Consider the following 70,440-nt stretch of genomic DNA (forward strand, 5'->3'; position numbering starts at 1 on the left):
CACGAGTGATGCCTACTGCTCGTAGTATAGATCTCCTACCATCATTGTGGGATAATTGGATTCAAACAGTGGCACTCTAAAGGAAGCATAATAGTATAATAAACCAGTTCTTTGACAGTAGGGGAATAAAATCATTTGTTCAATTACAAAACCAATTTGCACTTTCCCCAAATTACTTTCTTTTGCTACCTACAACTAAGGCACTATATCCCAAGGCTGAAGAGAGCAGTGGGTATTGAACAATGTTTTATTACTGGAACTGGAAAATATCTGCTAAGAACCATATTCTCGCACATATAGAGGATGCTAGTAAATAAGATTGCAGAAAACACTCTCAACAACAACAACAAAAAAATAGTGGGAACTTTAATTAAATTTGGACTCTGAGGACACATGTATGAATAATCACAAACCCATTAGTAGCAATATATGGAAGGAATTTAATTGAAGGATCAAAATGTGTGTTTTTTAAAAATCTGAACATTTTGTAAAGCTTCTCCATCGCCCTTGTTTTGGAAAAACTGCCGACTCATAGGTGATCTTTATGCATGTCTTGTGGAACAGTGCTCCAGAGGTATTGGAAGGATATAAAAGAAGAGATTGAAGAAATGTTGAATGTTATTCCTGTGGATCCTATAGTGTTTGCACTTGGAGTTCTTCCTCAGCAAAATAGTTGCGGTCTGTACTCTGTATAATAAAACTGATTGCCAAGAAAATCACAACTGTTAGTTGGAGGAACACTAATCCAGTTGACACAAAGACTGAAACAAATAGACATAATGAGGTACATGATGGATACAATTCTCTCAAAACAGTCATAATGCACTTGAATGTATAATTCCTTTAATGTGACTCTGCGCAGATATAGTCAGCTAATATATATTCAGTGTCCACTGTTCTGTACAAGATTTAAATAAAGCAAAAATGAAGATGGCATGCGGATTAAATGGGGGGTATTTATATTTATGCGGATACGATGAGACAGAACAATAAACAGGTGAAATGTTGCTAAGTGTTGCACATAATTTGTTTTGTTCTTTTGGCTGCTTGAAGCGTTGGCAGCTTTTCAAACTGAAAGAAAGATACTCACGGTGAGGCTGACAGTGTGTATATGAACGAGTACTTGGCAGGAACAGTAGGAGCTGAGTAAATCCACAAAGCGACAAAGGGAGCAATGCATGGGTGAGTCTGTATTTTACAATTCAAACAGGAGATCAGACAAAGTGAGAAATGGCATGAATATGCATCCCATCGAAACCAAAAAAAAAGTGTAGTGAGCTGGCTGTGTAGCTTGCAGTTCTCACATTGCAAACGTCATGCTCTCTAGTCTTAATGCAGTTCTCATGTTAGCATTATCACAGTGTTTTTTGTGCATGCTGTTGTGGTTTCTGCTTTAGCATTAAAGATATTTGTTATTGTGTTGACACACTTCTCATTTGAATCTCACAACTCATCAAAACAGGTGTTACGTGTGTGTGTGTGTGTGTGTGTGCGCCTCTGTCAGTGCGCCCCAGGGCAGCTGTGGCTACAATGTAGCTTGCCATCACCAGTGTGTGAATGTGTGTGTGAATGGGTGAATGACTGAATGTAGTGTGACTAGAAAAGCGCTATACAAATGCAGGCCATTTATATATATGTATATGTTATTACATTATTACATTATCCTGGGTATTGCAAGGTTAGACCCCCTTTTTCTTCAGTGGTGCAGGGAGGTGCTGGAAACATTCCTCAGATAATTAGTTCCTTATTGACATCATAGCATCCCATAGTTGCTGCAGTTTTTGTTATCTATTTATTCCAAAGGTGCTCTACTGGACTGAGCTCTGTGGAGGCCACTGTAGTGTAGTGTTTTTCCAATCTTCTGTTGTGCAGTTTGTTGAGTCAGTGGGAAATGTAGCCTCAATTTCCTGTTGGTAGGTGATAGGAGTGGCCCCCGGTGTAGTCTTCCGCTGCTGCCCATCTACATCAAGGGCCAGTGTGTTGTGTGTTCACAGATGCTCTTCTGCATACCTCATTTATAACGAGCGGCTGACTGAGTTACTGTTGCCTCAGCTCAAAGTAGTCTTGTCGTTCTCCTCTGACATCAAAAAGGTATTTTCACCAACAAAACTGGATTTATTTTCTCCTTTTCAGACTGTTCACCGTAAAGCCTACAGATGGTTGTCCAAGAAAATCCCAGTAGACCAAATCTCTTAAGGAATGTTTTCACCACCTTGTGCTGATTTGATTGAAAACACTAATTCAATGCTCTTGATGAGTTGTGAGATACAAGTGAAAAGTGCAACAACACAATAACAAATATCTTTAGCAGTGAAGTATGCACAGAAACCATAGAAGGATGTATAAAAACAATGAGAAAGGATAATGCGTTACTGATTTGAGAATTGCATTAAGCGCAGTGAGAATGACTTCTGATTTGAAATTTCTTTATAAATGGATTGCATTAGATCCAAGTGAAACTTTGTGGAAAAATGAGATACAAGTCAGGCTCTGACGCACATTTGACACAAAGTCTCAGCATTCCTTGTGATTTACAGTTACCTGACGAATAATAAGTCTCTCCAACTCTTTAATGTGGCACTTATGAGTGGTGTTTTAATGAAAACACATTTACACGACAACGTTGTACAGCTCATCACCACACACATTTTAGAAAGTTATTTGGTCCAGCATACACCGGTTATTACATTTTTTTTTCAAACACAGCCAGCTTTAACATTACATGCACATACACACATCCTTCTGGCACTTCTGTGAAGCTAGATAACACTTAGCCCACAGTAATCGCTTATGCCACATCCTGCAGCCACCATTTCAATCCAGAATCATGGGAAGCGGAACATTTTTACCACATTTTGGTGTTTAGTAATATTGTTATTTCTGACATTTTATCTGGAAATAATAGCGGTACAACTCTTGCAAAAAAGCTCCTGATTAGAGCAATAAATCTACAGTGGTTTGAAAGCACCTGATAAGGGTATATATGCTGTGAGTGAATATATAGTACAGCAATTAGTCATGAAGCCCTGAGGTCAGTCACTTGAAATCTTTAACATGTCCAAAGCTATCACTCATCAAAATGCTTCAGTATTACATCCGTCTCACAGATAGCGACAGACATCTGTGAGACACTGTGTGGAGATGATAAACCGGTACATAACGCACAAACACACATGAAATGAGTCTGACTAATTTCACGTTATCTTTTTGTAATAATTTACATGCAGTTAACGTTTGGGCAACATTTTTTCTTCCTGACGAATTCAAATGAAAGTCAAATATTTCTGACCTAATGGCTCCACAGAATTCCCTTCTTTATCATTAACATCTTGTTTTCTCACGTCTACATATTATGTCTAGATGTATGAGCATTAATGGAAGATATCAGACTTAATTCAAAAGTAAAAAGACACAAAACACTCACATGTTTGTAGTTTATAGTTTTTTAAGGCTTTAAATGCCAATCAGATGTCAAGATTTCCGGCTTTAAGGGGCTTAGCCATACTTTTTTCTCCAAAATAGCAATCTATCGACAGTGACTGGGATGTTTTATTATTATTTATTAACAGATAAAATTAACCCCTTGCAATAGACTGGTAACCTGCCCAGGATATACCTCCTTTTTACCCTCTGACATCTGAGACAGACTCCACGCTACAACCGTGAACTGGATAAGTCGAATATATTAGAAAAAAGTCTATTGTCCATCTATTAATGGCCTTGAAACGTGTTCAGAAACTCACACTAATAGATGTAGTGTTGATACACAGTGACCCATAACAATCACTTGGATAGTTACTGCACAGGGATAATGATAGAGAGCTGGACTTTTTAGCATTAACATCTCTGCAGTAATTGATTATTTAAATAGGAGCAGGCTGACACAATTAAGAGGTCCAGTCAAACCTCAAATGATTGAATCTTATCATTTTTAAAATGTGCATAAAATGGAAACGGAGATTTTTAATTCATCTGTATAGAAATTAATTCTTCATTCCCTACAGAGTTAAAGTGAAAAAATCTGTCCTTACCCTTGCATAATAGAAAAAAACCCTCTATGAAACACAAGTGCTCATCAGTAGCAAGAGTTGCTTTGCATTTCCTGTGTAAATGATGCAGAATGCACAATTTGTGTTATTAAAACAAAATCCATCTAATGGTCCAATTTACTTTCATTGTTTCAGCTCGGAGAGTGTTGCCAGTGAATGCAGCACGGTGGCAGATGGCTTCTAAAATGTCTACGTCTGTATTTCACGTCGACATTATGATACACTTCAAGTGAATGGCAAACTACGCAACAAATCTGTGGATATCAAATATTGTAATCGAAGGAGGAGTTGACAAACATTTGACACGATAGAAGAGCCGGCTAAGATTCAGAGTGTTACTTCGGGGTGAACAATGCTACAACATTCAGTGGCTTTTTCTCACACACACACACAGGCAAGAGTAACGGCGACAACAATGCTTTGGATTAGTGAAAAAGATTAATAAGAAATCACAATCTCGAGTGTCAGTAAGAGTGTGATTATGGACATACACTCACAGTAATTTGTAAACAAAATATACACAGACGTACAGTACTGCACTTTCTCTAAATCTACAGTGGAAGTAGAATTCTCTGTTTTGGTTACAGTCATTAAATTTCATTCATATATCATTGGTGTATTTTCTTTTAATACAATCTATTTCATGTATCTACTAATATTTACAAAATTCATCTGTGAGAGCAGAGAGTCGTTTATTTTTTCAATTTGAAATCAAAATAAAATAATTATTTAATATGTGTGTTGCTGACTTTATAGCTCTCCTCAAAGTGCAAGAGTGTGACGGGGGTGGGACCAATTCGCTCAGCAACTCTGCTTTACCAGCATAAAGACTGTCATCATACCAGTATATGAATACACACTTTGAACCATGCTGATGGGGCAAGCACGCACCGACACCTTTCACTTACAGTCTTCATGACACGGTTCAGCACAACAATAAAGTGTTGACCTTGTCCTTGTTAAAGCTACAGACAGCAGTGTTATAGCCTGGGGGGGTGTTTTTGGCTCATTTACTGATTGACAGTTGAACATATTGAAACAACATGAAATCAACTTTGAAACAAAGTTTTCAGGGGCTTTAAGAAAGTTTCTTTCTGTCGTGTCTAAACTCTTTAGCGTGGGATGTTGTGAACTGGTGGCGTACTGCAAATCATTTAGCACATTTAGCCTGATGACTAATCACTATTGTCTCGAATTTTTAACAGTTATTAACTGTATGTGTCTTTTTGTTCGAGGCAGGTCAGCTTTCTTTATATTTAGTTTTCCGCTCCAAAGTAAGAAGCTTCATGGTGTTTGGTTTAACACATTCCTCTCAGATCAACCGATGGGATACACGATCAGGTTAGCATAAAAGGTGTAATCAGGTGTAAGAGTGCTATAAAACACATTCATAGAGCTACAGTGTGACAGCAGGTTGTTAGAAACAGGCAAAACCTGCAAAGGGAGACATTTTTTTTGGTCTGTATTGTGCTATGTAAAGTTGGGAAAAACATTTTGGAAATGACAAAGATTAGGAACACACGTCTAGTCGGTCATTCTGATGAAAAATTCGTTTTCAGCAGCTCGGTTTACCGTTGTGTGATTTGTGAGGACAGAGAGTTATTCACTGACCGAGTAAAATTTTGGGACGTGCATTTTTCAAAAATGTGCTGAGAAATAATGTTTGGTGAAATGTGCCAAAAACAACTGAGAAAATATAATAATATATAATTTGTTCAAACATTTGTTTTGTTAAGACGTTTTATAAGCCACCAGTGATTTAGTTTTTACTTTCTGGACCTAAACGCTGCCAAGGAATATTACCCAAATCCCTGTCCATTGGCCAAGATTATACTCATTGCCTAGCAACACTGGCTCATTTAATCGAGGAGATTTGAACATGTTCTTCCTTGCAAAGCTAAGTACACTAAAGTGTAATGAATCACATGATTATGACGAGTTTCCTGCCAAAAAAAGTGTTCTTGGTACAAAAACGGGACGCAGATGTGACAGCATTTGTTGTTAGAGTTGTTGTTAAAGACCCTGAATGCCTGTTTATTAACTAGTCTATTAATTGCTTCCTTTGTATAGGCCTTTCAATCCTACGGAAAAAGTCACATATATGTGTACCAATCAAGATTGGGTAATATTTGGTAACAGTTGTGGAGTTGTTAATTTCTGTGGTCAAATAAAATCAACACCTACACACACAGCTAACCTGAGTTCAAGAAGCAAACTCTTTGATAAACAAAACAAAACCTAGGAATGTTTTCCTAGCTTTAACTTTATTGCCGTTTATTTCATATTACTTATTACAATTAAAAAAAAACTGGAAGAAGGAACTTTTTAAAGACTCTTTTTGGTCTTTTCTGGGAGGCTGTGGAGCTGTGGCACACTGCTGGGTGTGGCTTTATAGCGACTGACTTTCTCTCATAGGTACAATATGCAGCAACACAACACATCTGGGTCACAAAAGCCATACATTTACATCCTCTGGCTCAATGTCGCACACACAAACGGCAGTTTCCACTTACTAAATACACACGTACAAATTTTCAAAACTCACCTGGAGCAGAAATCATTTTCACACCGAACAAGTAAACATCACAATCGAGATTCTTAACGCATGCAGCGTGTGAACACACCTTATTCCTGGTTTACTAAGACTTTGTTACAGGTGTTTTTGCAGAGTGTAAATATTGAGCTACATGTAGCCTTTCAGCCTGACGGTTATGGGGTTTGGACACTTTGTGCAGAAGTTTCATTCAGGCTTGTATAAATAATTTAACTCGTTAAAACTTGAAGCTGACATCATTTAGGAGTGAAATCTTCTTGCTTTTCCTGTTCCATCATTCAGCTCTGCTTGTGAAAAAGCTCCTGTTGACAAATCCTTAGTAAATCTGCGGGGTTAATGATTGCAGTCGAGTCTCATGGCTCACGATTATTGTGTAATATGCAGTTGTGTGTTAATGAATATTTACAGAGCCACAAAAACCACTATAGGAAGAGAGAAATAGGCTTGGCACTGCTTCAGTATTATCACATAGACACAGAGTGCAAAGTCTGTAAGGTTGAGCGTGAATGTATGTATGTGTGTGTGTGTGTGTGTGTGTGTGTGTGTGTGGAGGGGGGGGGGGGGGGGGTTGTGTTAAGTGTTTTTGTTGTGAGCTCCTTCTGTCTTCATCAACCTCCTCCTTCTCTTCCTCACTGTGTGGGGGAGCAGTCGTCTAGATCAAGCAGCTCTCTGACCAGTCTCTCTCCAAACTGCGCTCGACTGTAGCGTTTGACTGTGTAGGCGTCAGACATCTTGTATAGGATGTACGCGTTGTTGATGGCAATACTGATGCTCAACCAGAACACCTGCTGCCATGTCTTGTTAGGCTTGTGGAAGATGAAGTACCTGTGTGGAGAAATGAGCCGGTTACTGCTGAATCTCTTTGCAAAGATGTAAATAATATGATTTCGTTTGACTATCTATAGTTATTGTCCAAAAACATATAGGCCCAACAGATTTTTCAATTTTGTCTCTGGGTTTTTAAATCAAACAATCAAGATGTGATCGAAGTGCAGACTTTTAGCTTTAATTAATTAATGTTAACTTTTTTTACAGTCATACATAGTCCTCCATTTTTTTAGAGGCTTAAAATTAATTGGACAATTGACGGATATAGTTTTATGAACGGGTGAACACGTTTATTCCAAGTGTTGAACTTGCGCGTTGTTTTCTTTTTTAAATATGAGATCCAAAGCAATTTCAGTGCAAACAAGGGCCAAATCAGCAGGTTTAAAAAGAAGAAATGACCTGGATGGCTCAGTAACACCCAAAAAAGACCACAGAAGAAAACTAAAAAAGGACACAATCATAGAATTATTTCTGTAGTGGAAAAAAAAAAAACAACAACTTCACAACATCTAACCAAGTCAAGAACACTCTTGAGAAGGTGGATGTATCGTTGTAAAAGTCTACAATCAACAGATAACTTAATGAATGAAAATACAGTGTTCACAACAAGGTGCAAACCACTGGTTACAATCAAGAACAAGAAGGCCAAATAAGACTATACAGGAAAACATCTAAAAAAAGTTTGCAAAGCTCTGAAAAAATATATTTGGACAAATTAAACCAAGAGAAAAGTATTGAGCAAGACAGAACAGTTCATGATCCAACATCATCTGTCAAATATAGTGGAAGTAGGGTCATGTATGGCTGCCAGTGAAACCAGGTCACTAGTGAGATGAGATCAGATTCAAATTCAGACAAATGGTGAAAAATTGATCGGACAGTGCTTCACAGTGAAAAGGAATAATGGCCCAGAGCATACTGCAAGCGCAAAGCAGAGAAGAAGGATATTCTTCAATGGCCAAGTCAGCTACCTGATCTCAATCCAATAGAGCACGCTTTTTACTTATTAAATTCAAAAGTGAAGGTAGAAAGACCTGAAGGTGGCTGCAGTTAAAGCCTGGCAGAGCATCTCATGGCAAGAAACTCAGCATTTGATGATCTCCATGGGATGTAGACGTCAGGCAGTCATTGACTACAGAGGATTTTTATCCAAATAATAAAAACAATCACCACATTTGAAATAATTTCGGTCTGTTTAATTACTTTGAGCCTCGGAAAATCGAGCACTACGTATAAAAATGTGTGTAAAACCCCCAAATCTAATGTAACACTTTAGTCAAAGCCCCTGAATTAAAGTTGAAAGTTTGAAAACATCTTGATTGTTTGATTTAAAATCCATTGTGGTGTAAAATATTCTTGGTAACAAGTAATGTTGTGTAAAACGGTGCACATACTTGCTATACTTGTCGTCGTATTTGCAGATGTAGCTGAGGTGTGCCGCAAAGGCCTCAACAGCCAAAGGACACGGGATCTCCCCACTTTTCCTCTTAATGATCAGCCCTGACGCAAACACAGTGAGAGGCAAAAACTAGACCCATTTAAACTAATTACCGTATAATTATTGGCAGTACAAAAGTAAACTCCATCAATTAAGTACTACAAGCACAAAGTGAAAAACAGTCACACACATATACACGCAGAGGGGAAAGGAAAATCAATGCCGGATGATAACAGCCTAACTTTTCCTGCTTCACTGCAGCACTCTTCACTCAAAGAGCACAAACGCAGACTGCAACCTTCATTTAGAGTTAAAACCTAACAAAACTGGACAATGAAGAGTGGATTATTCTATAAGAGGAAGGGAATATCATGATTTTTGGCGCCTCCTGGAAATGGATTACCACGGATTAGAAGCTCGCACTGATTCTCTGTGACATAAATGCTTAATGATGTGCCAGTTTCTCTAGATGGTGACTTGCATCCACAAATGACAGTACAGTTAGCCAAAGTTTCCCCCAAAAAACTCCTAATTCTTAATAACGACAACCGAAAGTCTTTGCTTTTGTGTTTTTCTACTAAAATTAATGGATTTTGTGCACTGAAATATTAATAATTTCTAATAGTAAGCTCCTTTTATTTAATTCCAGGAAAAACGAAGTTTCCTGTAGTGGGGAAATGCTTTGGGAAATGATCTTCTTACCTTTTTTTGTTGGGGAATAGGCATTGGCAAGGAACCTGAAGTGTCCTTTGTTGTACCAGCTGATCAGCGACATGCTGCCTTTCATCATTATGCGAGACTGGCCACGCTGAGCAGGCGTGGAGCCACAGACCAGCATGCTTTGCGGTAAGCCTGTACAGTCGCTCTTCCTGGTGCTAAGCAAACCACAGCAATAGATATCTGGAGAGGGACAGAGAGACAATTAGGATGATCGTGGCAAATAGCAAAAACTGCAGTTCCTAAAATGGCCACTTGAGGGTAAAACCACGTCATCAACTATTAACGAGGCGTTAACCCAGAAACATTTGCAGAACTGTGCTGCAAAAAACAAATACATTTTAATTTGAAAATGCAGTAGATATGATTCATTGTCTTTTTCCTATAACTGGGCTGTACAAGGCAGGGAGGACATGCATAAAAAAAGAAAAAGAGTCAAGTTTGGATTTTATGTTCTCCCATTCTTCAGGGTTGAAGCAGATGTGCTCCAGGCAACAGTCCTGTTTACACCTGACAAAGATAATCACACCATTTCATACCAGTGACCCCCCCATCTGTCCAACCATCTGGAAATAGTACTCATGGGTGGTCTTAAAGGTGTAGGTGCGATCATCCTTCCACAATAAGTATGCAAAGTCTTTGAAACTGTCCTTTCCTGGACATTTGATTACTAAGAATCTGTAAATTAGGGTTGCTCTAAGGTTATCTCCGGCGATACAGGTGCCAGAGCTTTCCGCAAAACAGCTTAGGGAATTTTGCAGTCATCATTTCTCCACTTTTGAGCCGTTTCCATGGTTATTTGAGGAAGGGTTGTTTTCCAAACTGCAAAGGTCTCTAATGGCAGTTCCACCTGCTTTCTGACTCCTGGAGAACTTTCAGTTTGTAGGCTCTTTTTGGTTTTCGACAAGGAGAATATACTGTCATGATAAAATGGACAATGTTGCAGTAGAAATAAACATCTTTACATTCTCTATGGATAATTTCCCCCATTCATAGCCAACGTCTGGAGGTGAATTTTTGTATAACCCACTCGTATATATTGTACTAAGGCTTAAAATGACTCATAATTAAGGGCGAACCACCTTGGGATGACATGTTGCTGCAGGCACAGCTGGCAGCTATCTGCTTCGTGCCGCCTCAATTTATTTTTACTGGACGTCTTCATTGTGCTTGTGATATTCTTGCCTTTTGATGCATTTTGGACACAATTATCCGACAAACTGGCTTCTGAGCAGATAATTGTACTAATAGACAGTTTCTCAAAAGACTTCTGTTGTGTGAAATGAATGCTTTTTTGCAGTCTTGATTGGACTAATCAAATCTGTCAGCTAGGGCTTTTGGGAAATTGCTATGGGCATTAGTCATTTTATACACTACACTAAATTATTGAGTGATTCTTTAAGGGAAAAAATGAGTCAACAATTAAAGTCAGGAGTGATTGTTAGTTGCAGTGATTTTTGTGTATCCCTTTCTTTCCTGAAACTTTCTCTTTTTTTTCTTCCATCCAGCAGACACAAAACAATCATCTGGCTGACTGCCGCTGATTTGGTCTCCATTTGCAAACTGATTTCTATCTGTGTAGTACATGCACGCATGTCCACAGTAAGTACTGCGGAGTAATATGGAGTAATTACCTCAGCTAATTAATCCAGCAAGATAAATTTGAAGGAAAGATGTCAGACGATGCATTCACAGGCTCAGAACTGGGCTTTTTTGGGCTGATTCAACTAATTAGAAAAAGAAAATGATGATTATATCTGCAGGCTTCATTTTCTTGACATAATGAAGCTCCGCTTGGTTGAGTTTAAAATTGCCAATTATTCTTCAGCAAAAATACAACAAAAAAAAAAAATTTAAAAATGAAAACTTATCAGAGGAGCTGTTGAGCTGAATGTTTATTCTCTGCTTGCATTGATTGTGTTTAGCTTTTATAGCATGTTCACATTATCCCACTTTCAGTATTAATGTAAAAGAAGCAAACAAAGTAAATGTATATTTTCATATTAAAATAAAAATGTATAATGAGCACAAATATCAGAGTATCACAGCTGGATTGACAGCATTAAAACATTTAAATCCCAATATCTCCGAAACAAAAGCATCGGTTTTATGACTCCCGCCACAGATTATGAATAAAACATACTGAGAGTGACTCAAACACTTTTGATTCAGATTTTCATTGTCAGGTGTTTGAATGAAGTGTCAGGTAAAGTGTCTACTTTACCTGTCTATTGATTTTTCAAGCTCCAACAAGGCAAAACGCTTAATCTTTCATGATTTACTATGTAAGTCAAAAGGCAATAAACAATCTTTTGCAGTGCATTGCAAACCTGTAAGGATCGATGTCGAGCACTAGTATAAAACACATCCATCCTAACAGTCATGACAATTCGTTCAATTTTTTAATGCTACACTCACATTAGGAAAACCAGTTGGAGACCGGTACTATCAAACTTGGCCACTCGTAGTCATTTGCCACTTTCAAAGAGACTTTGCTGTGTCTGCTTCAGTCTGCTATTGGTTTGTGACAGAACTGCATCAAGTTGGCAAATACATGCAATCTTTTTATGATAATACAGGGATCAACTGTGTCAAATTGCCAAAAATCACAAATATGTTGCATATCTACCTACACAGAAATTCACACAAACTCATTAGTTGCTTACATTCAAAGTCCAGGCCGAACCTGGCTGGACGCAGTTGCTGCTAGACAGCAATTGAACTGCAAAGTCGCTCACCAAACTTGTTTTTATCTAGCAAATACAACCAGCAACTATTTGAGTTGACATCTAGTGATGTTTCGAGCACACCTGCTCTTAATCAGATGATGGTCTGATGACCAACGTCACTAGATGCAATAAATAAGGAATCTGGAGTTCTTCAGTGTGTGAACTGTTATTTCTTCTTCTCTCACATTTTTTTTTGACTCAGCACCTGCCCAACAGGATGACGAGGGTGTGCGTGGATTCTTCTTTGTGACTCTGATTGACTGCAATGTGTTGCCTGCTTTTATAAAATAGATGGCAATTATTTGCAAACATTAATCAATCTGACTGAGTGAAATTGCAGACACTCTCAGACAGATTGGCTATTTGGAGACGATGCAATCGCCTTATAATGTTCCACACTCAAAGTTCCTTTAACTCAGATTAGTTAGCTTAAATGCTAGTTAGCTTTAAAAAAATAGATAATTTGGGGGACTGACAAGTTTGGTGAAAGCACTGTTGGGAGAGTAACAAAGGCATCTGTGTAATTTAGCAAGTTCACCCTCAGTATACGGATAAGAGATGAAAAAATAAATTATTCGACATGCATACTGTCTGGCTTTGTAGTTTTATCTTAGAATAGAATAGAGAATACTGCTGTCCTGTGCGTGCTGTTTCGCCTGGGGATGGTATAATCACACCATCATTAAAAATGAATAACCACATTTTTTTAAAGTGCAAAAAGGGGAGGTATGGAGAGATGGAGATAGATTACAAAGTGCACAACAAAGTAACAATTAGGGAAGGGAAAAGAACAAGACCAAGCAAAGAACAAGCAGCAGACATAATCTGCTGCAGAAACTTCTTTGCATACCTTGTTTGCTGAATTCTGTGAAGAGGCTGAGGCTCGTGATGGATGGCCCAGTGAAGATGATGGCGTTTTTTCCGGAAATGTTCTGGCAGAGCTGCTTAGCCACAAGGCTGTGGAGCTGAGGTTTGTTCTTCAAGGTGGCCAGACCATCTGTACCCTGGCCATCTTTCAGATGGACTGCGATCTGCAGAAGAGGGGGGGGATCAAGTCAGGACGTGTGGATGCAAACATTTTTACTTTTCTAGCTTACAGAGGCTGCTGTCTAAACCCTAGAGAAACTGTAATGTTCAATTTACAAAATTGCAGTAGAGACTTTGAATTAAAGTGTATCCTGAGGGAGAAAATACTGTGGAACTGAAATAAAAATGTATTTGGACTCATAAAACATCGGGTTACATTAAGATGGAGACTCCAGCATGAAATATCAGGGGTATAAGTACAACACTAAAGGTAATGCCAGTGGCATGAAATAATATTTTGGTGCTTCTTAGGATATTCTGTGAAATTTCAAACCAAATGTAGCTGGTTTGATCTGTGAGTCAAGCTACTGTCACACCTGACTCTACAGTGGAGATTTGAGGAGGCTTGTTTTTCCAAGATGAGAATTACCCCTTTAAAGCCTGAACCATAAAATGATTGGCAGAAAAATTTTATTTTTGTGGATCAAAATTTCCTTAAATATCTCAGTTTCTGGATTTATTTTCATGATCACCCACTTCAAGCCACTTCAAGCCATGAAACGAGACTTTTGTACAAACTATAGATCAATGCAAGCTGAGCTTTGCCTCCTAGTTTAACATACATGAAGCATTTGTAGATATGATTCCCGGAACATGATGCAGTCCTTAGGGCCCAAAGAAAGCTATTATCAAGACTGAACAAACAGAAATGTACACCCATAGATGGCTCTGTGTGCCTTTTGAACTTTCTACTATCGTTTGGGAGCTGATTGGCATTAGCCTGATTAGCCGGCATCTACGCAAGACCCATAGCTATTAAACTAAGTGGCCTGTCCATGCGTTTGTGTGTGTGTGTTTTGTGGATCCCTGTGTGGTACACTGGCTAATGGAATCTCATTGATTCGCTCCATTAACTCATTTTATTTCTTTGATTTTTTTTTCCCCCCTCTCCCTCGACGCAATTCATTTAGACACAGAATTCAATGGAGACACACGTCAGTGTACAGAGGACTGGTGAACACTGAGTGACTGCCAAACGCCTGCAGTCACCGTGAATGCTAATGCTTATTTGTTAAATGGATGGGATAATGGAATACGGCTTTAAATGACAGGCTCTGCGATGCTTCTTGCACACAACTTGTTTTAAACGGTCAGATTACAAGAAAAATAATGAATGGTTTGATTATTTTATTTTATGTAAAGCAATTTAACTAAATGAAAAAGAAAAAAAAAAGAAGGGAAATTAACATTCTGTGTAGGATACTCCTCACTCCACTAATGCTATTCTGGCCTACTTCCAGGCTAAAGAAGGAAACACTTACCCTTTAGTGTACACAGTTGTATGCCAAATGTTGATCTCATCATAAAAAGTATCTGACTCTCAAAGTTGTATTATTGTCTTCTTGTTCTTACAACCCAACTGTCCAAAAAGTCTGGGTCAATTTGTGCATGAGCAGAAAAATGTTGGCATGCTCTACTGCTAATCTCTGTGCATTCTGTTTCTGAAGTTGCACAAGTATTGGTCCAATCTTGTCTTGTCTCTCTAAAGAGTCTTTATGTTGTTCTCTCTGCTTCTGTATATTTTTCCCCTCTATTGAGAGTGTGAATTATGCAACTGAGTTTTATTCAATAGGTCGTTTGATCCTACTCCAGATCATGTGTTTACATTCTTTAATCATCTTGCTCTTCTCTCCTTAAACAGCTGTACTCATGAACATCCAGCCCTTGAAAGTTGTTCTGATATTTTGTCGATTTTTTCCATTGCAGCATTTTTTCTCTAACAAAATCAAGTGATGGAGGTTCTCAAACTTAGGCTACGTCCACACCAGCCCAGGTAGATTTGAAAACGGCGTTTTCGTCTGAAAACGCTCCGTGTCCACACTGGCGTTTTCAGTCGTTTTCACAGTTGCGCCTGAAACAGCCGAAAACGCTTAAGGTTCCAGTCCTGCGCATGCGTGAAACGCAAGAAGATTCGGCCTGCTTCATTTCTGTCTGCCGTTTATTTACTTTCCGGCTCTTTGAAACGTCGCTGCAAAATGTCGAGGAAAAGCACCGAGTTTTTTAAATGGACTAACAATGAGGTGGAGTTGTTGTTGCGAGTAACACAAAAGTACAAAGTTGCAAAAGCGAGTGAGAGTTAAAGAATTTGAAGAAAAGCTATCTGGAGCATGTACAAACTGATATTAATCTTTAACAGGGCAAACAAAACTGCTGTATAATGCCCTCCGCTATCTTTGTTTAATTGGTCACATGACTGCATCACATGACTAACATGCGTCTTCGTTTTCGAAAGTCTCGAAAATCAAATGTATGCATTTTCGAGAGCGTTTTGAGAATGATGCGTTTTCCTTCGGGAAAAACGTAGTTTCAGTGTGGACGGGAAGCCAAAACGGAGAGAAAACGATGCATTTTTGAACAAAAACGCATTAGTGTGGATAAGGAATTTGAATTTTGGGTGTCAGGAGTGATTTGTGACACCAAGTGTGAAAGGTTTACAGGACGGCAGTGACATTTGCTATGATTCATGGTTTAGAGACAAAAGGATGCTGACAAAGAGACAAAGAACTGAACCGGAGATGCCAGAGTTGCAGGTGCTCATTTAATTCTAAGTGACCATAATATACACTGAACAAAAATATAAACGCAACACTTTTGTTTTTGCTCCCATTCCCCATGGGATGGACGTAGAGACCTAAAATTCATTCCAGATACACAATATAACCATCCCTCCCAGACAGTGGTCACAAATCAGTCCAAATGTGTGGTAGTGGGCACATCTGCTATATTGAGATAATCCATCCCACCTCACAGGTGTGCCACATCAGGATGCTGATCTGACATCATGAGTAGTGCACAGGTGTACCTCAGACTGCCCACAACAAAAGGCCACCCTGGAATGTGCAGTTTTGTCTCACAGCAAAATGCCACAGATGCCACAAGCAATGAGGGAGCGTGCAATTGGCATGCTGACAGCAGGAATGTCAACCAGATCTGTCGCCCGTGCATTGAATGTTCATTTCTCAACCATAAGCCGTCTCCACAGGCGTTTCAGAGAATATGGCAGCACATCCAACCGGCCTCACAACCGCAGACCTCATGTAACCACACCAGCCCAGGACCTCCACATCCAGCAGATTCACCTCCAAGATCGTCTGAGACCAGCCACCCAGACAGCTGCTGGAACAATTGGTTTGCACAACCAAACAATTTCTGCACAAACTGTCAGAAACCGTCTCAGGGACGCTCAACTGCATGCCCGTCGTCCTCATCGGGGTCTTGACCTGACTCCAGCTCGTCGCCGTAACAGACTTGTGTGGGCAAATGCTCACATTCGATGGCGTCTGGCACGTTGGAGAGGTGTGCGCTTCACGGATGAATCATGGTTCACATTGTTCAGGGCAGATGGCAGCTGAGAATGTCCCAGTTCTTGCATGGCCAGCATACTCACCGGACATGTCACCCATTGAGCATGTTCGGGATGTGCTTGACCGGCGTATACGACAGCGTGTACCAGTTCCCATGAATATCCAACAACCTCGCACAGCCATTGAAGTGGAGTGGACCAACATTCCACAGGCCACAATTGACAATCTGATAGACTCCATGCGACGATGTGTTGCACTGCATGAGGCAAATGGTGGTCACACCAGATACTGACCGGTTCTGGGTCCCCAGACCCCCAATAGCGCAAAAAACTGCACATTCCAGGGTGGCCTTTTGTTGTGGGCAGTCTGAGGTACACCTGTGCACTACTCATGATGTCAGATCAGCATCCTGATGTGGCACACCTGTGAGGTGGGATGGATTATCTCAATATAGCAGATGTGCCCACTACCACACATTTGGACTGATTTGTGACCACTGTTTGGGAGGGATGGTTATATTGTGTATCTGGAATGAATTTTAGGTCTCTACGTCCATCCCATGGGGAATGGGAGCAAAAACAAAAGTGTTGCGTTTATATTTTTGTTCAGTGTATGTATATCAGAGCATCGAGGAGCTTGGAGACGAAGTTAGAGAGGCAAGGCTGAGATGGTTTGAACATATGAAGAGGAGGGATAACAGATATACTGGACAGGGGATATTGAATATGGAGCTGTCAGGCAGGAAGAAAAGAGGAAGACCAAAGAAAAAAAATCATGGATGTAGTGAAGGAGGAAATACAGAGGACGGTGTGAAAGAGAAGGATGTTGGGTATAAGGGGTAGATGACCCGCTGTGGCGACCTCTAAATTGAGCAGGAACAAGACTTTCTTGTTTAAGGGAAAATAAAATACATACTGCATTTGTGTTTGATCTCTTTTATTTTTACTTTAAAACCCAGAAGACTTTAAAAACGAGTTCTCAGCCTTCATTGTTGGTGGTCAGAATAAGATTTAGGTTAAGGTAACGGTTGGGGTTCCTATTTACTTGATGACATAGCTGTGGTGATTGTTGACCAAATAAACGAAAAAACAAACAAACAAACAAGTTTCACCCTATAAAACTCTTCCTCTAACAGAAGTGATATGTCTGAGTAAGTAGGGCAGTCTTTCTGGAAATATGTGTTGATGTTGAATTTCTAATGTCGTTTTTCATTGCTGTGAGCACAAGTGAAATTCCATTCATCTCCACTGAGGGAGCAGAAGCCTTTAACTAATAAACTGTAGCTGGGTATCACTGGTATTAAAAACATGGTCTCCTGTCAAGTATACCAATGCAAATGTTTGTGTGTTTGCTTGCGTGAGCTTGCATGTGTGTGGGTGGCTGAATGTGGGTGACCTGCACAACATGCACACTATGATTAACACTGAGGAAGGCTGATGCATAAAAAGTGCATCAAGTTTAGCAAAAAAACCTGCACGAACAAAATCTTTTGGGGCATGTTCTCTCTTGTTTCCCCCCATGTCATACTGTGTATGGTTGTGTGTGTGTGTGTGACAAATAAAATTTGAATTTGAATTTGTTTTCCCACTGTATAATGAGCTCTGTAATGCTCAGAGTTGGACAGGTCTGTTAGTCCTTCCATGCAGGGTCTCAGTTAAATGGGTGTATTACATAACCAACCGGCGTAGGAGTGGAAGGTTGCAGTAAGGACAAGGTTGTTAGTCAGAGCAGCTCTGCCTGCCTGAGATGTGCCTGCTTGAGCTAGTAGCGCTTCCACTCAAAACCAACATCAAAAGACAATATTTTTTACCCAGAAGGCTTTTCATGTGATCCATTTTAAACTCAAACCGTGCAGTTTGTTGCACATAAATTTACCAGTATAAAAAAAATATATAATAATTTTCTGTGAAAAGTAATAGATTGAATGCTAAATGATGCAACATTCAAAGAATAAGATTTGAAAGCTAGCGAAGATCAAAGCCTCTGATATTTTCATGAAAGCCTTTCTTACTTGACTTCAGGCACGCTCGAGACTTCTGTATGCCATATTTAATAAAACAAATTTTATATTTCTGCCATGAAGTTGCAAAGCAGCAAATCAAAATAGAATCAAAGCAGACAAAGACATGCAATCATTTCTTTTTCATCTCCTCTAATGTAATTTTTCACTCTCAAATCACACCTGAAACAATTGTGATTCTGAAGGAAGTTTCCCACCTCCGTGTCTCCAAATCACATACAAACACATCGAGTATTGTGTGCAGATACCTGACAGATAAAACCGGTGGAGGTGCACTGTCGGACCCAGAGGCTGAACTTCCTCTTCTTTCTCTTCCTCAGCTCTCTTTCTGTACAAGTGGCGATGAACACTGGGTCCTCATCTATCAAGGGCTCATGAAGAACCTGAAACATGGGTCTAAGTGAATTTTTACATACATACATTGCATAGCCTCATCAAAAGCAAAAAGGTGCTAATGAACATAACTAGTTTTCCCTTGTGAGGCTTCCTGTGTGAGAGATAAGAATGAGATTGTGTATGATTTAATACCACACCAAGAGTTTAAAGAGAGAAGGCGGCCAACTGAAGATTCTCGCAAGTCCTGTATGTGTTTGAGCGTGATAGTAAAAAAACAAAAAACACTTTGTCAGCAGAAACATGTTCTCACTCGTGCAGCTCTGTTTGCAAACCCCTCCGAAAAATAACTTCTGCCTTGTCACTTTCACTTCATTTTGATGTTTCATCTTCACGTTGTCCATACCTTTTACATTTATGCATTATAACTTCCTTCTCTGCCTGGATTCATCCAAACAGTGGAAGCCTTTTTATATTTAGTTTTCTTTTTAGCATGGATGATTCTCCATTCAAATGAAAATAGACAAAAATATATAAAAAACAAAATAAAATCCCCAAATAAATAAGGTGTGACTAACTTTTTCTCGGAGTGGCAAAAATAGAGAGAGAGAGAAAAAAAGGTGTTCATTTGTATAAGAAGAAAATTCAGGGTGCCCTTAGAAACACACGATTTTATGATTCTCATTCTTTAAGACAATCAATTTAACACACACACACACACACACACACACACACACACACACACACACACACACACACACACACACACACACACACACACACACACACACACACACACACACACACAAAAAAGAGTTAAATTACTCATTACTCATAAGTTCTTTAACTAAAACTGATTTTCTTTGCTTTCTATGACACTAAGCTGAATATATTTGCATTCTGGACAGCTGTCAGAATTGGGTTTGATATGAAATGTACAGTTGTTACAAACTGATTTTTATTTGTATGTTCTATATTATTTCCCCTAAGCCCACAGTCATTAAATACTAGGATGAATGTGCAAGTCTCCCCCCCTTATTTTCCTAATGAGTCATATCAGATACTGAAGAGGAATTTCCAAATGGTGAACGAGAAACAAAGAAAGTATTTTAAAAGCCAACAGTCATAAATCCAAAGATACACATTGGTTTTGATACTCGGCAAATATTTGCATTTTAAATTTCTCAGGGCTCTCCCTTCCTCCGGTGTTTTCCCTGCCTCTTCTTCCCGCCCAGCCCATCATGATTTGACTAACCGAGTGGCGACCAGCACTTCCGTGCTGCTCTAGCAACAAGTCATTTTCCAGTCAAATATGGAATCACGGAGTCATAAAAGTTAAAAATAAATGAGGCCATCTAGACTTCGGATGGATGATGTCACCCAGACCACAACAGCCTAAGAAATAATTCATGTTGTAGCTGCGGCACAGCTGCACAGTGACGTCTTCTCTCATCTTATTACAGCTGAAACCAAAGTGATTACATTTCAAAATGTTTGAAGTAAATCATTTGTCTGAGAAAATAAAACCATTCATTTGTTCACCGTCTTCGAGTGGATGTCTTCTAATGGCTTTCTGAATAATTATTTTACACTTGCAAATCAATACAGCAGCAATAAAGCAGTCCAGACATGATCTGAGCGAATGCAAAACTAACCCCAGCACAGATCTAATGGACATAGAATATGTGACGCATCACTGTTAGGAGTATCTCGAGGAACATGCTAGAGTTTGTTAGAGAAAAAAAAAAACAGAGCGCATTTTTTCCCCCATAATTCTTCTCTACATGATTAACTGTTAGATGCAAACTATGTCTATTTTCAATATTGCATTGCTAAGCCCCCCCTACTCCTACATTTACCTGTCTGGGAGCTGACCACCTAGCTGTTACCCATGTATATTAGTGACCTCTGAAATGGGTCTCTTGATTTGTTCTCCTGGAGAGCTGAACAATGACTGTTTCCCCACTGTTGGAGTTGCACTATATTCAATTTAGTCTAGTTCAATTTTATTCATGCAGCAGCAGTTCACAACAGCTGTCACCTTCAGGGCCTTACTCCATACTCACTGGAGAGGCAGCTCAAGGACTGCGTGGAGCCCAACAACAGCAACAATAAGATAAGATAAGATAAGCTTTATTAGTCCCAAACGTGGGAAATTTGTTTTGTCACAGCAGGAAGTGGACAGCTGCCAATGCTGCCAATGCCAATCTGTAGGCGTCTTCTTAACCCCTGGTTGAGAGCCTGGTTCTGCTGAGGCCTCTTCCTGTCAAAAGGGAGTTCTTCCTTCCTACTGTCACCCACTGGGATCGTCTGATTGTTGGAAATTTCTCTTGAATATTTTGTAGGGTTTTTACCTTGCAATATACAGCCCCTTGAAGGTACTGCTGAAATAAAACTGAACTGAAAGGATCGAGCTACCAGGCTAGCAGCAACATGACTAAAAAAATCAAATACTTAAATACATCCCATTTAAAACCATTATTATCTGCCATTCAGAGTTCAACAACTACACTTGTTTCTTTCCCTCTTTCTCAGAAGGCAGTCATTTATTGAGAAGATTGCTTTTTCCTTGCCAGTGGAGCTACAGTTTCAGACTGTCTGTATTTTCTAGTCCACTCTGAGAGACTATCAGGAGCAGAAAATACAGAAAATGAACTGATAAAACAAACTGGCCTAGATTCACATAAACCCCGTCACTGCCAACGACACTCACTTGCTGACCTCACTGGCTCAGTTTTGTCATTTTTAGATTTAAGTTAACACACTTCACCCAACCAGTGACTATGCTGCAATGAAATAAAGAGTAAAATATTGATATTTAAACTATTTGCACAGATGAATTAGATGTGGATGATATATGAGGAGGGCATTGCTTTTAAGTGCCTGTGTTCCCAAATGCTCCCATCACAGAACTGGCATCATCTTTCATAATGAAGATGATGTTGTAGCACTCATACAGTAGAAAGACAACAGCAAATAAATCAACTTGTTCACTTATTTTTGAAAGCAACCCCAGTGTCCTGCGCAAAAGACTGAGAATATTAAGTTGCAATATTTTAGCTATAATTATGAAAGAAAGAAAAGCCCTTATAGGAACTGTATGCAATGCCGTATCCTCTACTAACAAATACTTTAAGAGTAAACTGCATCTTATGTAAGATCTTTGTTTTTTGCTTGAACTCTGGGAGCAATCAGACACATTTTTAATGTTACATTTTCATCAGATTTACGTAAACAAGGTCGTGGTAAATTCTGTTGTGCCTTTTTGCTCAAGAAGAACACACCTAAAGAGAAAACTGATTCAAAAGCTTCCTGTTTTTGCTGTCATGTCAAAATAATACAAAAAAAATTAAGTTAAAAAGGGCACAGTGGTGAAAGATCAGTCTGATTTTAGGCAGGCTGGTTATTTGGGGTACTTTTAAATCTCCAGTGATGCAGAGTGATGAATTCATCCAGAGAAGAAAGTAAAGTAGGAAAGTTGAAAAAAAGTCCAGCCCACCCAAAATAGAGAAACAAGGCTGGCGCTCCACTGGCCTAGTTACATAAATGTGGATAGGATACACAAGTTAAGATTCCTCTGCAGGGGAAGCCTGTGTAAAACAGAGTGCGCCCCCATATATATATATATATATATATATATATATATATATATATATATATATAGTCATCGTGTAGATGGCTTTTCAAACAGAGACTCATTGCTGGAGCTATGAGCTGGTTTGCAATACTTGAAGCATTGTTAAAAAATTTACTCGCCGATGCACATCGGAGTGTGAATGCGAGTGAATGTTAGATAGAAGCACTAAAAAAAGCCTTAGATAAAGTGCTTGTGTGAATGCACGAGTTGTATAAAGCGCTTTCAGTGCTCAGTGAGAGTAGAAAAGTGCTACATAAGAACCAGTCCATTTACCATATTTAAACATATCCTCCAGTGAAACTGCAGCACTGCATATAGCTTTCTCAGCTATATGGCTGGCCTTGTGATTTGGTGCTGTATAAATACAAATTGAATTGAAAACAGTCATTCAACAAATTTCTCTTTTGCTTTACATCTAAAACTAAATAGCTCAAATGATTTTGTTAGAGAAGAGATAAACTAATTAAATTACAACTATGTATAAGACAATCTCTTGGCATACCCCTTGCAACTACACCTACATGCAACTCATACCCCACCTACTGATTACTGTCCTCTTCCTTCTCATTCTGCATCTGTGTAAATGTGTTATGGCTCCAGGTCAGAAAGTTAATATTGCACTGGAACACATAAACATGCTGACACAGCAAAACTTTGGATGTGGATGACTAAAAAGTGATTTCCTCAACATCATCACCTGTAAATGACTTCTGGAACTTTGGTCGTTTCTTTTTATACTACGCAATTCATGAGGCATAATAAAATGTAGCTGTGCTGTTAAAATGTGGTGCTCCTAAAGGCAAGAAGAATCTGTTGCCAGCTGAAAGAAAGCATCTAAAAATATCAAGAGAGGCTTGAAGAAAACGCCACCTGTCGCAACGCACACACCTGTGTTTGTGATGGTCTGAAAGTGCAGCTGAAGGACTGCTGCAGCGAGTCCAGGAAGGGCTGGATCTTGTAAAGGCCCTGGTTGCTTCCTTGTGATGGCCGGAAAGCCACAATGTGGAAGTACTTGAGGATCTTCTCAAAACGCGACTGACTCATCTTCAAGGCGATGCTTTGGTTGCTGAAAAAGCCCGAGCTCCAGATGCTGAGCACTGACTCACAGCGGTGCACACTGGTGGAGGTGACAAAGCCCAGGAACGCTTTCATTTCCTGGGCCGTGACGGGACGCCAGCCTTCGTCTGAGCCGAACCGCTCCTGAAACTTCTTGGCATACATGTTAGTCTGAGTGACCATGTTTTGGATGCAGTTGTCCGGGACAAAGAGCTGGAAAAAGTCCAAGGCTGTAGCGGTGGCCGGCATCTTTTGAGCAGGTCCTGTGTTGGGAAAAAGGACAAAAGTGAAATGTTATGACAAAAAAAAATTATGCTGATTGACAGACAGAGAATCGCACATGGGATAAGTTGCACACAGCACTGTCACTTACGCCCAGCTTTTTAACTTTGGTACGAAGCCTTCAATTTGATTGACTTTGCTGAGTAGAAGGGTTTTTTTTGACACAATAAAATATCATTTTGTTGAGCTGTCATCTTCAAAGCTGTGTGGGATGCACACAGGCTCATTCTTGCTTATATAAACTCCAGTGACATCTCAAAAGAATCTTGAGAACAGTAACGTAAAGCATCAATTAATTTTAGGTGTTACATTGTAGCAAAAAACACCCCCAAAAAACAAAACATCAGAGGAACGCAGTACACTTCGTGCATCAGCAGCTTTTGGGTATGAATGTCATAAGCCCAGGGCAGCAGTTAGAAAGTTTACATGACCTGACAGCCACCACACTGTGGTGCCAGTCAAAGTGTGGCATTTCTATGCTTGCGGAAGGCTTCAGTGTCTTGTTGCTTTTGTGTTACGGCAGGCAATAAGTCAAAATCACGCTTTAATGTTTGCGAGCCATGAGCCATTAAAAAACATCTGCACTATTTCAATTAATTTGACTGATGGTTTTGTTTATACAGAATGATTTGCCTTTTTATTAATGAAATTTGAATGTATCTAAACCTGTGGAATAACACAGAAGCTTCACTTCATCTGTGTGTGGTTGTAAAGTTTGTGTGATCAGTGTACAGTGTTTAGTCCTTATAATGTACTACTTAAATCTATTGAAAGTCTATGTTATCAAGCAAGAAGCTTCTTTTTGGAAACTGCAGCATAAGAACAACTTAAAGAGATGTCTAAAAGTGTAGGCCTTGGTCACATAGGCAGAGAGAACAGGTGGCTGTGAAGTGACAGTGACATGAACCATGCTAATTGTGCTGATGATCAAACCGCTCACAAGAAACTTGTCTGTGCAGCACCGTATATCCCTTTTAGATCAGTTTCACCTAGTCACTGCCAGCAACCACTCACTAACTGGTTGAGGCATGCACAATTTTCCCTAGGAAGCGGTGGTTGCTAAGAAGTCGCCAACTGGTCTCTATGCCAGACTGTGGCCTATGTGTGACTGTGGCTAACAGCTTAAAGAATAAACATTCAAAATAACACTCACGTGGCCAAAATTTCAAATAACAACACTGTTTGAGTCGTTTTTTCCCGCTACTTTTAGACATTGTCAAATACAGGGAATACTCTTAATATGGTGTTCACAACCCACAGCTCTAGACACATGCTGTTCAAACCTTCTGTTTGTCAGGTGCTGCCAATCTGAAGAGAGTTAGCCCAACATAAGATAAATAAGGACGCGGTTAAACTGTAAAATATGGAGATGGGACTGATCCATCCTTTAAAGTACTGAACGAAAACTTAAATTGTTGGCTTAAAGTAAAGAAGCCCTGACACAATTAAAATAACTGTATTTACAAACATTAACATCAAAGAATTGTTAAAAACAATAGATAAATGCTCAAATATGAAAAAAAAAGGTTCATCAGCTGCGGTATAAATGTTTGAAATGGCATAATTAATGAATTAGCAGCAAAACTAGCTAAAGGCAATGGATAAATAGGTAATTTAACTAAAATTAATCAACAAAGAATCAGAGCTGTTTTCTAAAATGTGCTAATGGCAGCAACAGTGAAGCGTAGTCGGGACTTTTCTGCCTGACCTAATTATTCTCCCTCGCTGGTTAAGGACGAGATAACATTTATCTCCCATTTAAAAAGCTCTCCGTCCGTCTGCCTTTGGATGTAGCTTTGGAGCCACACAGTCAATACTCAGTGCAGTTAACTGGCTTTGGTTCACTCTCAGGTTGTTGGATCCATGAGAGGTAATTTGGACTTTGAGCAGAACATCTTTTGGCTCGATTGAACAGCACAATCTCATTATCTCAGAACAACATAAAAAAAAGGCTTTTACTCTCCCTTCTCAGGCCCTGTGTAGCTGGCTGCAACTAAAATAATGAAGGCTCTTTTCTTTGCGGATTTAACGATAACACACACGACTTCAACCTATATAGTACACTGTTAAAAGTGTGCAGGAGGACAAGACATGAAGTGTAGAAAAGACAGAGTGGGATACAAGCACTCCCACTCAGTTGATGCTTGCAGACAAGACACAGAAATAGCCAGGGCACAGCTCAAAGATCAACTCATTCACATCCAATTAGACTTGAAAGCTGAAGGTAATATTCAACATGACTTCCAGTCCACCCCTGAATAAAAACATCAGACGTTCAGACTGAAGATCTACTGAGGCAAAATGATTTAACACGACTCATCTCAGAAGGGAGGTACGAATACAGCGTGAGGAAGGACTCGTCATTTTCCTGGATAATAGAATTGTCTCATCTGCTGCTGCTGAGCAAACACAACCTTCCTCTTTGAGTAGCCCTGCCAGCTCATCGTCAGTCCAGCCCGCATCAATCAGATGAAACAGGATTAATCATTTACATAACTCTTCTTTCAGCTGATGCTAGTCTATGTGGCAGTCCTATAAATATCGATTTCCCACATTGCTCAAAAGAAAAATCCACCTACAGTGCACACACAGACAGGTATAATCCCTCGCGATTATCAGCTGTTGTGGCATTTCCATTGTCCCAGGACAAACATCTGTCTCATAGAGCTTTTATAGCCATGGATTTAGTAGGAGAGATTACTGTGTATTTGAAGTGCATCAACCCTTACATAGACTAAATGTGTTCCGAGTTCAGTTTTTAGTGGAAATTAAAGAGACAGCACCTAAGTGCAATTTCTCACCACCGCAACTATTGATTACATTTTTTTTGGACTTACAAATAAAACAATATCTACTGTCTTTAAGCAAAAACGTTTTCATTTGTGTTGTTTAGTCCAATTACTTCAGCGTTCTACCTTTATGTGATTGATAGAGAATATTATGTATAAATATAATAAAATGCATCTTTGTCTAAGTGTTTTTAATGGCTGAGAGATCTCATGCAGACAAGGTAGCAATACACAGTCAGGCAGATGAACTGACATATGGACAGGAGCAGTAATCTTTCAGTCAGCTTCAGCAAAGTGAAGCAATAAATAGTTCTTTAATTCCCTTCGACATCATGATAAAGTGCTTATATAATCTAAGAGCTACAGTTCATAATCTTTGGTCTAGTCATTTGCCACCCGCCTCGCACTGCAGGGGCAACCATCACAAACTCATTTGAAGACAGCATATTACATATGAACATCCTGTGTCAGCACGCACTGACTGACATAGAAATGGGCAGGCAGACAGACGGGCACTGACCGACTTTGCCGAAACGTCATTCATGCCATTAAAATCTGCGGAGACGCACATTTATGCAGACATGCTGCTCAGGATGGAGTCATTCTTATCTGTTCGGGCTGATTAAGTCAGAGTAAGGTCTTGGCTACTTGAGGTCTGAAGTGTGATTATGCGCTCTGGCAGTACTACATCCACGCTTTTAATCATACCTACCCTGATACAGGATGGCAGGCCTAGAGTTGCAGTGGCTTGTGCAAACAGACACTGACTGCATTTTTAACAAATCAGACCAGACCATACAAACACACCTGCTGCCACCCTAGCTTAAGTCAACAAAGTCACAACAGCTAAATAGAGTCAGACAGTCCAGGATGTAGAAGTACTGAACATCCTCTAACATTTGTGGCACAGCAAGAACCTCTTATGGTACCCCAGCTCAGTGCAGCTTGGTTCAGACTATTTTGGGTGCTTAAAACAGACACCACTTTATATCCAGGCTCAGATTATCCCAGAGCAGGATTACTAAAGTTAGCTGGATCTGAAAAATAAAAATAAAAATAAAAAAATCCAGAAATAAATGTTATTTAGTATGTGTCTTTTTTTTTTAGTTTTCTGTTTATTGGAACAGGCTGTTTCTTGAACCAAATAGCTCCAAAACAACATTTAAAAGCTTTATCTCATTTGTTCATATGTGGGGTTTTTTTTTAATGATCATGTAGTACATTTCGGTGTTTGCTGCACTGGAACAGCTTGGGAACAATTCTTTGCAAACAGCGAGTGCTGTTCACTTACTTTGCAGTGGCATCTTGGCAGGTTATCTACAGCCAGGGCTTTTTATTCATTTGAATAAGTGTGTTCCTACTAGGTAGTGTGCCAGCACACTGGGGCTTGGTCCGTATCTACTACAGCCATATGCCGATTCCCCTCCAAGTCTGCAACAGTGCATCCTGTCACGGTGGAAACAGGATGGCATTCTCACAAATCGTTTTGGCTTCAGCGGAGGCAGGAAAGATGGACAAGGAGAACCAATCCAAACATAGCTTGACTGAAAGAGCTGCACTATAAACCCCAAACCCCACTCTCTGATCTATAATGGACTAAATAAATAAATACTGTTCTTAAGACTGACAGTCTAATGGTGTGGTAGAGAGGAAGGAGCAGTGTGGGTGCACACACTGCTGTTTAACTGTCACGATTCATGCACACAAATGTCTCTCCTTTGCGCACACACACACAAACAGACCTGCAGAAGTGTGCAGTTAAAAAGGAAAATAACCAAATGAATAAATCAGGATTCTCTGAGCTTGTGTCTCACATTTAAGCTGTTGGTACCAGTGGACAAAGGCTGGCATTTGTGCGTTAGTTCTGCATGAATGCACACACCTACATAGCATCAGAAGGCATGCATGCTAGGTTAAGTTGTGGCTCTACAAAGTGCATAGATATTTCTTGTTATGCACATTGAGTTTATATGCAACAAAATGTGCCATTTATTTATTTATTTTATTCTAAAATTTGCACATAATACATGTGCATGGAGCCAGGAGAGGCTTCATGCCGTTTCTCTAAACGAAACAGCTCTGAAACATGAGCACATACACATAAGACAGCATGTCTACAACAGCACCAAGGGGTGATGCATCAAAGGTTAAGCCTTTGCCATTAACTTAATAAAGCAATTAACGATGCATGTGTCACTACACACAAGCAAGAAGCGCACACATACACAGAGAGAGGGAGAGAGATAAAAACGAGAGCAGTATTCAGTTGTTTAAAAAAAAAAAAAAAAAGCAGTAGTTGCTTTGTGGCTGTTGTGACAAACAGAAATGGCCTGCCTGACCTGAAAAATGTGAACACGGACGGCACTCCTGTCTGTGTCTATCCAATCACTACACAGCCGTGAGCATTTGCTCCCCACCAGTGCAAAAATGAGCCCATCCATCGTGCCTCACCGTATGTATCATTGTACGGCGGGACCGTGACATCCTGCAGAGTCTCCGTCCAGCCCTCCTCCTCTGCCTGACTACGGGATAGGGAGCCGGGAGGTCCTGCTGCGCTGCCACCTCCTGTCCCCCCGCTGTGTCCACTCTCCTTATCGCCTCGTTTCTGGTGGTGATGGTGGTGGTGGTGCTGCTGCGGTGTCTGTTGCTGCTGCTGCTGCTGCTGATCCTCCTCACCTACCTCGGCTATGTAGTTATCAGAGTCGGAGTCTCCGGAGGTGCTGTAGAAGGGATTGTCGCTGCTGTCGTCCCCGGACTCGCCGAACACGTCGTCGGATATCTGCAGGCTCTCGTACCGGGAGCGGGCCGCTTCCAGGAGAGACAGCGCCTTTCGCCCGCACTCCGCCATCTCTCTCTCTGTAGTGATGCTCCTCTCTCCTCCCCCCTTTCTCTTTCTTCCACTCTCTTTCTCACCCTTTCACTACCTCCTCAGTGGCGTGCAAGTGGTCACGATCTTGCAGGAGCAGGAGACGTGTTTGCCTTCAGTGTGGCGATCACACCCTCCCCTGTGTTTGGTATGAATTATGATCCACCTGCCGTCCCGGCTCGGATGCGGAGCCCGGTGGTCAGCAGAGTGTAGATCCGGTGGCAGCTGTCCGCTTCAAGGGTACTGGAATATTTCCGCCCCCTTGCTCTGCCCACAGCGCTGCTCACTGGGCAAAATCATCAATAGTTTTGGCTCAGCATCCGGGTTGAGAGACCAGCGAGTTATTTATCCACTCCGAGGAATAGCGAGAGTAGTGGCTGGCACTGAATCACCTGACGCCGTAGCGCTGCACCGCCAGCCAATAAGATTTCACTTTCTAAAGCAAACTCGGACAGGAGCGGTGCGGCTGATGGCAGCTAAAGCTGAGGTGAAGGAAGATTATGATGACTAACGATAATACAGTGCTAGAATAATAATGATGGACGCAGAAAATGACAACGAGGAAAATTAAAATTCAAAATTATTTTATTAGATTATAGATATAATAAAATTACAACTATTATTTATTAATTTATTTTGATATTTAGAAGCATTTTTAGCGAAAACAGACTCATATTTTGGCCATCGCGAATTATTAATTAAACAAGACCTCAATATATGGATTAAAATAGATTTTTCTTTTCATATCTACTGCAAAGAAAAGAGAAACGCTGTTGATGTTGGAAAGGACTGTCACAGTGAATGCGGATTTAGTTTTAATTATTTTTTTTCTATATACTGCAAATTAACAAAATGGCATTTGGAAATAAAAAATTGAGCACCTAAAAGTTTTGAGCAATTTTATGTGACTACTCTGAAATCCAAAATTATTAGTAACAAACCATTTTATTTATTTAAATATTAAAATATTTAGGTTATATTCAACAGCGACCCCTGCGGTCTCAATGCACTGTGGTCACATTGCATGGGGCCTCTAGGGGGCGCAGGAGTATTATCTTAATCATTGTCTTCTTCGTCGGTGCGCTTGCCATGTTTGCGGAAGCTTGACTGCAGCTCAAGGCTGGTCGTCATTTCTTTGACTGTAGCTTCAAGTTGTGTTTTCTTATAAAAATGAATCTACCAAAGGGACCGGATTCTCTGTGCTTCGATAAGGATGTTTTTATGAAGGTAAGAGTGTGTAAATGCTGGTTAAAGCGTTACGTTGTCAAACTAGCTAGCATTAGGCTAGCTAAATGTCGATAGTGGACGTTCATTCTGATGCTCCTGTGTCAGTAAAGGTTTACCAGTCAGTAGATATGAATGTTTTTACCGAGCCAGCAGAGTAACCTTAAATAACAGGCAACATGCAGGCGTTTCTGCGTGAAACAGTCGACGCCTGAGGATTGCAGTTTGAGCACTTACCTGACACTTTGTTAGGTACACCTGTCCAAGTGCTTGTTAACTCAGAAATGTAAATATGTAATTAGCCAATCACATGGCAGTAATCCAAAGCGTTTGCTCGTGTGGACGAGGTTTAGACTTGGCTTGTTGAAGTTCAAACCGACCATCAAAAGGAGGGATGAGACTGATCAAAGTGGCTTTAAACGTGGCATTTCCCTACACGACCCTCTATACGGTTCAGAGAGAATGGTGTAAAAATAGAGAAAATATGCAGTGAACAGCTGATCTCTGGGTGAAAATTCCTCGTCGATGTCACAGGAGAATGGCTGATAGAGCTGCAAAAGTAACTAAAATAACCAGATGTTACAACCAAACTATGCAGAAGAGCATCTCTGAATGCACCACACACACCGGTGCCTTTCCTGTTCTTGAAATGAGTGGCATAGCAAGAACAGGAAAGGCACCGATCTTTCCGAATCTATGTTCAGTCTATCACCAGTCAATTAAGGCAGTTCTCAAACCAAAAGGAGGGCCAAGATGTACCTATCAAAGTGACCAGAGTTAATGTGTCGTTGAATGCATGCTGCCTTCTTCCCTTTGTGTCTGCAGGATGACTTTGACGTTGACCAGTTTGTGGCTGAGTGTCGGAAACAGGTCCAGCTGGAAGAACTGAGAGAGGACCTGGAGCTCTACTACAAGCTGTTGAAAACAGCCATGGTGGAGCTCATCAACAAGGACTATGCAGACTTTGTTAACCTCTCTACCAACCTGGTCAGTTGTTATTCATGTTATCTAATGGCAGTAACTGTAATTTTAAATGTGTAAAGTTTAGAAACAGTAGCCAACAGGAGGATGTCCCTTGGTGTAATTTAAAATTTAACATAATTGTAAACTGCCTTGATGAAATGTAGCTAATAAATCAGTCATTATTATTGGTAGGTATTGTTTTATTTATGTAAATAAACAGAATGTATGTCTTGTCAGTTATTAGATCTACTCAATGATTTAATTTGTAAATTAAGTGATGGGAAAAATGGCCAAATCTGTAGAACTAATCAAGCAAACCTTTGCTGGTTCAACTTCGAAAATGTGAGCACTTCATACTTTTCTGTTTCAATAAGGAGAGGCCGTTGGGAACAATGATTTAGTAAGAAAGAGAATTGAATTGGCGTTTAGACTCTAGCCCATCATAGCAGAACAAAATCCTAGCAGTGTACAGGACCCTAACTAGAGGAGAAGATGAAGATGGAGGCTTGGATTGGGCTGTAAGTGATCAGTGTGAGATGGCAATGGGGAGAAGGCGGCTGCCTGAAAGGCAGAAAGATAGAAGAGCAGTGAGGTTTAAAGCACATTGAATGGGGACTGATTGGTGTGGAGATAGCAGGCAAGAAAATGATTGGATTAAAGTAATGATGGCTGTACTGAGTTTGACAGCGTATCAGCCTGAACACCCAAGAAAGCAGGCAGATGAGTGATTACGGATCTTACTTATTGAACTTGCATTCAAGTTTTTAACTTTTCATGCTTACTAGACTTCAAAACTTTGAGATGAAACTGTAAAACAAATCTTTCTTGGTGTATCTTTTAATGATTATTTTTAACTGGAAAATGTCAAACTGTATCCATCCTTTGAATTTCTGTGGTGCAGAACTTATCCAGAAAGATGAATACTCATTTGTAGTATGTTCATAAATTATTACACTTGTGGTTTAAAAATGCCAAAAGGTATTCAAGCCACCATTGATCAGTCACAGTCCACACAGCGTTATCGTCACAGGCTAAGTGCGCAAAAGTCTGCTGCGTCACAAAGTTGGCAAATTTTGGCAGAGCCAAACATGGGGTTTTCCACTTATAGTTGAGAGGTTTACCAGATAAGGCCAGTGCACTGTTTATTTGCAGTTTTTGCACCCAAATAATTGTTACTGTTCAGTAAAAAATAATTGTTACTGTTCAGTAAAAAATAATTGTTACTGTTCAGTAAGAATTATTATTTGGATAGTTTTGGGAGATCTTTGCAGAGTTTAAGATTATAATAATAAACATTACAAATATTGGTTGTTCTTGATTGCATTTGGCCATTTTTGAGTGCAGCTGGGGCTCTTGTGTCCTTCGCTGGCTTTTCCCATGCTGAATCACAAATTTGTTTTGGACAAAGTTTGACTATAAATTGTCAGCTTGTGGCAAGAAATCATAACAGGAATTTCCATCTTTTCCACTTTTTTTTTTTTTTTTTTTTTTTTTTTTTTTCCCAAGAGCAATGTATTCCGCAAAATATCTGTGACTTACTGTTATTAACAGTTATGAATCTAGTATTTGGTCTGTTAATATGCTTCTGAACAGTTAAACAAATCCTACAGTTTTAATATTCTTAAATAAAGCCTGGGCCTAATCTGACATCTGCTCCTTCATCTTAGGTTGGGATGGACAAAGCACTCAATCAGCTTTCTGTGCCATTAGGACAGTTACGTGAGGAGGTTATGGTACGTTCTTCTCTGAATAAATATACTTCCGACTGTAATTACTTCCTGCCACTGAGTACTTTTCTCTGGTTGCTATTTGTTGCAGAGTCTGCGGTCCTGTGTTAGTGAGGTGATACAGGCGATAGATAACCAGCTGTTGAAGCACGAGGACCTGCAGAAAAAAAAGGTTTGGCTCCTCTTTTTACGGTCAGACTTTATGCTTTGACCAAACTGTATTTTGTGTTAATTTTATGTTAAGCCCATAGCAAGCTCAGTTCTCCCTTTCATTGTCACCATCAATCAGGTGTGTGTGATGAGGCTGATTCAGGTTGTACGATCAGTGGAGAAGATTGAGAAAATCCTTCACTCACAGAGTTCCAAGGAATCCAGCTCTCTGGAGATCAGCAGGTAGAGAGCTGACATGCTAATCTAGTCAATCTGTGTATTACTTGGTAGATTGTTAAATTATATCTGAAATGATTAAGAAAAATTCAAACCAGATCCCAGGCATCACATCAGGAGTTATGTTTTGTTGAGCTTGGTCTTTGCAGGGACATAATGCTATCTTGCGAGTCAGACCATTTTCCATAGATCCTCTTTTTTTATTATTATTATTTTTATTGTGAGGGTTTTTATTTTTCTTTATTCACAGCCCCTTGTTAGCAGGACAGATCCTAGAAAGGATTGCAACAGAGTTCAACCAGCTGCAGTTCCACGCTGTACAGAGCAAAGGCATGCCCCTGCTGGACAAAGTCAGACCTGTAAGTATTAATGAACCAATCACTTAGGGTGTTTGCGGACCTATAATTCATTTACTCTGGTCTGAATCAGTTGATGAGTTTGTAAACATGTAGCTTTATTCTGTGGTTTGGATATGTTCCGACAGAGACAAATCAAAGTGAACTCCCAAATGTGTCACTACAACTCATGTGAAAAAGTTCAGTCTGCTCATTGGCCAGATGTGTCTGGGGTGGGAGCATAAAAGTAAAGACAGGAAGAAAGTGTTGTGTGAGAAAATGGAAAATTTACATTCATTTCACAGCTAGTTGCTAGCTCGTGCAGAGGTTTGCACATCTATAGTAACTTTCCACATCAAGAATACAAAGCATGGGTGGCTATCTGTTCATTCTTTAGCTCAAACTTGTAGCACACACCTAGTAGTTGGTCCGGATCGGGGTTAGATCACATTTACCCCCAAAACAAACTGCACTGGGGTTTGTTTGGAACATACTGAGACTAACTCTTTTCAAAGGGTCTCAGTGTTTTTTGTTTTTTTTTTTGGGGGGGGGGGTTGTTATGTCTGCACCTGAGTATGACTACTGTGTTCACACCTGCACAAAACGAACCGCACCAAGTGGGAATGTCTTCTGCCAGCGTATTGCAGGGATCACGTCTATGCTGCAGCAGTCTCTGGAGGGTCTGCTGATTGAGGGCTTGCAGACATCGAATGTGGACATGGTACGTCACTGCTTGAGGACTTACGCCACCGTAGACAAGACTCGAGATGCTGAGGCCCTGGTAGGACAGGTGCTCGTCAAACCATATATGGACCAGGTAAATATGACACACATACCTCAGCTTTTTGCGTAAATATGTTTTAGATATTATCTAACATGAATGGGAGCATTATTAGTTTATAATAAATATGGCAGAGAAAATTCTGACTTTTTAAAAAGACAGATTTCGATGAAATACTGAAAAAGAGATACAAAATTAATTTAATCCCCTGTCATGTTCTTTCTTTAGGTGATAGTTGAAGAAGTGGTAAAGTCCAGTCCAAGTGGTCTTCAGATGATGTACTCTAGACTTTTGGAGTTTGTTCCACACCACTGTAGACTGCTCAGAGAGGTGACTGGAGGAGCCATATCCAGGTATTAATGTTACGGGCGTATTCATCCAAAGCACATTCAGTGTCACTGCATTTAATATATGAACCAGGTTATGTGATTATCTTTACACCATTTTGGTAGCTATTTTTTTTAGTTAAGTGATGTCATTTCTTGGCCATATGCTTGGGGACAAATAAAAGGACATTTTGGGATAAATTTAAAGTTTAAGATTTGTGTCAAATAGGATATTTTTGTCCTAATTCTGAAAATTTGGGAGAACAATTTTGAAAAGCCAAAAAACAATATATTCTAATAGTTTCACTGAGTAGTGGCTTTCAATTTTTGTACAAAACTGATAATTTCTACTAGTATTACGAACACAAAGTAAGTCAGTGGCTATAATAGTGACTACTGAATAAAGTTTCAAAGCATATTTTAAATGTACCCTTTATTCTCAGTGACAGAGCTGACATAGTGCCAGGTTATGATTTCCTGGTGAACTCTGTTTGGCCAGAGATGGTCAAAGGCATAGAGGAAAGGTTGGCCTACATCTTTAACCCTGGAAACCCCGACATATTCTACGAGGTAAAGCTGCAGTGACACAATTAGACTGTGTATGCATGTGTATGGTCACATAATGCAAAGTTTGATTGTATAATTTTTTCTTGCGTTTCCTTTTCGTTTTATCATCTTTTTAGCGTTACAGTGTAACTATGGAGTTTGTGCAGAGGTTTGAACGACAGTGTAGCTCACAGGCCAGTGTGAAGAGACTGAGAATACACCCTTCATATACAAGCTTCCAGAACAAATGGAACCTGCCTGTCTACTTTCAGTTACGGTGAGTATTACCATAATACACTCAAACACTCTGTGTCTATTTTCCAGAAGAAGTTTGTCATTTTTATAAACATAAAGGGCCTTAACTGTTCAGTCATGTTCACAGTGTTACTTTAAGTATGTTTGTATATTGTATGTTTGTTACCCATAAGCTGAAAATCCAAAAACTTTTTAGGGAATTGGTTGAAGTAACATTTTTTTTTAATGTAGAATAAAAATCATACACAACTTTTAGTTATACATTTTTCTAACAATATTGATATTATATAAATAAAGATGTGTACAGCATGTACTTTTGAAAAAAAAATTGAGTCTTTCTTCAAGAACTTAAGAGAAATGTTTGGATTAAAATGGCAACCTGTCAGCAATTTTGGGGGATAATACAAGTTGGCAAATGGTCAGGAAGTTACTAAACATAGTCCATAAACATGCTGCTGGACCTTGGCTGAAAGGTGATTGATCTCTGTGGAAAAATAGAGAAGTTGTTTTTCAACCTCTTCCCACCCCCACAGACTCGCACACTGTAAAGCATACAACACAAATACACACACACATTCATCATTGCACGTCAAGAGAAAGATTAGGGTTCATGTCTTTATTTCACAACCACCACGGTTAACCTTTTCTGGAAAGTTGAAAGTTTCCATTACACGTGTTGTTGTTTCACGCTATGAGCACGTACACATCAGAGCTGATGCAAGAAAGAAGCTGATAACAGATTGATTGTCTTCTTCCTTCCCTCTCTGTGTTGCTAATTTTGTTTTTCCAGATACAAGGAAATTGCAGGACGTCTAGAGAATGCTATTAGTGATGGATTGGTGGCAGCACCAGGTGGATTTATTGTATTTTTTTAAATTGTATTTGAATTTTATCTGTTCCTTATACAGTACTTAGAGTAACTATGTATCTGCTTACGTTCAGCTGGCAGTGCATACCACCTGCAGGTATCTGAGGTGGTGTGGTCCTGCTTAGTGAGATGTTGGTCAGACAATGTCTATCTGTCACCTCTGGCACATCGCTTCTGGAAGCTTACGCTGCAGCTGTACTCAAGATATGCCAAGTTTCTTGATGAGGTAAACTTAAAATATATGAATGATTATTTATTTATGTGATTATTTATTTATTGATTATTTTATTTATTTATGAGATTTAAAAAAAATGCCAAAGAAGCCAAATTAAAAGCCAGTTGTTATAACCTGTTTCTCATCTTGATTGTTGTCTTGTGCAGGTGCTGACTAAGTCTCCGCCCTCTGAGGTGACTAAGGAGCCAACCAGGCCTCTGCCGAGCTCAGCTTCTTCTACATCTAGCAGAACATCACTGGAGGAAGGCGGCAGTGAGAGTGGGAGTCCTGCCTCCCTGTCCACCAAACAGCTGGTTTACATTGCAGCAGACATCCAAAAACTGCAGGAGCAGGTGCTCACAAACAAACTAATTACATTTTTATCTGTGTAGTTCCAACTTGTTTACATTTAATATATTACTGTTTAGCCTGATTTGCAGTTTCTTAAAGGATTTTCCTCTTTAGTTTCCTTCATCTCACAATTGGCTTGTCTTTCTTTAGATCCCAGAGTTGTCAGAGATGGTCAGAAAGCGGTTTGAAGCCATTGGATTCAAAAACTTTTCTCTTGTGGAAGGTGACTTACAGTTTAGGTTCACTTCTTATGCAGTATTTCCTATCATTTCTTAAATCTCAGGTTTTTCCACTTCCTGATGTTAGCTCAAGTTGACTGTATGTGCATTAACGAGTGCTCTCCTCTATGTCAGATGCTCTAGCAGACTCCAAGGCTTCCCTGTCAAGCAGCATTCCCTCTCTGAACACTAGGATGACCCAGCATCTGACCGAACGCAGCTGTCGATTCCTGAAGAGTGCCTCAGAGGTTCCACGACTCTACCGCAGAACTAATAAAGTAAGAGAAGTTGCAATTATGTATACAAATGTCTTTATCCAATGTTTTCATAAGGTGCACTCTCACATATCATATCTTAGATGCCGTTGCGTTCAAATGGTTGTTTATGCAGGAAACACCATATGTAAAATTCAAAATCTTATCTTGGAAATGCACAACATATTCAACTCAAAATTAAGCTGAATTAACAACCATGGGTAGATTTTCTGTTTGATATTCAAATCCCAGAAGGCTTTTATTGAAATGAATAACGCTTCAGTATGGGGCTGATTTGATTTATTGATTGTGTGTAAAGTCGTGTAGTCACTGAGCATAAAGTTTCATTATGATTGCAGTTTCATCAAAAAAAAAAAGCAAGAGAAATTTACTGGACTTTTAAATGCTTTGACTTTATTTTTCTATTGAACATGTGTGTTCTTGCATTCATTCACCAACTTGCATGGTAATTTGCTGCAAGCCCTTTCAGCACATCACTGCAGTGCTGCTGGACTTTGCATAACTACATACATCTGAAATAGTCTGTTATTCTGATTAATCAGTCATTTCTGTGGCAATGTTGGCAGACTCCTTTATTATTAGTGATTGATAATTGTAGAGTGAATATCAGAACAATATCTGCCAAGTCTTTATAATCAATGTGATCCAAATCATTGCAAAATGAGTTCCACTTTGTAAACTCGGTCAATATATAAGGCAAAACAATGCTAATCTGAGTTGGTTAAAATATATTAAAAAGAAACTCATTAAATATCTCTAATTAAAGGTTTTTAGACATGTTGCACCTGTGACTGGTTGTTTTTTTGTCTGATATTTGATCCACTATACTTGTAACTATGTACCAACTTACACTGCAATACTCGCACAACAAAGCAAGTGGTTCACAATAAGAGGCCAAGAAAAATAATTCAGTTTATATTAATTTATTTTTTACATTTGGTCAAAACAGTATTAAAATGCTTAATATAAAGCTTGTATATTGATTTATAGTATATAATATCATACTTTGTACCTCCTCTCCATGTAGGATATACCGGTGCGTGCATCAGCATACATGGATAATGCCTTACGCCCGTTACATCAGTTACTGACTGATTCGACAGGGCTGGTCACCCCTCACACAGCACAAGAGTGGCTGCGAGTTTCACTGTCTGAGTGCACACAGAAGTAAGCATTACACATATCCACCACTAAACCCTGATACAATAATAGATTTGATGACTTAGAAATATGGCCTGTGATGATGTTACAATAATGTTTCTTTATTGCAACAGGGAGAATATTTCTTTCTAAAAGCTGGATTGTTTACATTTTATAAAGATTTTTCCAGCCTCAGCCAGCGAATTAAATTTGTTTCTGCTTTCCCATCTCATGTTGTGTTCAGGTACTATGAGACCATCTCAGAGGTGCTGAGCTCAGTCAGAAAGATGGAAGAGAGTTTGAAACGCTTGAAACAAGCCAGGAAGGGTGCAGCCGCGACTACAACAGCAGGAGCAAATGGTGGACTAACAGATGATGGCAAGATTCGTCTTCAGCTGGCACTAGATGTGGAATACTTGGGGGAACAGGTGGGTGCTATTCCATGAGTGCACAACCACATGTAGTCCAAGTATGAAGACACATATATGAACATGTGACAAGCAGTGCACATTTATCAGTCAACAAAAATATGTTTTTAGAAACTCATGTCATAACTTTATACTGTTGTGTGCCTCAGATTCAGAAGATGGGTCTTCAGCCAACTGACATCTCTATGTTCTCCACTCTGATGGATCTTGTGAAGGAAGCCAGAGAGCTTGCTGAACAAAACCAATAAAACAGACTCTGCAATGACTGAAACACTGATATGCAGCACTTCACATCTTCACATTTCCTTGAGACTTGTGGAGGATAAAACTTGTCCGAGTCATGGGCTGGTAAGAGGTGGAAAATAATGGGAAGAATTAACGCTACTGTAATCATTTTCAAACATTTGTACCAAATCACTTAGTTCAATGTAAACTTTGGAACTAGGCTGTAAATTGTTGGCTGACACAGCATAGAAACTACTGCTGGAGCATCAGCAGTTCTGGTGTAGGCAAAATGGAGAAAAGGGACTGGATGGTACTATGATTATGTAATTTTATGTAACTACTGTATTGTACTTTCACTGGGCCAGAAAGTTGCATAGCAAGAGGCTCAAAATAAGTTACAAAGGGAGTACATTGATCATTATTTGGTGATGGATTAATCTAAGAGAAGTCTGTTAATTTGTCACGTGTGCAAAACAGTTGTATAATATAATATGTTTAACATGAAGGTAATGAAGAACTTTGTACAGAATGTTATACTGTGTGTGGTTTTATTACAAAGACACATTAGCAAGTTATACTTAATGGCCACTTTATTAGGTAAACCTGTTCAACTGCTCATTCATGCAAATATCTAATCAGCCAATCAAAATGCAGTTAACCTGCTGAGGTTCAAACCAAGCATGCGAATGAGAACAAAAGTGATTTCAAAAACTGCTGATCTATTGGGATTTTCCCCACATAGCCATTTTGAGAGTTTATAGAAAAAAATGTTCCAAAAAAGAGGAAGTATCCAGTGAGTGGCAGGTCTCTGGGTGAAAATGATCCCAGAGATCAGAGGAGAATGCCCAGACAGGAAGGCAAGAGTAATTCAAATAGTCATTCGTTGCAACCAAGATGAGCAGAAGAGCATCTCTGAATGCACAACATGTTCAATCTTGAAGGAGGTGACCACCTGAAGTCTCACTTCCGTGAGCTAAGAACAGAAAACTGATGCTAAAATTCACATAGGCTCACAAAACTGGACAATGATATACTGGAAAAGCATTCTCTGGTCTAATGAGTCTCATTTTCTGCTGAAAAAAATCACATTTGCAAAATGAAATAGAAAATGGTTTCATGAACATGAAAACACTAAACTCAAATGGCCTCCACAGTCACCAGATCTCAATCGCTCAGTCTTAACAGAGCACCTTTGAATGGTGGAATGGGATGTTCAGAAATTCCGAGACAAATCTGCACCAGTATGGACAATGGAAACATTCCTCAGAGTAATATTTCCATGGTCCATTTTGACACAATAGCACCTTGTTGAATCTATGCCATGAAGAAATTAGGCAGTTCTGAAAGCTAAAAGGGGGTCCAACCACATACTAGCTTGGTGTAACTAATGTAGTGTCCGGTGAGTGTATACGAGTCATTGTTTTCACCGCATGCATGCTTATACTCAGTGCTACCAATAACGCTGCAGGACCATGAACCTTTAATAAACCGCAACATTATTACATGCACAGGAAAGCTAAACGGGAGAATAACATTTGTTTTTGTGAATGCTGAAGCAAGTTATTCAAACCCTATAAATCACAGCCAGCCTTCAGTAATGCTGACATGCATGTGCATTATTTTCACTCATTAACTAACGTATATAATTATGTGTAAAAGGTGATAAATAATTGCTAGTACAGTAACCTTATTTTAAGCCATGCCTTATAACATCTTAGTTACAAATTTGCTGAGATCTACATTAAAATTATTTTTGGGATTATTTTCAGTAGATTTTCTCACTCTGTAACTGCTTTTCTATTAAATCCACAACCTGTTCATTACTTTTAGTTACATGGTATGGTGATGGTACGAGAGGCTTATTCCTAATACTATAATCGTTTTACGCACAGAATGTATGAGAATAAATATGATAGTCTGGACTTTCCTTACCTGTTTAAATGACTTCCCACAAGTCTCACAGATTAAGTAGGTCAATTGAAATGCTGATTAAAAACCAGTGAACTTTGTTTGCATTTGGAAACAGATGCTTTATTTCAGCAAAACCAAATCATAACAAAACAAAAATAGACTCTTAGTTACAATATACAACATGCTAGCCGTGCATCACAGACAGTCGTGGTTACTGTACTTCCTGTACTCTGCTGAAAAATACTGTACAGAACTCTGCTATAATAAATTTTACAAAAAAAACTAATTAGGATTTTCACATTATGCTTGAAAACAACTTAAAGTAACATGTTTTCATAAATACTGCAAATCAGAGCCATCAGTAACACTGTTAGATCCTTATTCCGTGTGAGTACACTTAATTCCTCATGCACTGTATGTGAGAATTATTTCAGAAGGAAAACAAATCTATGATTTTTAAACACAATGTCTGCAGCATGAGAGATTTCCTGCAGAAATGAAAGCTGTAGATGATAAAGTACGTTGTAAAGAAATAGTCCTGGTATGTGGGAAATTTTTCATGTCAGGGGGGTTTGTTCACTTAAAGCACTATATATCATTAGACCAGAGGATTTATGATCTTGCCCAGCATAAGGATGGAGTTAGAATTTCCTTCTACAACAGAAAAAAAGAAAGGCCTGTTAATGGACAGCTTCAGAGGGACACCCTCTTCCTGTGTCTGGTCCTGAGGTTCTGCTCCTTCCTCTGACATCTCAAACAGCACTTTGTTGATGGCCTAAGAGGAGACATGAAGGTCTATTAATGTCTCATAAATATACAGAGAGTGATTTTTATATTATGACAAGCTGACTACTCAGGCTGACCTTATCTATGGTGAAGGGTTTGGTGTTGCTGAGTTGGCCGAAATCTGCCTCGGAGCCGAACAGTTTGGCATCGATTTCAGGATCCACGGTAGTCAGCAGGTCACGCAAATCAGTCACAGAGGACATAGAGAACTTGGGGAGTGACAGCTCCAGGAGACTGGAAGAGGGAGACAGAGTTTATAATGAGTGTGTTTTTTGTTTTGTTGTTGTTTTTGTTTTTTGTTTTTTAAATTTTAACAGTATTGGACCTGAACCTAAAAATCCATAGCTTTTTTTTTTCTCCTATTTTGATCTTTTGAGTTAAAAACAGCATATAGGCACTACGTTTCTGTTCAAAAAAACAACAACCGTTCAAGGTCAAAGTTTATTCTAAGTCTAGTACTAGTAAAGTTCAATAATCACCCTTCCTGAAGGTTTTGGTGCCAGTCAGAAATTATGTCTGTGCGCAGCTTTGACTCCACATCACCGAGTTTAACCCCCTCATGAGGCAAGACCAACAACATGTAGGAGCGTTTGCTCAGAGACAGCTTCACAATGGTGCATTGCCGCGCCTTCAAAATAAAAGAACAAAAATATTAGAGTCAGGTCGCTATGACTTTAACAAGCTAAATCCACCAACTTGTTATTAATCTTTGTTTCTTAAATACAAAGATTTACCTTATCGTTGAAGTAGTGATACTGACCCGTGTGGGTCATCAGTGGAGCCATTACTGTAGTTGTTTGATCCACATGAAACTCCTTCAAGGTCGTTTCCTCTGGTTGGAAAGCTTTCTTCCAGTTTCCTAAAGAGACGAAACCAAACACAGATTCGAATTTTCTATATACGATAAAGACATTTTTAATGTGAGAGATTTAAGCAAAAGTCTGAGGAAAGGAAATGCTCCATGATGAAAAGGCTGAGACTGTGGCCCATCGATATCTCTATGGTACAATCAGCATTGTTATTTGTGAAGTTTGGCATCTGGATCAATGCACATAAAGCTGGTAATTAGAGTCACGATTAATAGAACTGCAAAAAGTTATATATTTATAGATTAGTGCCATACATAATGTACCAGGGTTGACAAGCTGGTGTAGGCTGCAGAAAGCTAGTTTGAACTTTTAATTGTGAATTCTAATCTACGTACTTTGTATAATCAACTTAACAGAGACAGACCTTGGAAGTTGAAGGAGGTGATGAACAGAAGGTTACTGGTGGCATTCAGATCTTTGAAGATGTCCTTCACCTTCCTATCTGACGTCATCTCCACAAAGCTGTTGACCAGCTGCTCTGCTTCCTGAGGTTTGGAGAAGTCCACACCTCGGATAAACGACGTGTCTGACAAGTCCTGTGTGCCTTGAATAAAGTCCTCGGACAGCTGAGCATCCTGATGAGTGAAGGCCCAAACCTGGGTAGTGATTTCATCTCTGGGTCCATCGTCCACTAGAGAATTAATGCCCTGCAGGGTCTTAAGAACTTTGTGTCCATCTATTAAGGACACGCAGTCCTTTCCATCAGTATCCCTACTCAGGCCTAGTAGAAGCTGGATAGAAAGAAATGAATTGAGGTTGTTTACTTCTTTGTAGAGTGAAAGTACAAGACATAATCAAATAATCAGATGGATGGTCAGACAGATAGCCTAGGCTCAGCAGGTTCTACTTCAACAGTGACAACAAAAGTAAATAAATACCTGGAATGAACCGGCTGTCTTCTTGGAGGCTCCCAGGTAGAAGGTGACCAGGGATCCAAAGGTGTTGACTGGAGATAAGAGCGTGTTAGTGCTGTGCTGCTTGCTGCTGAGAGCCTGGTACATCCTCAAGCCTAGAGCATTTAATAGCGCTGCCAAAACTGCTGTCCTCTCTGTGATGTTTTGCCTCTGTACATCAACTTTTGATGGATCCCTGTGGTCTGGTGTCAAGACTTCATTGTCAAGGGGAGCCACAGGAAGTGTCTCCAGAGGCTTAACCGTGGGGGCCTGCAGGGACTCACAGCTGACATTCTCGGCAGCAAAAAGATAGAAGGGGTGAACGTAGACTCGGTTGGCTTGGCTTCCTGAGAGGCAGCAGTATAGTAGGAGGACCAGAAGAGGTGACCAGAGTCTCTGCATTTTACCTTTGGTTGGAAGTTACCCTAAAATAGTTGTCTCTGTTGGTGGGGGAGACACATATTTAGTTAGTTCAACCTCAATCACCTCAAGTATAACTGACCATTTTCTGTATCAGCCTGGTTAGGAGAGCGCTGAGTTTGACGTCTTCTGGGAATGTTACGTGACTTTTTCAACAGCTTTCATCACAAATCAGGCTCAATCTGGTTTTCAGCTTGTATATGATTGGCTGGCAGGAACACTGGATGTCAGAGATTGATTGAATTCTTTGTGCGCTTTCTCTCCTGCTGGTCAGTGAGTGAGAGCAGACATTACCCTCGGCAACAGAGGTCGCGTAGATAATGAAGACGTGTGTGTGTGTGTGTGTGTGTGTGTGTGTGTGTGTGTGTGTGTGTGTGTGTGTGTGTGTGTGTGTGTGTGTGTGTGTGTGTGTGTGTGTGTGTGTGTGTGTGTGTGTGTGTGTGTGTGTGTGTGTGTGTGTGTGTGTGTGTATTTGCATATGTTCACTGACCCAAATAAGATGGGAAACTTTGTATCCTATAAAAATTTATCTTGCAACGACAGGTACAAACTTAGTGTGCTTAAAATAAATAAAACAACTTATTTATATGTTGTTACTAACTTATTTGTGTGTTTACATAACAAGTCTATTAAAAAAACCATATAAAAAAACCCAAAACACATAGAATGAAAGAATCAATAGAAGTACAAAACAAACTTTCACAGCTGTATAAATGCATAATTTATTTTATAGGTCCAATTTTACTGGACAGCTTTCAAGTCAAGTGACAATTTTCATTAATTCTTTCAAGGATTAGTCTAAAAAGCTGTGAAGCAGAGTGACTTTGGTAAGTGCTCTCTTATGCAAAAATAGGACTTTATCCTTTGACTTGAACATGCATAAGTGTGGACTGATGAACTCTTAGAAGCGGTAAGTAAACACTAGATTTTCATCATAGGACATGTAACACAGGACATGGCCTTGGTCCCTGATCAATAAAACCAGTGCATTCGATGTTCCTATACACAACTAACCTATTGTGTACCTGCTTACCTTATTACAGACGTGGTGAAAATATGGGCTACTTCACGACTTATGTTATGAGGTTCAGATATGTGAATAGTTTTCTTGAAAATCTATTTTTCATAAAATCTCTTTCTGTATATAGAAATTTTCAGAAACAAATTTCAATTTAATTTCAATTTCAAACATTCTTGCTTTTCAACACATTTAGTTTTTAATTCAGCAAAGCACTCTGGAAAAAAAAAATCCCTCCTCATCTTTAACCGTTCAAACTACCACACAATCAAAAAGCAATTACTGAAATAAAGAAAAAAAAATTCTCTTACCAGATGGGTCTGCCGTTGTCGCTGGTGAATGAGGTGCTAAGTGAGGTCCTGACTCCTCTGCACTCTTACTTTAACCCACCCGGCCAGCTGTGTGCTCCCACTCTAGTTACTGATTAACCAAAGTACCATTGAGTCAGTCAGGGGCTCTCCTGTCATGACTCATATCCTGCTTTGTACAGACAGCGCTTGAGATATAGATAAATAGGTTTGAGAGTAGGTTTGGGAGACCACCCAGTGCCCTTTTATATAATGACTTTAGGAGAATGGTGCAAGAAAATCCTGAATGGGGTGAAAAGGAGAGCTCAACTTCTATAAAGAATTGGGAAAAGGAGGGATAAACAGTCTTGTTTCAGTTTGTCACCTTTCCAGGGTGATTCACTGAAAAGTCACCATATTGCACACGTATTTATTTGTATGGGGGGATATTGTGTTCTGTATTGATTACGTATGTTCTTTGGAGTTTTTGCTCAACCTAGACGTCGAAGAGGAATTGAGGAAACAAGTTTCATTCAACCCTTTTAAGATTTTCTTGCTTTTTCTTTTTATCATAATGGATCATATGTCTCACATTATTCATTCCATATAATGCAAATTTCTTTTTTAGTGTACTTTTAAAATAACACTCACTAAGCCAGGTTAACAGAGAAACTCTGCGGACATCTGTGTAAGATTTTCATGAGTCTTGAGGGTGTTATCATTGGAACAAGAACTATAAAATAACCCCACCTGTTCTGGGAAAAGAGCAAACACTTTTCAAATGTTCAAATAGCTCTTTATGAGACAATGCATATCATATTTTTTTATCTTAAAATTATTATCTGTGACTACAGTACAGAAAATCCGTCACACTCACACCTGATTCAACAGGACAGGGCACACTAGATTTTCTCACCGGAGAGAACCATCATCAGGTCAAGTGTTTTACACTCCTGCTTTTATCTTTAACAAACACTGTTACAACGTTAATGGGATAAGAAATTTTATTTGACCTTTCACTTCATGTAATGTTTATAACAGTGCGAAGGATTGTTCTTTTATTTGTCACTGATCTCAGACTAATACAGTATGTCTTTTCTAATATCACAGTCTCTGCAATTGTCCTTTAAAATATATAATAACTTTCAGTTCCATTCAGATATTTTTTTAAATAGTGCCTCAAGATGCTTTAAGCTACAACAATAGAAAGAAAATCCCAATAATCAGATGAACCTCTGTGAGCAAGCGCTTGGCAACAGTAGGAACGAAAAACGTCTTTCTAACAGGCAGAAACAGACTCAAGGAAGTGCAGCCATCTGCTGCAACCAGTTGGGGGTGAGGAGAAAGAGAAGAGACTCAAGAGAGACCGGACACGCAATGGGAGACAAAGCCAGAGCTAAATAATGACACATGGAGAGTGAAAAGGGAGTAGAGAAGAAATGCTCAGTGCATCATGGCAGCCTAGGCCTATTGTGACATAACTATGGATGGTCTAACAATAAGCTTTATTGTAAAGGAAAGTTTGGACTCTAATCTTATGGTAGAGAGGGTGTCTGCCTCCTGAATCTGAACTGGAAGCTGGTTCCGCAGCCGAGGGGCCTGAAAGCTGAAACTCTAGATCCACGAGTAAGCCAGCAGTCTGGGAGCAAAATGCTCTGTGAGGATAATATGGTAATAAGATATGATGTGTCTTGATTATTGAAGACTTTGTATATGAGAGGGAGGATATTAAATTTAATTCTGAATTTAACTTGGAGCCAATGAAAAGAAGCCAGTAAGCTAGAAATTTGAGCTCTCTTTCTAGTCCCTGTCAGTGCTCTTGCCCCAGAATTTTGGGTTAACTGGAGGTATTGTGTTTTTTTTCATGGCACAACCAATAATAATGAATTACAAACATCAAGCCTAGAAGTAATAAATCCATTAACTAGTTTTTCAGCATTACACTCAGGCAGTAATGGCAGAAATCAGTCCCATATATTTGTTTAATGTGGACGTTAAATGACTTATCCTGACCAAAATACACACACACACACACACACACACACACACACACACAATATATATATGTGCACACACACAATGTATATATGTGATGTGTTTTTTATTTGAATCTTCAAATGCAATTTAACTTAACTTTTAAATGCACCTTACAACAGACATGCATCAACACTACACATGAGTGGGCGGAAGTAGGTTTGGAGTCTTCACCCCCCCCCCCCCCCCCCCCCCCCCCCCCGTTCTCTGTTGCCTGTTGGGGCGGGGGGCTGGGAGGAGGAGTTGGCCGTCCGATTGGGTTCTGGAATGTGGGGCCTCCCTGCTGCTGCGGAGTCAGGGCGGTCTGCTTCTCTCCACCTCAGGGAAGAGGGTAACACCACCTGGGTCTGGGTGCAGTTTCCCCCTCTAGGGGCAAGGGTACCCAGACCTGGGTTATAGAGTACGCTTGGGGAGTGTGATTGCGATGTGCAGTGTCTATTTATGTCTGTCTCCACGTTGGGTGAGTGCTGACTATTTGCATATGAGAGCATGAGGGTGGGAATGGATGTTTGTATCTGTGTGCGCCTGTTTGTTTGTGTCTATATGTCAGGTCGGGTATCAGACGCCACCTCTCTAGGGTCATCTCAGGCCCTCCTACCAATTAAGCATATTAGGTGATGTGCATCTCTGTAATGTGAAGGGGTGTCATCTAATGACATCAACACCCTATGTCAGGTGTGCATAATTATTAGGCAACGTCCTTTCCTTTGGCAAAATGGGTCAAAAGAAGGACTTGACAGGCACAGAAAAGTCAAAAATAGTGCAGAGGGATGCAGCAGTCTCAAAATTGCAAAGCTTCTGAAGCGTGATCTTCGAACAATCAAGCGTTTCATTTAAAATAGTCAACAGGGTCGCAAGAAGCGTGTGGAAAAGCCAAGGCGCAAAATAACTGCCCATGAACTGAGAAAAGTCAAGCGTGCAGCTGCCAAGATGCCACTTGCCACCAGTTTGGCCATATTTCAGAGCTGCAACATCACTGGAGTGCCCAAAAGCACAAGGTGTGCAATACTCAGAGACATGGCCAAGGTAAGAAAGGCTGAAAGATGACCACCACTGAACAAGATACACAAGCTGATGGATGGGCCCGTGGCTGGATTGGTAAAGGTCAGAGAGCTCCAGTCCGACTCAGACGCCAGCAAGGTGGAGGTGGAGTACTGGTTTGGGCTGCTATCATCAAAGATGAGCTTGTGGGGCCTTTTCGGGTTGAGGATGGAGTCAAGCTCAACTCCCAGTCCTACTGCCAGTTTCTGGAAGACATCTTCTTCAAGCAGTGGTACAGGAAGAAGTCTGCATCCTTCAAGAAAAACATGATTTTCATGCAGGACAATGCTCCATCACACGCGTCCAAGTACTCCACAGCGTGGCTGGCAAGAAAGGGTATAAAAGAAGAAAAACTAATGACATGGCCACCTTGTTCACCTGATCTGGACCCCATTGAGAACCTGTGGTCCATCATCAAATGTCAGATTTACAAGGAGGGAAAACAGTACACCTCTCTGAACAGTGTCTGGGAAGCTGTGGTTGCTGCTGCACGCAATGTTGATGGTGAACAGATCAAAACACTGACAGAATCCATGGATGGCAGGCTTTTGAGTGTCCTTGCAAAGAAAGGTGGTTATATTGGTCGCTGATTTGTTTTTGTTTTGTTTTTGAATGTCAGAAATGTATATTTGTGAATGTGGAGATGTTATATTGGTTTCACTGGTAAAAATAAATAATTGTAATGGGTATATATTTGTCTTTTGTTAAGTTGCCTAATAATTATGCACAGTAATAGTCACCTGCACACACAGATATCCCCCTAAAATAGCTAAAACTAAAAACAAACTAAAAACTACTTCCAAAAACATTCAGCTTTGATATTAATGCGTTTTTTGGGTTCATTGAGAACATGGTTGTTGTTCAATAATAAAATTATTCCTCAAAAATACAACTTGCCTAATAATTCTGCACTCCCTGTGTATTTTTTGTCTGTTTGTTTTGTTAGTTTTTGTTTTTTGCCCTTTATCACTGTTCCTCTTCCCTGCTGTTTTTTTCCCTACCTCTTTCTTTCTCCCTTTTCTTTCCCCCAGTCATGTCTATCCCATGTGTAGTAAGTGAAAATAAAATAAAACAACAACAATAACAACAAAGGTGAATCAAATAGACCAATATGGCAAGGCCGGGATGGTCCATTTGGTAAAGTAAATTTGTTGGGCATCTTTCTTTGCCTTTAGACAAGAATTCTGATGGCAAAAGAACCAAAAAAAAAAAAAAAAAATGCAATTTAACTTTAATCTCTTAAACCCTGTTTAAAATTCTCATTTTTCAATTCATTTTAAAATTCTCAGTGAAAACCCCTCCAGATTTACTCAGCTCCTTCCCTAGAATCCAAATTTGAAAATAGTTACACCTTTATAACAGTTATTCAGCAAACACTGATGTTATTGAAGTTGATATTAGAAAAAAACTCAGCTTTATTATCAAGTTCCTGAAACTCTCATGTATATCTTAAGCAAATACATTAAAACATATCCTAAAACTAGACTGAAAAATATTTGCACACCTTTTATTATAATTAAACAAGTGTGTGGTTCTCATGGAAAGGATTAATGGGTAATCTCACTAAACATTTGGTGATATCAGTAATTTTGTAGGTGCTAAAACAAAGTGTCTGAGTCGGCTGCTGAGTATATAAGCTGCAATGCTCAGTACCTCTGACAAATTGGAAGGTGAACGAATACAAACATGTGGACTCTCTTGTTCCTTTGTGGTGTGCTCATCACACATCAGGTGCAAGGTACTTTCCATTCGTTTCTTATCATGCTTTTTTTCTTTTTGGATTTTCAAGCAAATTTGTTATTTTGTCATTTGATATTTTCAACAACATTTGCAAGTTGATGGCTTGTCGGTGCTGCATTTGTAGTCTGAAATTGATGTTATCTTTATGTCATTATCCATCAGGTGTAGATCGTGGCGACGCTGCTCGTTATTGGTGGACTACAGCAGATTATTGGGAAACTTCAGGAGATTATTGGGAAACTACACCAGGTTATTCAGGTAAAAGGAAAGATATATGGTACTGTCTTTGTCTGTCTTAATATTGTTCATTTAATCGCTGTGGTCAACAGTTTACATCAAATAACAGTCATGAACAAAACAGAGTATTAGAGAGATTTTTTAAAATGGACATGAAAGCTAAATGTATAAAGGCTAATTTACACACTGAAACAGTTAATTTACACAAACGGACATAAATGTAACAATGTAGCTGGAATTAAGAAATAAGTGCTACAAGTTAAAGTTTTTAAAACATGTTTAGCGCCATCTTTTTCAGTACAGAACCTGAGTTGGTTGGTTGCAATCAACTGACTTACATTAGTTCATATAGCTAACTAATAACAGAACCAGCTAAAAATCTCTTTTGTTGTAAACTGGTTGGATGTACTTGGGAAGAGAAAGATTATTTTATTGAATAAAAACCACTGATAGCATCGGCTGATTCTGACTCCAGCTAGTAGATCCAGTGAACCACCTGTCACCTGACTCAAACAGGTTCTCCTCCACACTGGTCTCTTTTATGAAGTGCTTTAGAAACCCGAACATTACGGCTAACAGCTAGATTTCCCTGTGTCAGAGCAGCTAGCTAAACAGCTAAGAGCCACTTACTGCTAAAGGTAATGAGATAACACCTACATACAATTTTTTTTTTTCAATGCACCCGTTGCTGATGCAACAAATGCAAATTGTGCAATACATTCATGATTCTGGGCCAATTTGTTTTCTTTAGAATTTATATATATGACACATGCATATAAAGTTTATAAATAATATTATAGTTCTGGATATCTGTTTATGCTGTAGCAGTTACAATCTTATACATTCAAACAACTAAAATGTTAAACTCACTGTCCACAAAACTTATTGTTAATTGATTAGCTTTTTAACATTTATTTAATAGATTTTTTTTAATGACTCTGTGTTATTTCAGGATGTGGTGGTTACCTGTATGGCAGCAGTGGCAGTTTTTACAGCCCCAACTATCCAAACCTGTACCCAGACAATTCTGACTGTATATGGTACATCAGACCAGGCAATCAAATTATTCAGCTGGAGCTGTCAGATGTAAAGTAAGCAAGTATTTTTCCATACCTAGGATGAGTGTGATCACTCTTTACTTTGGTTGTATTATGGTGACTTTTAATTCAAAGTTGTGTTCTTGGTTTGTGTTAATCACAGCACTGAGTGTGGATATGATGATGTTTACGTCTATGATGGCTCCAGTACTGGAAACCGGCTTCTGGGAAAGACATGTAACAACACCAAAAACAACACTTTCTATTCCACCAGTTATTATTTGACTGTGCGCTTCAGGAGTGATGGCAGTGTAAGAAACACAGGATTTCATGCTTCTTACAGAGTTGTGTGTAAGTCACACCTGTTATGATACCTTTATAAATAAAGTTAGGTACCATGTCTACAGTTTATTTGTGGATTTTATTGTCAGTGAAAGAAAACAAACAAGCAAAAAAGAAGTAAAAATCATAATCTTGAGATTTTAATTAATGGGAATTTTTTTTGTCTTTTTTGTCTATCCTCCTTGAAGCTGGAGGTTCCTGCATTCACAACTGTGGTTACCAGGTTGGATATTGCTCTTGCTCTTCGAGCTGTGTATACAGAGGGGACTGTTGTTATGACTACGAAGGTAAGCAATGCTGAAAAGTGCCAAAACGCATTTATTCAGGGCCTGTATTTAATGACAATTTGCGCAACTTGTACTTTATTTTGTGGAACGAGGTATACAAACAAATAATTCATGAATAAGAAAATATAGTACCCAAATATTTGAAAACAGCATGATCAGAGTATGTTTCTTTTTCTTCTTTCCTGACCCAACGTGCCTGTTATGATACACACAAACATAAAAGAAACTAGATCTTAAAATCTTTATCCCACAGATCACTGCGGATCCACAACAGTAACAGATATGCCAGAAACAGATGCAACAACAGGTAAATAAAAAGAATTAAGTAAAGATGCTGTTTAAAAAAAAAATTAGATTAAAAGCTATAAAGTAAATGTTGTCTTCCAGATCTGTACTCATGTCTTTACAACTGTGGCTCACACCTGGGAAGCTGTTCCTGTACTAGCTCTTGTGAATACTACGGCAACTGTTGTCATGACTACTACTGTAAGTATTCTGTCCTTCAAAGCTCAGCAGAAGGAGGCCCTGCTCACTATGATCACACTTTACAATGAAAATAATTTTTTCTTGCACTACAGGTGTGCTGCCACACTTCCAACGGTCTCACACTTACCCAGCCTATTAAACAGTCACGTTTATTCAAAAACAAAGGGGTGGGGTGGGGGGGAGCCAAAGATAAACTGTTGAGTTTTAATCTGTATGGTTTGCTCCTTTGTTTCAGCTTACTGCCCAAGCACAGGAGATCCAGTCACAGGTATAAAAGTCTGTATGGGGAAACATTTTTAAAGCAGCAGCTCAGTAAAAGCCATCTCATAGATTTTTTTAAATACTGTATCTCTCTCTGTTTTCAAGATCAGCCATCATGTCGTTACAACTGTGGCATGCACCTGGGAAGCTGTTCATGCAGAAGCTCTTGTCAATACAATGGTGACTGTTGCTATGACTACTATGGTAAGTGGCAAGTCTTACAGATCAACGTTGTTAACCGTCTCTGCAGCCATCTCTTGCAGGAGCAAACAGTCTGTCAGATTCCAGTGTAATGGTTTTCTGAAAATGACACATGACATTGTGACTTTGTGTTTAAAGAGACAATTTTCTTTGGCCTTCAGTGGGATATACTGTATGCATCTAGATTGTTTTGGTTGCTCAGTTTTGGAGATATGTCTGTCATGTTTTGAATATAATGAAACTCCCTTGTCATGCTAAGAAAGACAAATAAATGAGTAATAAACATAGTTTAAAAAAAAAGGAAAAGATCAGCCGTAATGTCTCTTTTCAGAAATTATGACCCTTGCATAATGGGTCATAATGCACAAACCTTGTTATGAGCAGCTTTATCCACTGACCCATACTTGCTTGTGTCTGTGTGTGCATCCTGGTAGATCTGCTTTTCCTTCTGCAGAATGATATACTTGGTAGTTGCAATTTGGTAGAAGACAAACAAACAAACAAAAAAACCCAACAACAACAACAACCAACTGCTTACTTGTTTGTGCTCATCTGAACTTGGGTTGCAGTGGCAACAAGCTAATGCAAGATATTCCAGACATCCTTCTCCCCAGCCTCAATTTCCTCCTGGGGGATCCTGAATCCAGGCCTTATTAGAAATGTAATCTTTGCAACACATTCCCTGGGGTCTCCTCCAAGTTCAGCGTGCCCAGAACACCTCTGAAGATAGGCAACTAGGAGTGATCCAAACAAGATCAGAATCACCTCAACAGGCTCCTTTTGACATGTTGGGGAAAAGAAAGTCCCTGCATGAAACTGCTCAAAACAAGGTTTTACAATATTTCTTTGACAAACCTGGTCCTGATTTCTGAACAGAGACATTCCTGTTGAGTTTTCAAAAATATTTTAGTGCTTTACACACCACAACACAATTACCATTTAGTTCCATTATATACTGTATAAGAGAAGGGAGACATCTGCACAGCGGACGTCTCCAAAACTGAACAATCCAGATAAATAAATGGCACTCCAGGCTGGAGGGAAAATTAGTGTTTGTAATTTTAAAACTGCCCCCATCAGACTGCAAAGCAACAATTTTTGTTATATTTTTTGGAGAGTGTGGGAATTATGTATCTAATTCCCACATCCACAATAATGCCCAATTATTTAAATACTATGTTTTATTTAGAAAACCTTTTCTTCTTTCTGTCAAATAGATTACTGCTCATCAACCACTACGTGGCCTGATGTTACAGGTGCAAACCCTTACTTAATTTTTAAAAAAAATCAATAGTTTGATATTTAATGATTTGCCTGTAGTCTTATGTCCCCGTGTGTTTTCTAGCTCAGCCTTCGTGTCGATACAACTGTGGCTGGAGCATGGGAAGCTGCTCCTGCTCAAGCTCTTGTGAATACTATGGAAATTGCTGTTATGACTACTACTGTAAGTGTTCAGCCCATCGAATTCATTAGTGCTCATATTAACATAATGTGAATAAGCGGTTTGTTAAACAAGCACATTAAATAAGTAAGAAAAGGTTAAACTGGCAAAAAGTCAAAATATTTTCTTTCCTCTGTCATGTAGCATACTGCCAATGGTCTACTGACATGCCCACTACCATGCCTGTTACAGGTATGACAATCTCTCAACAGACTGAATGACAAAAAAAAATTAAACACACCAATTATTCAAACACACTTTTACTCCCCACAGAACAGCCTTCATGTCAATATAACTGTGGCTGGAACATCGGAAACTGCTCCTGCTCAAGCTCTTGTGAATACTATGGAAATTGCTGCAATGACTACTACTGTAAGTAAAGCTCAGACGAGAACGTCACTGCAAATGGTGATCACAGTTCCTGCTCAACAGTATAGTGTATGGCTATAAAATTCACTGTATTTGCTGTATTATTTAAATCAACTTACGATGATGCCCATAAAATAAGTAAATTCCTGACAGTAAGTAACTTGATCTAATGTTGTAATTATTTTCTTCACTTCTTCTAGATTACTGCCAGTCTCCTGACTTTACCACAGGTATGAAAACCTCAGTGACCTCGAGTAAAACCAGAAACTGTTAATGCCTCTGGCGAGAAAGCTTACTGAAATGATTTCTGTGTCCCTCAGCTCAACCCTCATGTCGATACAACTGTGGCAGTTACATGGGAAGCTGTTCCTGCTCAAGCTCATGTGAATACTATGGAAACTGTTGTTACGACTACTACTGTGGGTATCTGGTCAAGCAATCTCAACATACATTTATTGCAATATTACTTAAAAAGAAAGTATCTAAAACCTTCATTTCTCCCTTTAAACAGCCTACTGCTTAGTCTCAACTAGGGAGCCAACAGGTAGGGTCCTCGATGTGCAGAATTAGTCTGGAGCAGTTTTGGTCATTGCAGTGACACTTTTTGCTATTTTATTAACATTCAACAGGGTCATGTGGAGGCAATCTGTTTGGCTCTGGCACCTTCTCTAGCCCTAACTATCCCAGCTACTATCATGACAATGCCTACTGCATGTGGCAACTAAGAGCTGCATACGACCAAAGAATCTTCCTGCAATTCACATTCCTACAGTAAGTAAATAGAAAAATGAGCAGCATTGTTATGTGAGGCACAGATGGATCAATCATGTGAAGACAGAAGTTACATGCAGATCTTCTTTTTTTAAAATCTAGATCTATGTTTCAACTTTTAAGCTAATTTCTAATTTATGGCTTTTATTGTGTTTAAAAAAAACACAGGCTGGAAAACTGCTGTTCCTGCGACTACATTGAAATCTATGATGGGCCATATGTTTATTCACCATTTTTGGGCAAAGTCTGCAACAACAGTCTGAGCACTTTCTTCTCCACTTCCAACTATATGACTGTGGTCTTCCGGACTGACGGTTCTATGGTTGGTCGAGGTTTCAACGCCGAGTTCACGAGCTCTTTGACACCAAGCTCAGGTACGCTTATTAGGAAGTAAAAGTCGGGCTATTTTGGCCTCTGCTTCTTTGATTATATCATTTTTCTTTTTTAAAACATCATGCATATCTGTACCATTTTTCATACTGTAAAAAGTGGCTGAATAATAATTCAATAAGAACCAAAATGTAGGACCGACAAACCCTGAAAAAAATTCAAGCTGCTGTACCAATCTTGTTAACAACATGCTGTCAGGTCGAGTGGACTGCTCCTCAGACAACATGAACATCGTGATTGAGAAGTCTTACTTGAACAGTTTGGGTTATGATGGTCACAGCCTGTACCTGAACGACCCACACTGCAGACCCCAGATTTCCTATTACAATGTGGTCTTCAGTTTTCCTCTCAACACTTGTGGCAACACAAGAGAGGTAGGAACCCCAAAACTTTCTAAAAACAACAAAAAAAACCCCCATTAACAGCAGTATTTTATAATTTTCAAAACAACTGATCTTCTTCCCTGAACAGTTTGAGAATGGCAAAATTGTGTACACAAACAGTCTTCGTGCCTACAACTCCAACTACGGCGAGATCACACGCCAGTCTAACTTTAAGCTAAACGTCAACTGCCGAATGGAGGAAGACTCGGTATCTCAGATTTTATACGAGGTCCGTGAACTAGAGAACACCACCATAACGGGCACAGGCAGATACAATACCAGCATGGTTTTCTACCAATCCAGCAGCTTCTACTATCAGGTGTGTTTGGGCAGTGAAGGTTTGACTAGAGAGAAAACTCCTATCGTTATAGTTATATGATGCTGATAATTTTCTTTCACGCTCAGGTGACTCAATTTCCATATGAGATAACACTAAACCAGAACTTGTATATTGAAATCGATATGAGGAGAGGTGACAGCAGTCTGGTCCTCTTTATTGACACCTGTATAGCATCACCATCAGCCTTTGATTTCCAGTCAAGACCCTACTACTTGGTTCGCAATGGGTAAGATAATGAGTGCCCTCCACGGGTCAGTTTAATTCGCTAACTACACTGGTTTTTGTCCACAATAAGAACAAAGGGATTTGTGTTGTAAATACTAAAACTCCCAGTGAAAATAACTGAAAAAAGTACAATATTTAATAAGCACTATAATTTAGTATACTTTTGAGATATCTGTAGCTTATACTCCAGCTATGGTTACTTTAAACATTAGGATTTCACAGATACAATTTAAAAGATACAATGATCTCATAAAAGGACATTATTTTATAATAAATTAATTGTTCCACCACTTTATCTAAATAATGGTCTCTTTTTGTAAGCAAAAAACAAACCAGTAATGCGTGTATTTTCCAGTAACATCTCTTTCTTTATCATTCTCAGTTGTCCAATAGATAACACCTACTATGCCTACACTACTGGCACCAGGCCGTTTGCTCGTTTCACTTTTAAGGCCTTCCAGTTCTTGCGGGCCACAGAAGACGTGTACCTCCAGTGCAAGGTCCTAATATGTCCAGCCTCCGACTACAACTCCCGCTGCCGCCGCGGATGCACCAAACGAGTGGCCAGAGACGTGGGGTCTGAACATGAGAGTGAAACTCTGGTTGTGGGTCCCATTCACCTTTTAGGTAAGTGCGACTTTGTACTTTGTTTTGAATTCTTGTGCTAGAAGAACAAAAAGTGAACAAAGTATCTGACTATTACTTACTTTTTTTTTTTTTATTTCTAGACCCTGAGAAAAAGGAAGATGCGAATGATGAGCAGAAAGAAACTTAAATCTTCTCCACTTCTCTCCCTCTTCTTCACACCTTCACTCTAACACTGAATATTATCCACCCTTTCTTTTTTTTCCTTTTCTTGCATTACATGAATAAAGGCATCATCAAAAGACAATATGTGTTTTTGTTCATTATGTCAACTGTCATCATCCTGTAATAAAAGGACAGTGGTTGATTTTTGTTCTTGAAAACAAAACAAACAAAAAACGAAACAAAAACAAGAAGACATACCACAACTCAGTTAGAAAACACTTTACTTATAAATTAGTTAGATTAATCCATCTCACAATGATTCACCATCCCAGAGGGATGTCACCGCCAGAAGGCTTAAACATTCACGATTACCTACGAACCTACGACACAATGAGAGAACATAAGGCAGTCATTACTGGATGCCCCCATTACTGGTAAGTAAGGTAACAAGGTGGTCCTAAAAACAGATAACTATGTTCTTCACACATGTTGCTAAGCAACAGACAACAGTACCCAAGACACAGGACAATCTCGCTAAAGGAGCAGTCTTAACTGCGGCACGGTTTTGCTCGACACTGAACATCTATCCAACCATTCAGAATACAATACTCAGTAAATATTCAGAAAAATCACTGGGATCAATATGATGAATTGGAAATCTCAGCGTGTGTAAACACAGAGGCTAAAACGTGGCAACCCAGTGCTACGTGGCCATTCTGAATGTGTTCACATGACACACAAGACTTTGTAATTCTGTCCTAAACATGGAGATACTGGATATTAAAGTGACTTCATACAATATCGAAAGGTCAGAAAGTGACATGATGCAGTTAAAAGGGTCCACAAAACCCTTCTGACAAAGTAAGTGGAGCTACTAGGATGGATTTCGGGAAACGGCACTCTCTGGAGGAACTTCAAAACAACAACTTCAAATATGGTCTAGGTTGACAACTTAGCTGGCTGACCAAAAACCAGTGATACACAGTTTGGCCAGATTTTACTCTCAATGCCATCTTTATAGTACAGCTGGCACTGATTCTTACGTTAGTTAGCAGCATTCATGTAGCAGAATTTTGGCAAAAAATCAAAAATAAATCATGGCTACCATAGAAAACTACAATGGCCAAACTTTTTTTTCCTAAGGTTCTGGGTCTGTTGGTTACAATAAGAAGAGGCTAGTGTAACAATAAATCTATTCATCTTCAAAGTAACAGTCCTTTCTATCTACTCAAGAAAGTGACTATATCAGGCACTGCAAAGAAATTGTAAAAATGCACCAAGCACTGAAATAATTTCTACAAGGCGGCTTAACAAAGATACCTCAAGGCCAACAGTGTCACTCCTGAGTTAGTAATATTAGAGCAATACTTGGTTAAAGCTCCAGGAGTATTGAGAATTTATTTGTGTGGAGTTTCTTTTTTTTTTTTTTTACAACTTTCTAATTTTGGGAAAGGGACATGTTGTTAATGCAAATTTGATATTCTAGTAGACCTTCCCTCTTTCACTCTCTTGGCAAGCAAGCAAATATTATGCAGTACTGTTTACAGAGATTTCAGTGAATACAACACTGAACACTGGGCGCTGTCAGTGTTACCCCTCATCCTGTAAGATGCCTCTATGGCATCAATTTCAAGTTTTGAAACTTGACGTCTGACCTTGAACTTAAGGTCAACGTCACTGGGATGGGAGCTGGGATTTTTTGCAGGATACACCCAGGGTATCAATTTCAAAATCCTATGTTGCCTCATTCTTGCAGCGTTTCACCTGTTCCATTCCCAAATGCAACATTAAAAGATCATCTACAAGAAACTGCCAAATAGCTGAAAGTTATTCATTCAGCAGTCACTGGTTTTACCTTGTAGAAAAAATCTGATCCGTTTGCCTGTGGGGGAAAGGTCCACTTTGAGCAAAGTTCTTTTTCTTTTTTATACCAAAGGAAAAAGAAGATTGAAACCAACATGGTAAATTTAGTAGCCTTGAATAAAGTGTCTTACATTTCACTACATAGTCAAGCTTTTTCCTGATCAATGACAGTAGGTGAATGTCACTGCAACTGCTGTCACAAATAAATTCTCAACCTGTTAAAAACACTGACCATCCCTTTGTAATACACTTGAATGGGCACCTTTAACTATACAAAATTCATCTGAATGTTGCTATTTTCCTGTTTAAGTACAACTTTCAAAGACAAGGCTACATAAAGGCCAAATGAAAGATAAATAAATAATATTACTATAGAAATAATAAAACATAGGGGTCCATTAAAAGTTCTTTTAAAGTTTTCCTCATTCATCCATTACTTGTGTTGCCCGCGTGCAAAGTGGCAGGCAAAGTCGTACTTGCTCTTGCACTTGTGGCCGCAGATGTTGCACTGGAATGGGTTCTCGTAGCCATGGCAGCCCATGTGAATGGTGTAGAGGATGTTGTCAGGGAAGTAGATATCACAGTGCTGGCAGTGATGCAGCATGTGGGGGTCCTGAAGTGGGGCGGACAGGCCGGGAGCTGGCGTACTGGGCTGGCTGTTGGAGATACTAGGGGTGCTGGTGCGCCCACTGTGCTCGCTGCACGGTCCCGCTCCAGGACTGCAATTACTGTGGGGAGGAGCCCGGGGTTCTGGGGGGATTGGGGATGAGGAAGAAGCATGGGCCATATTGGCTGTCACAGCAACAGGAGCCGTGGCAGGGTGTGGCTGCTGGATGAGGAATGGCTTCTCATCAATGATAGACTCTGCTCCTGGAGACATCGAAGGCTGAGTCTGGGGCTGGGACTCTGAGGGGAGACTGGCCAACTGGCCTGCCAGAGTAGACAACTGGTTCAGGGGGTTATCCACGACCATATCATGGTGATGGTGATTTTGGTTTGCGGAGAGAGCGTCCTCGCCTGCTCGACTTTGATTATCATAGGTTTCCTGACGTAAGTGGGGCAACTCATGGGAGAAGTCGTTCACATTGTCAGCCTTGTGCACCACCATAGAAGGGGGGCTGAAATTGATAAGGAGCCTGCGGCCATAGCCCAATGAACTGGCTTTTTTCTGTAAAACACTCAGCATCTTCTTATGGGACAGTGAGCGGGCGCCTTTCATTGGCAGGAGTTTGTGACGTCTCCGGCGATGGTGTGACAAGTTGCTACGATCGCTGCAGCGGAATGAGCACAGCTCACACTTGTAAGGCTTCTCGCCAGTGTGCGATCTCATGTGGGCCTCCAGGTGACGCTCGTAGGCCGAAGCAAATGGGCAGAGGTGGCAGCGGTGAGGTTTCTCTCCTGTTCAAAAGAAAACAAGCTGAGCACCAAAATCTCATCAGTGTTACCTCCTGGAGATTAGCCGTTTTAATCTTACCTGTGTGAATTCGAATGTGTTCAATGAGCCGTGCTGTGCCTCTGGTAGCATAGTTGCAGTAGCGGCACTTGAGCTTGCCATCATAGGTCCTCTCGAAACCATCTACCAGGATCCCTGAGTTGTCCTCCAATGACATGTCCACTGAGGGGTGATCCAGTCCATTCTGACTGCAGTCTGCTTATAGGAAAATTAAAATGATTTTTTACATAGACCAAAAATAAATAAATACATACATACATACAAAATAACAATAACTTCCTGACCCCTGCTTGCCTGCAGCAGTTGTGGCAGTTTTAGGGTTTGGGATGGGGTAGGGGGTTAGGGTCTTGTATTGGACTTCCAGTGTCAACAGCATCTTGGCTTTGCACTACTTACGTGAAATCAATTACTAATCCCTCATAGTTGTTTTACAGATTTTACACTGGTACTTGCTGAGTTGATACAATTTAAACTTCACCTGAATGGAAGGACTTGTCCTTGTGCGGTAGGTCTTGAAAAAAAAAATTAATATCAAAATAATTCAACAAAATTACCTTGTCAGTTATACAGCACCATCTGGAAATGCAAAGATTTTGTTCTACATGGACAGAAACATCTACTGGTATTTTTTTTAAATCTTTTGTAGTACCTGTCATATTTGCTCAAACTAGAAGTAAAAATGTAATTTAATTTTTTTAATCTTTGTGATTTTCTTGTCAGTCGGCCATATAAAAAAAAAATCTTCAAAACTATTTAATAAATGAAGCTAAAATTTCACAGCAATAATTGTATATGTCCAATCCTTGAACCATAAGGTTTTTAGGCATATCTGAGATGGTCGAGCAGAAGGCCTACGGGGATTTGAGATGGACTCATCCTGATTCAAACTTCACCACAAAGCACACAAAATTAATAGAGCGTTACAAACACAGCTTCTTGTTACCTGCTGGCAGCTCATCCGCCTCCTTGACGCCGCTGACAGAGCCTGATATCATGTTGACATGTTGAGTCTGCTGGCTCAGATACTCCTGAAAATCCTTCACAAAGTCCAGCGTGTCCGGTTTTTCCTCCCCCATCGAAAGAATGTGCGAGTGATGCAAAGGTCCAACACTAAAAAGACGTTCAGACACGTGTTACTGACCAGCAAAGACGAAGACACGCGAGGTCGGAAGAACAATTTTCTGAACTGTTTAAGTAAAAGATTACAGGAAAACAACCGGATTTGAAAAAGTCAAAGCATGACCATCATCAGCTAGCGGATTTTAAAAGAAGCACACCCACCTCTTCAAAGCTAAAACAACGACTTAAATGTTTCGATGGGTTTGATCTGAAATTCTGTTTTGTGGTAATCCAGACACACAGACAGGATAACCCTGGGATAATATGATTGACAAGCAGGAAATCGCCGCTTTCCGACGTCTGCTCCGTCTGTCCTACACGGTGCTCCTCATCTTCGCGATGTTGTTACCAAAGCTACGCTACGCTACGCTACATTAGCCGAAAAGCTAACTTTAGCTTATCTTGAAGAAAGCATCTCTGTTAAAGAGCTACCCCGGATTTCTGGTCATCATTTACGCTTAACTAGATCCTCAATAATACCGGAGCGATTAAATGTTTCCCTCTGTCGACAAACTAGTAATTATTCACACGAAAAAGAAGCCTACTAAATCAAAACAATAGCCCATTTTACCAGGGTTAAAGTTCACTCTGTGTTCGTCCGCAAAAACCCTCCTGCCACAGCTACGGTGTAAAACGAGAGTTCCTACGAATAAAGCTCTAACAAACCCAGGAACGCGTGATATGTTAGTTACAGATACAAGAGGCCACCGTAGCTTCTTGTCGAGCTAGTTGTACTTTTTTTTTTTTTTTTAGGAGAAAACAGCTTACGGTTTGACGTGACGTGCAGGCAGTATGATTCTGGCTCTCTGAGAATTCCTAGGAAAATGTGAAATATGTTCAGCAATTTACTGAATTAAGAGCAAACATAGACGGAATTTGAGTATATAAGGAAAAAACAGAGTTTGTACAATTCTAACGATCTTGAAAGTCAATATTTGGTATGACTAACTTCTTTCTTCACCATAGCTTGAACTTTCTTAGACCAGCTCTCTTGTAGTTTCTTTAAGTAGTCTCCAGGAATAGTTCTCCAGACTTCTTAAAAGACATTAAAAGTCTTTCTTTCGAGCTTGCTTGCCTTTTGTTCCATTCTCTATCAAGATCATCCTACACTGCTTCAGTAATATTGAGGTTCAGGCTCTGGGGAGGCCAAACCATGACTGAAAGTGTTCTTTTGTGCATGTGTGTGTTTTTTCTATGTAGATACACTGTAAAATCTAATATTGAGTTTAATTAAAAATATTAAGTAGACTGAACTCAAATTTTAACAATTTGTTATTAGAACTCAATTTAAGTAAGTTACCAGTACTTTTTATTCAAAAAGCTGATCAACTCAATTTATTTGAGTCATTTAACTTAGAAAAACGAAGTAAGCTGGAAATGTTGCTTCTCAGTGTATTCTTTTACTGCACTATCAGCGTGTTTTGAATTATTGTTATGCCAAGAAATTAATCCATTGCCAATCATACTTTTTCTAAATTACATTGAAAGCTGGATTAAAATTTGATGCCACTGTATTCATAATTCCATCAATTTTGACAAGATGCTCCAGACCACTGGCTTAAATGCAGCCCCAAACCATGACAGAACCTCTAGCATATTTTACAGATGGCTGGAGACCCTTGCTTTTGAAGGACACACACCATGTTAAGATATGCCAGGAAATGACCTTATGCTTTTCAAACTGTGTTATCTTTGGCATTTTGATTGATTCAACTAAAAAAATAGAAACAAATGATATGTTTTTAACACTGTGCTGGTAGTAAGTACCTAAAGATAAAATTTAAAACTGGGTCATTACTAAGTTGTCTGTTATGTGAAGACCCAATACTGTATTATCCCTTGAGGTAAATGGATTTTTATGAATGACTCATAGGTCAGTTAGGTGGCTTAAACAAAAAAAAAGTATTACTCATTCAAGTCTGGAAACTTGGAAGACAAATACAAAGAAACTGGAGGTAGCTGAAGGCTTTTGCACAGTACTATAAAATCTTGTTTTAGATATCTTGATAGCTACTTAAAAATGCTTAGGATTTAAAAAAAAAAAAAGAAATCCTATAATTGTGTTGTTATTTCCCAGTACAGTTGTTATTCAAGCACACTGTCATGTTGATATGAAACACCCATCTCTTGCCATAAGCTAAAAAAAAGTTAAAAGATAGCCTGTCCATTCAAATCCATGTCAAAGCATATTTTCACATGTACATCTTGCAGTTATGCGCAAGAGGCAAATGAGGCACAGCAACTGCAATACTGTCAAAAGCTATCGACTCATTCATGTTTCATCACAATCAATAATTTACTAGTACGCGCCTAATGAAGATCACATTCCCCCATTTGTGTCAAAGTTGTAGAAGAACCACTGAAGAGAAGATAATAAATGACCAAAGTAGAGTGAGACCACTGTATCCTTTTACCATGTTGAAACTACTGTCAGGCCATTAGTACTGCAGCAGTAATGTAAACCTGTTGCTGGTGAACCCTTTGTAACATGAGTTACTCAGTACTGTATTCTTTATAAGGAGTATGGTGTGTCTGTGAGTCACTTTAGAGAAGTAAGAGTATTTAAACACGATAATATAATGGTTTTTGATGTGCATTTGGTTGCATGTGCTATTGCCTGGAAACATGTAAATACAGTTTAACAATTTGGACACTAGGTGGTGCACATGCCTCAGTGGTGAAATAAGTTCTTTCCATTCTCATTTAACCGCATGCAGTTTTTAAACAAAAGTACTCCACTTGACGCAACATACAAAGCAAACACAGTAATCTTCACAAGTCCAGAGTTCATTTTATTCGCCATGTTTACGCAGATTACAGCTCAAAGCTGTGCCCAGGCACGGGAAGCTCAGTGTACAGTACCCTACAGTGTGCGTCAGCTCCCAGTCCCAGGGACAGCACGAACAGGACCAGCGGAAGACATGACAGTCGACCTCATCAGTTGAACCATGACCACCGGAGCAGCCAATTACATCACCTTCTAACAGCCTGTCCACACTAATGTTATTTTATTGCAATTTAATTATGCTCAGGTTTCCTCTGGGGCCTGATCCTGTTGAATAATTTACACGCAGCCACAATGATTTGTCGCCACCAAAAGACAAAGTGCGCACTTCTCTGTGCTCTCATTTGTTTCAGTAGTTTTGTTTTTAATTCCTGCCATATCAATTAGTGAAGCAATAATCTTGTGTTGTACTTCCTGCTAAACATTTCCTAAAGTTAGAACCAATGAGGCCTTTCACTTTGAAGGTGTAATTTATTAAGTCTAAAAATACTTAAGGTTCAAACTTAATTTTGCATTAATGCAATGCTCAACAGTGAGCAATGTATTATAAGACTGACAGCAGGTGCTACTCTAATAGAGTTTATTTGGACTTACATTTACACATGGTATGTGATTTTATATGACTTTCCTATGTAAAAGGATGTGTTGAAGCTTACTGTCAAACATTGTACAAACAGACACATGGATTCTACATCAAAATTTTGGTCTATTTGAATCACAATCACTCATATACTTAACATTTTCTAAAGGTCTGACTTGAACTCAAAGCCTTTACATGACTAATCTAATTTATATGAGTGAGTTTGAATATACACAGTCTGCCACATGTAAAATTTGTGCCGGGATAACACCTGCCTTTGAGAAGGCTACAGTGTTATCCACTTACTCTGATTCACATTTAAAAGGCCTGAATGAAAAGGTTCCCTTCTCCTCTTAACCGCTTGATTTACAGGCTGTTTGTGGTTTAATGCCACACGGGACAATTAATTTGCTCTTCCTCTCCTGAAAGAAATTGGAATTTAATTTAGAGAAGGCCTTGACCAGTTTTTTAAGACTTGGTGTCATTTGTTGGGCTTGTGTAAGAGCTGCATTAGAGATCACCCTTCTGGAAAAGCTTTTTAATCCTAGACAAGTGCAGCCATAGTAACGGTAGACGGGAGCCTCTTGGAGGGAGAAAGGTGAAGGGGGACTTTGACGAGATTTATTCTTCTTCTACTGAGACTGTTTCTTTCTTGAGGTCTCCCGCTCCACGTGGAGCATTTGAAAAAGAACTAAGAGGTGGGGGATAGGATAAAGGAGGTATATATTAAGCTTTTCTTTCCTCTCACCACTTAATTTCCTTGCAGGCGCGCCTTGCGCTGTTGTAATGAATGTAATTGCCGCCTTTGATGAGAATGCTATTATCTGGATCACACTTTACATGGGCAAACAAGACTGCCTCTCCCTCCACCTCCACCTCCACCGCCCATTTAACTCAGCAGTGAGACCCCCCAATTATGCAGGGAACAAGTGGCTTTTCATAAAACCAGCGTGTCGCTCTTGATTGGTGAGGCTTGGAGCTAGCTACATGTGGACAAAGGATAGATTAGATTTGATATAGGCACACCAAAAACCCCATTTCCTTGATTAATTTCCTGCATGCCTCACAGAAAGGTCCCACTTTCTCCTCACTGAATTCTATCTCTCCTTTAAAGACAAACTTTCATCTTATGATAGATGTGGCAACTCAATGGACAGACAGACACTTTATTGACCCAAGTTTGACCATAGCTGCCTGGGCTGCAGGAGAGAATATGAACAAAAAGAGAAATGTTTCAGTTCAGTGGGGAGGATGGGCTTATTTTTCTTACAAAACCTCAACAATCTTTGTGATCCTACAGTATTTTCGCCTTGAGCTGGGATCAACTCACGTTTTGTGCCGATCCTTTTGTGTTTTAATGTCATCACCCACAGCTCGCAGACACAATTGAGGCCGTTCACTCATTCTGGTGTTCTCTCTTTCACACACCCACACACAGGCACACAAAAGCACACTAAACACCCATTTGATAATAGTGGCGAACAGATATGATGGGACTTTATGAGGCGATGCGTGATAAAGCCGCTGCCACCTTAGGAAGTCTAAGCGTGTTCTTCTGACTCCCTTATTACCGTATTAAAGCACCTCTCGACAAATTCACACACATCTTAGCCCAAATCTCACAAACTGGAGTGATTCTGTCCAATATTCCACCGAGCTGAAATATCCAGAACAATCAAATAGACTGTCACAAGTGACAAATTATACTATTACTCCTCAAAGATTGTCATCCTTGAAATGTATTCATAGCCATTTCTTCTTTATCGCTGAGTGATTATTCCTCTAAGCAAGCAATTCCCCCAATGATAAATTGGTAATCAATTCATTTGACTGTTGTGCTCAAAGAAAGGCTGCAAGGGACTGGCAGCATTGGTCAGTCTCATTCACTTGCATATGTATCCAGCACTAACTCATGGTGTTGCTGAGTATGATGGATGCCATCATACCCACCACCTCACTCTTAAAGGTTTATACCATCAGAAACAGGTTGTCATCCGGACCCAGTCACGAACGAGAAAGAATTGGCCAATATTTTTGACTGAAGTGGCATTTTAGCAGTATTTATTTGATGGTCCCACTACCAAAACCGTGGACCACAAATAAAGAAGATGGTATAATAGCTTTTGACTGGCCAGCTAGCTCCCAACTTGAAATGAAGTGTCCAGTTGTGAGTTATCATGGCCAAACGTCATTTGTACAGCCTGAAAAGTGGGGACATTTTTCTACCTTGTCACTCTCTTGCTATAGCTCATTGTCCTGAATGATGCCTCTGAACGCACAGTTGCCCTAATACGAGCGTTTCACTCTTGCTGCAAGAAGACTGATAATGGATTAGCCTGTCCATAGGAAGATAATATAGTGCATCCACTGGCACATCCTTAAATACCTATGGGGAACACAGAGCGTCAACTCTCAGCATGCGTGATACACTGCTTAAAAAGAGACTTCAGTTAACCAATGTCTTTAGCAATTAGTCTGCTAATTGTTTTCTAAAGTAATTAGGATATGAATTAATTTTGCTGTATTTAAAATTGAACATTAATGTTTCCTATAACTCAAAGTAAAGTTTTCATATTGCTTGTTTGACCTGATTAGTCATCAAAAGCTCAACGACAGTTAGTGAACTAGTCACGCAGCATATCCTGCATGTTCGCTCTAGAAACTACTTAAAAGATTATCTGATATGAAAAAGGAGTTTGATTATTCTTCTTTCAATTGGCAGTTACATGATTTCAGTTTGACTTTTAGTATTTATGTTCACTTTTGTTGGTTTTACCTCTCAAATTACATTGATGCTATTTTTTTACATTTTCTTTGAAAATACTATATTCATGTCATTTACCCGTTTCATTTATCATGTCTTAATGCTATGAAACAACTTCTTACTAATTTATTATTGTAAGGTAGCACAGAATATGAATAAATTCCCCCTACCATCTCTTTAAGTAGAACACAAAGTCCCAGTGTAATTAAAAATAAGACATAACAAGAAAAATTGTCCTCTTTTTAATTCTGAGTGTATAAATACATAAACCTAGGAGAAATATTTTTTTTCACCCATTTCTGTTGTCCAAAAAACCAAAAACAAACCCAAACCTGAATAATGCTCTGTTATTTATCGATATCAAGTTGTTAACAAAGCAGGTCCCAGTATTCCTGGATCTGAGTGGCTATTGAGTTTGAGTAAAGAGTTGTCTGAATTGGACAGTTGTGCTAATGTGAAGGAAGTTTTAGATTAATGAGGCTTCTGCCCTTTGAGGATATTGATCAAATGCAATCTGGCCAGAAACGATTTCCCATGCTCCCCTGTAATATTAATAATGTATCAACGTCACGAACAAAACTGGCCACAGTATTCCTTCGGGCACCTACAGGATAAAAACCCCAAAGATCCCAGAAAGGTGAGGGACACTTAAAATATCAACTGAGTTTTAATGTTTGTGTGACTGGCTTAGAGCTGCTTCCTTATCTCTGCTGTGTAGAGCTTTGAAATGGACATCTCTAATAGGAGCGGACATCCTAGATTATAAAATCGGCTTCAGCCGTTTGAAGGCAGATCTGTGATATGCTTTTATTTTTTAAATCTCACAAAGATACATAGTTGATACATACTTGAAAATAATTAGTGTACAAAACTTTACTTCTTGAAGTTGTTCATTGGCTTAAAGGCAAAGAAAAAGGACTGAAGGAGTTGCACTCATGTGTGTTATGTAACAACTGACATCCTATACAAAACCGAACAGATTAAACAGACAATATCAAAGTTCAACAGAACACTTTGAAATAAAGGAAATGTTATTTGTTTCAGAAACAAATCCAATTTGAGGGTAATTTTAATATATTTATAATTTAAAACTAGAAAAACAGTAAAGATGTCAAGATAAGAGGAAAGAGGTTCACTTAATTTTAATTTACAGCCACTAGCTTTGACAATATTCATCATTACAAAAAGTGTAACGTAATGAGCAGAGTCAATAGGCTTAAAATTATTGATTGTGTTTTCTTTGAAAGTAAAATCTCAGCCCACACAAATATATCAACAACAGTGATCACAAAACGGTGTATAACTGAACACAGTAGTGCAATTTTTAACCAGGTCTTCCCATTAACACCTGACCTGCCCAGAGGGTCAGTCAATGAGCTCGTCAATAGCTTCAATGCTAACATGT

At 39.4% G+C, this 70,440-nt stretch overlaps 5 protein-coding genes across 8 annotated transcripts; 2 read left to right on the forward strand and 3 right to left on the reverse strand.

Annotated features, from left to right (window-relative positions):
* Positions 1 to 2,568: 2,568 nt before the first annotated feature.
* Positions 2,569 to 29,952, reverse strand: pgbd5 (piggyBac transposable element derived 5). The gene is made up of 7 exons (XM_085296567.1): positions 29,275 to 29,952; positions 23,585 to 24,015; positions 18,975 to 19,109; positions 13,166 to 13,346; positions 9,572 to 9,769; positions 8,826 to 8,931; positions 2,569 to 7,428 (listed from the first exon to the last, which is right to left on the reverse strand). Exons 1-7 carry the CDS (start codon positions 29,669 to 29,671, stop codon positions 7,233 to 7,235), a joined length of 1,644 nt encoding a protein of 547 aa, XP_085152693.1. The 5' UTR covers positions 29,672 to 29,952; the 3' UTR covers positions 2,569 to 7,232.
* Positions 29,953 to 30,033: 81 nt separating this feature from the next.
* Positions 30,034 to 40,486, forward strand: cog2 (component of oligomeric golgi complex 2). 2 transcript variants are annotated; one of them, XM_085296565.1, is made up of 18 exons: positions 30,034 to 30,916; positions 31,739 to 31,900; positions 33,544 to 33,609; positions 33,695 to 33,775; positions 33,893 to 33,996; positions 34,241 to 34,349; positions 34,963 to 35,142; positions 35,335 to 35,459; positions 35,876 to 36,002; positions 36,116 to 36,255; positions 37,024 to 37,085; positions 37,176 to 37,327; positions 37,483 to 37,668; positions 37,817 to 37,889; positions 38,020 to 38,162; positions 39,187 to 39,326; positions 39,544 to 39,727; positions 39,877 to 40,486. In XM_085296565.1, the coding sequence occupies exons 1-18, from the start codon at positions 30,860 to 30,862 to the stop codon at positions 39,973 to 39,975; spliced, it is 2,190 nt and encodes a 729-aa protein (XP_085152691.1). In that variant the 5' UTR covers positions 30,034 to 30,859; the 3' UTR covers positions 39,976 to 40,486. The 2 variants fall into 2 exon arrangements, with proteins under 2 accessions (XP_085152691.1, XP_085152692.1); XM_085296566.1 differs by lacking the exons at positions 30,034 to 30,916; positions 31,739 to 31,900; positions 33,544 to 33,609 and having other exon boundaries at positions 33,695 to 33,774; positions 33,891 to 33,996.
* A 1,477-nt stretch (positions 40,487 to 41,963) lies between these two features.
* Positions 41,964 to 46,242, reverse strand: agt (angiotensinogen). Its single transcript, XM_085296568.1, has 7 exons — positions 46,161 to 46,242; positions 44,397 to 44,851; positions 43,883 to 44,249; positions 43,384 to 43,508; positions 43,129 to 43,277; positions 42,727 to 42,883; positions 41,964 to 42,638 (listed from the first exon to the last, which is right to left on the reverse strand). The coding sequence occupies exons 2-7, from the start codon at positions 44,811 to 44,813 to the stop codon at positions 42,462 to 42,464; spliced, it is 1,392 nt and encodes a 463-aa protein (XP_085152694.1). The 5' UTR covers positions 44,814 to 44,851; positions 46,161 to 46,242; the 3' UTR covers positions 41,964 to 42,461.
* A 4,614-nt stretch (positions 46,243 to 50,856) lies between these two features.
* On the forward strand, positions 50,857 to 58,629 carry LOC146560940 (scavenger receptor cysteine-rich domain-containing protein DMBT1-like). Its single transcript, XM_085296569.1, has 23 exons — positions 50,857 to 50,949; positions 51,114 to 51,209; positions 52,141 to 52,279; positions 52,389 to 52,576; positions 52,756 to 52,854; positions 53,108 to 53,161; positions 53,242 to 53,340; positions 53,576 to 53,608; positions 53,707 to 53,805; positions 55,020 to 55,058; positions 55,148 to 55,246; positions 55,388 to 55,435; positions 55,517 to 55,615; positions 55,813 to 55,842; positions 55,933 to 56,031; positions 56,124 to 56,156; positions 56,242 to 56,383; positions 56,552 to 56,757; positions 56,972 to 57,147; positions 57,245 to 57,475; positions 57,562 to 57,722; positions 58,104 to 58,348; positions 58,450 to 58,629. Exons 1-23 carry the CDS (start codon positions 50,898 to 50,900, stop codon positions 58,494 to 58,496), a joined length of 2,514 nt encoding a protein of 837 aa, XP_085152695.1. The 5' UTR covers positions 50,857 to 50,897; the 3' UTR covers positions 58,497 to 58,629.
* Positions 58,630 to 58,735: 106 nt separating this feature from the next.
* ikzf5 (IKAROS family zinc finger 5) lies at positions 58,736 to 63,641 on the reverse strand. Of its 3 annotated transcripts, none has more exons than XM_085296572.1 (4): positions 63,478 to 63,641; positions 62,731 to 62,897; positions 61,809 to 61,985; positions 58,736 to 61,732 (listed from the first exon to the last, which is right to left on the reverse strand). In XM_085296572.1, exons 2-4 carry the CDS (start codon positions 62,861 to 62,863, stop codon positions 60,768 to 60,770), a joined length of 1,275 nt encoding a protein of 424 aa, XP_085152698.1. In that variant the 5' UTR covers positions 62,864 to 62,897; positions 63,478 to 63,641; the 3' UTR covers positions 58,736 to 60,767. The 3 variants fall into 3 exon arrangements, with proteins under 3 accessions (XP_085152698.1, XP_085152697.1, XP_085152699.1); XM_085296571.1 differs by having other exon boundaries at positions 63,069 to 63,640; XM_085296573.1 differs by having other exon boundaries at positions 61,809 to 61,982; positions 63,069 to 63,639.
* Between the last annotated feature and the right edge of the window lie 6,799 nt (positions 63,642 to 70,440).

This window comes from Mchenga conophoros, linkage group LG13, assembly GCF_057382185.1.
Source record: "Mchenga conophoros isolate Kocher_MC1m ecotype Shallow Benthic linkage group LG13, M_conophoros_male_GT1.1, whole genome shotgun sequence".
Taxonomy (NCBI): Eukaryota; Metazoa; Chordata; class Actinopteri; order Cichliformes; family Cichlidae; genus Mchenga; species Mchenga conophoros.

Excerpts from the sequence above, each read along its gene's own strand:
- pgbd5 (XM_085296567.1), bottom strand. The coding sequence starts at position 29,671 with ATGGCGGAGTGCGGGCGAAAGGCGCTGTCTCTCCTGGAAGCGGCCCGC. Across the intron at positions 9,770-13,165 it reads CACAGAATTCAGCAAACAAG|ATATCTATTGCTGTGGTTTG; the intron begins GTATGCAAAGAA and ends GTCCCTCTCCAG. Across the intron at positions 7,429-8,825 it reads TACGACGACAAGTATAGCAA|GTACTTCATCTTCCACAAGC; the intron begins GTATGTGCACCG and ends TTCTCCACACAG.
- cog2 (XM_085296565.1), top strand. The coding sequence starts at position 30,860 with ATGAATCTACCAAAGGGACCGGATTCTCTGTGCTTCGATAAGGATGTT. Across the intron at positions 37,669-37,816 it reads TCCAAAAACTGCAGGAGCAG|ATCCCAGAGTTGTCAGAGAT; the intron begins GTGCTCACAAAC and ends GTCTTTCTTTAG. Across the intron at positions 38,163-39,186 it reads TCTACCGCAGAACTAATAAA|GATATACCGGTGCGTGCATC; the intron begins GTAAGAGAAGTT and ends CTCTCCATGTAG.
- agt (XM_085296568.1), bottom strand. The coding sequence starts at position 44,813 with ATGCAGAGACTCTGGTCACCTCTTCTGGTCCTCCTACTATACTGCTGC. Across the intron at positions 43,278-43,383 it reads ATCACTACTTCAACGATAAG|GCGCGGCAATGCACCATTGT; the intron begins GTAAATCTTTGT and ends TTTATTTTGAAG. Across the intron at positions 42,639-42,726 it reads AACCCTTCACCATAGATAAG|GCCATCAACAAAGTGCTGTT; the intron begins GTCAGCCTGAGT and ends GTCTCCTCTTAG.
- LOC146560940 (XM_085296569.1), top strand. The coding sequence starts at position 50,898 with ATGTGGACTCTCTTGTTCCTTTGTGGTGTGCTCATCACACATCAGGTG. Across the intron at positions 55,436-55,516 it reads CACTACCATGCCTGTTACAG|AACAGCCTTCATGTCAATAT; the intron begins GTATGACAATCT and ends TACTCCCCACAG. Across the intron at positions 56,032-56,123 it reads CTGTTGTTACGACTACTACT|CCTACTGCTTAGTCTCAACT; the intron begins GTGGGTATCTGG and ends CCCTTTAAACAG.
- ikzf5 (XM_085296572.1), bottom strand. The coding sequence starts at position 62,863 with ATGGGGGAGGAAAAACCGGACACGCTGGACTTTGTGAAGGATTTTCAG. Across the intron at positions 61,986-62,730 it reads GGCGGATGAGCTGCCAGCAG|CAGACTGCAGTCAGAATGGA; the intron begins GTAACAAGAAGC and ends TTTTCCTATAAG. Across the intron at positions 61,733-61,808 it reads ACACATTCGAATTCACACAG|GAGAGAAACCTCACCGCTGC; the intron begins GTAAGATTAAAA and ends TCTTTTGAACAG.